The 72,089-nt window shown below is 34.6% G+C and overlaps 2 protein-coding genes across 2 annotated transcripts; both read left to right on the top strand.

Moving 5' to 3' along the window:
* Window positions 1–19,644: 19,644 nt before the first annotated feature.
* On the top strand, window positions 19,645–46,777 carry LOC6050110 (CLIP domain-containing serine protease 14D). The gene is made up of 5 exons (XM_038250359.1): window positions 19,645–19,852; window positions 20,144–20,698; window positions 45,648–46,038; window positions 46,098–46,405; window positions 46,464–46,777. Exons 1-5 carry the CDS (start codon window positions 19,645–19,647, stop codon window positions 46,775–46,777), a joined length of 1,776 nt encoding a protein of 591 aa, XP_038106287.1.
* A 5,753-nt stretch (window positions 46,778–52,530) lies between these two features.
* LOC6050109 (CLIP domain-containing serine protease B15) lies at window positions 52,531–53,823 on the top strand. The gene is made up of 3 exons (XM_038258173.1): window positions 52,531–52,605; window positions 52,668–53,076; window positions 53,137–53,823. Exons 1-3 carry the CDS (start codon window positions 52,554–52,556, stop codon window positions 53,759–53,761), a joined length of 1,086 nt encoding a protein of 361 aa, XP_038114101.1. The 5' UTR covers window positions 52,531–52,553; the 3' UTR covers window positions 53,762–53,823.
* The last annotated feature ends 18,266 nt before the right edge of the window (window positions 53,824–72,089 follow it).

Raw genomic sequence — 72,089 nt, 5'->3', positions numbered from 1 at the left:
ATTCTCTATTCTCTATTCTCTATTCTCTATTCTCTATTCTCTATTCTCTATTCTCTATTCTCTATTCTCTATTCTCTATTCTCTATTCTCTATTCTCTATTCTCTATTCTCTATTCTCTATTCTCTATTTTCTATTCTCTATTCTCTATTCTCTATTCTCTATTCTCTATTCTCTATTCTCTATTCTCTATTCTCTATTCTCTATTCTCTATTCTCTATTCTCTATTCTCTATTCTCTATTCTCTATTTTCTATTCTCTATTCTCTATTCTCTATTCTCTATTCTCTATTCTCTAATCTCTATTCTCTATTCTATATTCTCTATTCTCTATTCTCTATTCTCAATTCTCAGTTCTCAATTCTCAACTCTCAAATCATTTTTAACTGTGCCTCAATCTGCAGGAAAAAAAAAGTTGCACTCGCAACCAGTTCCGAGCAGATTTGTTATTTCAAACTGTACAAACTGGTGCTCTTTCACCATGAAGAAGACCCTTTCCGGGTGGCGTTCTGTTCCCACACACTCGAGTACACGTGTTGTACGAAACTAGTGAAAAGGATCTCCCGGTCCGATCGGTGTCCATTAACAAGGATTTCCCCCTCACTCTGGCCAGCCTTGACGAATGCGATGATGATGAGGACGACGATGCACGATGGTCCAGGAAGCTGGGTTCGAGTGAGTGCAAGAAATGAATTATTGGCCAGATTGTGCGTAACATGACATAAATCTCGTCGTCATCGTTGCTTTCAGGAGCATCACGATGACCAACGACGACGTCCAGAACTGCACTGTGGGGAGAGAGAGAGAGATCGAGTGTGGAAAAATAAATACTGCACTGTTTGTGAATGCAATTTTCCAAATGTTGATGTTTGGTTAGTGCAAATGATGAGAAAATAATATTATCGTTGTGATTGGCATCGAGTAGGAACGGTTCTGGGCGACATGTGGCTTGCTGGTCGGTTGTTTAGCGATCGATATAGGAGTGTTTTTGCAAGTGATTTGAATTTTGATTGGTGTAACCAGTGCTGGAATTTGAAGAGTTATTATTTTAAGCATAAATGTATTGGTTTTTTTTTGGAAATTACTTTGGAGTTTTATCATATGGGAAATTAATACCACAAAATGTATATGAATACCAGAGATATTCAGGCTTCTTTCGACAACACAATTCAATTTACAAAAATCTGCAATGAAATGAAACATTAACCACTCGGCAAACTTTAAAATCACTGTTTTTACTACGACAATAAACCAACATCGTACACCGGGTAACGCATTATGGAAGGATTGCGATCGTAAAATCCTATAAATCTGCGAAAAGAGTCCAGAAATTGAGCTTTATCGCTGCCAGAAGTGCCCGACCCGAGTACACGCACCGACAAAAACGTATGAATAATTAAAATTAATGAAACATTTTCGCACACCCCCGTAACATCACATCAAAAACACGTAAATTGCATGATTTTCTTTTTTCACCCATTCTCACCAAGGTTTCACAGACTCTGTTACTCGAAAATGTTTCCATTTTCCATCGCTCAGCGGCTGCTGAATTTTGCATGGGCCGATCTCATTAAGCTCTTTTATTACAAAATTAAAAGGGATCAATTGGGTTTACGACGTCGGCGGATCAGCACACATTCCCCTGGCAGGCTGGTAGGATGGTGGGCTGGTGCGTGAGGCCACACGCGTCGCGGCCATTGCCACCATCACACCCAGTCACCCTTCTTCATTTTGTGGATGATAGCACAGCTCACATATGCGTGCACGCACGCACAACTTGAACCTTTTCCGGCTGCTGAATCCTTTTTTGACGGGACGACCCGGGATCAACGATTTGAGAAGATGTAAAGTTTTCACAACTTGATGTGAGTGGGGCAAGTGGTGTTAATCGGGTTTTCGTTTTTGTGTTGTTTCCGTTTGTTTGATGTTGCAGAATGATTTATTATTTTATTATAATGATTTACGAAATAAATAACGCTTTTTGGTATTAATCTCAAAATCTTTGTCAATGCATTTTACCAGTAAAATTGCATCAGCTTCCAATTCAAAATACTTTTTTTGTGAAATTCAAGTTTAAGAAATTGCATTGGAATTTCCTACACTACAATAAATTTAAATCTATTTTTCGAACATAAACAGTGCATGGAAAAAGTGTTTTAAATGCATTTTACACTAGTTCAGTTGTTTTACAATCATTAGTTTTCAAAAAATGTAACATATGACGAAAACAAAAATTTTAGCGCAAAAAACTTTTTGCGATAATAAACGTCGAATATTTTCAAAAATTCAAAATATTTTTAAAAACAACCCAAACTTGCCAAAAATTATTCTAAACGCAGAAGAATGCATTTTAAGTTGATTTCAGCTGGTTAAACTTCAATTTCCATTGAAATTTTGAAGTTTTTAGAAAAAATATTTTATTTAACCTCTGATTTTTCGGGCTAATTTTTAAGGCTTGGGGGGGGGGAGAAAAAAAAACTTTAAATAAAATTTGTACCAGCCTTATTACAAAAAAAAAGAATTCTCCTTTGTTAAGCAGGTGAAGGATTCATTCTTTATTCATTCAATTCGATTCTCACGATAATCTATTGTTATCGTTAATTCAATAATTCTATCGACGATAATCTCTTTCTAAAATCGACTCAATTTAACTAAATCATGTTAAATTTTCAATGCTTTCATAAAGAATATATTTTTTTGAAAATTTTCAAAATATAAGTTATGGAACGTCCATTATCGAAGGGGAGATTTCACCAAATTTATAACACCGATGTGGTTAGTTAGATTGTCCAAAACGTTCTGATTTTATTGTGATCGAAAAGTCCCCAGAGCCTCACACACGAGGTACTGAGGTTTTGCTTGCAAAGCATTAATCGAGCTACTTGCTTTAATCGCGGCGAGGTAAACGAAGTTTAGCTTTGTTCGCAGTTTGGGTTACTGTTGCCGGCTGTGCTGACGATGTTGGTGGCGTCGATCAATTATGCGGAAAGCAATTTCCGTAACTTATAAATCTCAAAATTTTTCACAAAATACAGTTTTTTTTTTGAAGGTACTCAAATTTTCATAATATGAAATGTGGTATCGAACGAAGCAAAATTTTTGTATGGTTTTACACTGGGTAATTGTCTACCAACTCACACGAAATCGGAAAAAGTTGCCCCGACCCCTCTTCGATTTGCGTGAAACTTTGTCCTAAGGGGTAACTTTTGTCCCTGATCACGAATCCGAGGTCCGTTTTTTGATATCTCGTGACGGAGGGGCGGTATGACCCCTTCCATTTTTGAACATGCGAAAAAAGAGGTGTTTTTCAATAATTTGCAGCCTGAAACGGTGATGAGATAGAAATTTGGTGTCAAAGGGACTTTTATGTAAAATTAGACGCCCAATTTGATGGCGTACTCAAAATTCCGAAAAAACGTATTTTTCATCGAAAAAAACACTACAATAGTTTTAAAAATTCTCCCATTATCCGTTACTCGACTGTAAAAAATTTTGGAACATGTCATTTTATGGGAAATTTAATGTACTTTTCGAATCTACATTGACCCAGAAGGGTCATTTTTTCATTTAGAACAAAATTTTTCATTTTAAAATTTTTTTTTTTCTGACTTTGCAGGGTTATTTTTTAGAGTGTAACAATGTTCTACAAAGTTGTAGAGCAGACAATTACAAAAAAATTGATATATAAACATAAGAGGTTTGCTTATAAACATCACGAGTTATCGCGATTTTACGAAAAAAAGTTTTGAAAAGTTGGTCGTCATCGATCATGGCCGTTCATGGTTACCCGCGACAGACACGGATGACGAAACAAAGAGAAACGCAAAATAGTAGTTTATGCAACAAGTTGCAAAAAGAGGATTTTTTCAGCACGAGTCGTACATTTATCCAACGAGGTTCACCGAGTTGGATAAATACGACGAGTGCTGAAAAAATCAAGTTTTGCAACGAGTTCCATACAACATTTTTTGCAATTTCGAAAAACACCCATTGAGTGAAATTTTAAGTCGAATTTTTATGTATTTTGTCAATAAATCATTTCAATCAAAAAATGTAGAAAAGCGTTACTTTTCGAAACAAGTGCTGAAAAGTTCAACTTTTCAGCACCCATTTCAGTGCTGAAAAGTAGAACTTTTCAGCATTTATTTTGAAAAGTGTTGCTATTCGATTCTGTTATTTTTGGTACAGAAAAGTAGGCTATTTCGTCGTTCAAGAATGACAGGAAAAGTAAGTAGTTTCACGACGGAATTGCAAGAAGTAACTTTTTCAAAACTTTTTTTCGTAAAATCGCGATAACTCGTGATGTTTATAAGCAAACCTCTTATGTTTATATATCAATTTTTTTGTAATTGTCTGCTCTACAACTTTGTAGAACATTGTTACACTCTAAAAAATACCCTGCAAAGTCAGAAAAAAAAAATTTAAAATGAAAAATTTTGTTCTAAATGAAAAAATGACCCTTCTGGGTCAATGTAGATTCGAAAAGTACATTAAATTTCCCATAAAATGACATGTTCCAAAATTTTTTACAGTCGAGCAACGGAAAATGGGAGAATTTTTAAAACTATTGTAGTGTTTTTTTCGATGAAAAATACGTTTTTTTCGAAATTCTGAGTACGCCATCAAATCGGGCGTCTAATTTTACATAAAAGTCCCTTTGACACCAAATTTCTATCTCATCACCGTTTCAGGCTGCAAATTATTGAAAAACACCTCTTTTTTCGCATGTTAAAAAATGGAAGGGGTCGTACCGCCCCTCCGTCACGAGATATCAAAAAACGGACCTCGGATTCTTGATCAGGGACAAAAGTTACCCCTTAGGACAAAGTTTCACGCAAATCGAAGAGGGGTCGGGGCAACTGCCGTGTGAGTTGGCGGAGAATTACTCCACTTCATCAGATTTCCTTTTGGAAAAACCATCATTTTTTTATTTTTTAGAAAATTTTCAAAATTTGAATCATGAGTATTAAAAAGAATCGAAATTTTGTTTGCTTTACCACTCTATAAGATTTTTTTAAAATACTGTTTTTTTTTTTTCAAAAGACACTGAAATTTTCCAAATTTGCAATCAAACGATGCGAAATTTGTTAGGCATTTTCACATTTTTAGAGTTTTTTCTTTAAAAATACTAACATTTTCGCAAAATATGATATTTTTACGAATATACTCAAATTTTAATGATTTGCAATAAAGGTATCAATCGTAGCAAAATTTGATATGCATTTTCAGTTTAATCGACTTTTTTTTAAACGGTCAAATTTCAAAGCGGCGTATTTTTCGAAAATACTTAAATTTTCGAAATTTGCAAAGGAAGCGAAATTTTGACTTCATTTTTACTTTATTTTAATGCAAACTATAATTTGCAATTTGCAGCATACAAAATATGAATTTATGTTTGAAGCATGCAAAATTTTGCTTCTTTTGATAACCATATTTCAAATTAAAAAAAAATAGATTTTGTGGAAATATTAGTTTTTAACAAAAAAAACTCAAATAAAGTGAAAAACCATATTTGATAAAATTGAATTTTCGGAAAAATACGGTATTTTTTTAGTATTTGAAAATAACTTTTATGAAGCGACAAAACATAAAAAAATATTTCGCATCGTTTGATACCAATATTGCAAATTTTGAAAATATGAGTGTTTTTCAAAAAAAAAAAACTCCAATGAAGTGAAAAAGCAAAAAAAAAACTCTCTTGATACTCATATAGCAAATCATGAAAATTTGAGTGCTTTCGAAAAAATCGGTATTTTGTGAACAGTTTTGAGTATTTATACTGTGGAACTTATTTCATCTTAAAAAAAAAATCTAACGATTTTGTTAAATTAGGTCGATTTTTGAAAGATTTTTTAAATGAGTTTTCGTCTATTATCAGCGATAAGATTATCGCATTCTACGTCAAACCAGTCACGTCAAATTTAACATGGGAGTGCCTTATCCAGAATATATAAAACAGGGTGGTTAAAAAATTCGCAAAACCACATTTAAAAAAAAATCATATCTCTGGAACGGCTGAACCAAATTTATCTCATTCCATAATTCAATTCTGACAATTTTGGTACTCAAAAAATAAAGGTCCATTTTTCAAGTTACCGCATATTTTGCAAAAAAGTAGCTTTTCCTGAAATTTTACTAAATAAACTTATTTCACTCTCCAGAATGAACCATAACCCAAAAATTGATTACTTCCTAGAATGATTTGTTTTCTATTAATATTTAGTGTTGTAGAATAATGAAGTTTATTCATGAATTAAGAGTTTTAAAATTTAAAGATTTGAAGATTTGAAGATTTGAAGATTTGATGATTTGAAAATTTGAAGATTTGAAGATTTGAAGATTTGAAGATTTGAAGATTTGAAGATTTGAACATTTGAAGATTTGAACATTTGAAGATTTGAAGATTTGAAGATTTGAAGATTTGAAGATTTGAAGATTTGAAGATTTGAAGATTTGAAGATTTGAAGATTTGAAGATTTGAAGATTTGAAGATTTGAAGATTTGAAGATTTGAAGATTTGAAGATTTGAAGATTTGAAGATTTGAAGATTTGAAGATTTGAAGATTTGAAGATTTGAAGATTTGAAGATTTGAAGATTTGAAGATTTGAAAATTTTTAGATTTGATGATTTGAATTCGAAACTAAAATTTTAAATTTTTATGTGTTTAATGTTTATTTGCATTTTTTTTGTTAGAATTATATTTTTGGATATTTTTCTTCATTCAAAAATATGTTTTTCTCCTCAGAGTACAAAGATTGTATATTCAATTGTTCTATTTGTAAGTTCAATATTCTTTCAAGTTTGACCCAATGCCCCTCTCTAAACATTCAAAGCATACATTTCTGCGGTATTCTTCGTTTCAATGAACACTAGAAGAACTGTAAAAAGGCAGATGCACCCTTAAAACCAGCACCCAAAACCCTCTCTCACACCCCTTGCCGAACGCAGAAAACCCACCCTTGTTTTGGTAACTGTCCGTGGCCGCGTGACGCATCCCGTCGATCGAGCAACCCCTCCCTAGTTCAATTGCCAAATTTGTGTCCCATGGCGCAAATGTGTGAGGCCTGGTTTTTTTTTCATTCGTTTAAAGAAATTTGATTTACCAAATGCACCCCCTTCGTTTTGACGAGAGAAACATTTGAAAATTTCGTATAAAACTTAAATAATTTTTATTAAATATTTTTTACAACTTTAGACTTTTTATGATTTTCTAACGAATAATTTCCTGAAGACTTTTTTCAAATCATACAACAGATATGAAAAAAAAACATTGTTAAAAATCCCTTAAGCATGCGTTAAACGTGGCAATTTTCCTTTTTCTGTGGCCAGGGAAAATCGACTGTTTTTCCCGCTCCCTGGAGGCATCTCTGCAAAAGGGATATCGTTTAGTGCGCTGAAGGGCAATAGATCAAAAGAGCGATTCCTTTCGATGGGATTTAAAGCTGGCATGCTGCGGATACAAATAGTCGTAAAAAAGTAACAAATCAAGGAAAGCATTTGAACGCTGTATAAAAGGGGACCGCAACTGGGTGTAATTTTTGTTGTTGTTTTTTTTTATTCCCTGATCAAAAGAGGCCTAAAAGGGGAGGGATTGAACGCAAAAATTAGATAAATAAAGGATTGGTACAAGATAAACCATCAATTACACCTGGGGCGCCTTCAGAAGGGGAAAAAAGTAAATTAAAGTTGACACCTCGAGGGGAAATTAGCTGCAGCTCGGTTGGGTGAAGTCTGAAATTGACAGGTTGAGTGCGATTTGCGCATTAGAAATTCGGTGAGTTTATTCCGTCTCTTGAAGAAGTGTTCTTACTGGCATGGGTAGAAAATGTGTTTTTGCAATGCTTTTTTTCAATCTTTTAGGGTCCAAATAACTCATTATAAATTTGTGTGCAATTGATTGAGTTTGAGTTTGATCACTTGAGTGAATTATTTCAAAATTTGAAAATTAAAGCAATAAGTTTAAAGAAAAAAGTTTCTTAAACACTAATAATCTATTCTATTTAATACCAAATATAACTTCAGGCACAGTACCTCAAGACTATTACTCATTTATCAAAGCAACTACTCATTTATCAAAGCAACTGCAATTTAAAATCATATTTCGGTCGAAATAATGAAGTTCCTTACCGGAATTTGCGGAAAACTAATTAGTATTTCTACCCCCGTTGCTCCAAATTCATCCTTCCCCCTTCAAGAGCACTTTTGACCTGAACCTGCAAAAACCGCATCCCGCACTGAATCTCGCACTCTCCTCGGATAATTAATACAGATTTATGTGGAAAATTTGCCATCCGATTTAATTAAATGAGCTGAAAAGTCAAGCTAGATGAAAGCAGATGCATCATTCTGGCCGCAAGCAAGGCAACGGCTTTTCGTTCTGCAAGGCAGGCCCCGGTTGGTGTTCCTCGTGGCCTGATGCTGCCGACTGGCCGCCAGGCAGTTGTTGATCTTTGCCAAATGGCAGTGCACTTCAAGACCCCGGCCACACTGTGACACCGCTAAGCTGCAGTCGGTTGCCTAAATAAGTTGATTAATTTTCTCAAAATGTCCAAAAAATTTAAAATAGGTTGCGTAAATAAATTTTCTAATAAAAAAAAAACAAAATATTGAATTCTTTAAATTTCAACTTAACTATGATTTTAAAAAATCCTTCAACTGAGTGCAAAGTGCACAGAGTGTGCACTTTGAGCTTCCAAGTCTCCTCTCCGGGCTTCAACTCTCGATTGACGATGACGGAGATGGTGTTGATGAGGCCCCCTGATTCTGGCCACCGCCGCCGCTGACGTTGAGTAAGTTTCGTTGATCAAAGCAGATTAGAGCCGGGCGCGTTGAAACCGATATACGCCGCTGATAGGGACACTTTTGGGCAGAAAAAAAACTCACTCCCGTGCTAATGAGGCCCCCAGATGGTAATGGCCACATGGGCCCACTGTTCATGGCCAGGTCACGGGTAGAGTTGGGAGGCGATCAGTTTTTTTTTATGTTCGAAGTTGAGTTAAAAAAAGATATTTCAAATTCATTCCAGCATGAGACAAATGAGACACCTTAAAAAATTAGACATAAAAGGCTCATGAAACACAAAAAAAAAACAAATTTGTCTCATGAGACACTTTATTCACAGGATGCTCATGAAACACATGAGACATATGAGACTAATAAGACACATGAGACAAATGAAACACTTAATTACATTAAACACTTGAGACACCTGAGATACATAAGACAAATGAGACAAATGAAACACATGAGACACATTAGACACTTGAAACGAATGAGACAAATAACATAACGAAGACACATCAGACACATGAAATACATGAGACACATAAGAGACACATTAGACATATAAAACTCATTCTCACAAATGCGACAAATGAGAAAAATAAAAAAAATGAGAAAAATGAGGAAAATGAGAAAAATGAGAAAAATGAGAAAAATGAGAACAATGAGAACAATGAGAAAAATGAGAAAAATGAGAAAAATGAGAAAAATGAGAAAAATGAGAAAAATGAGAAAAATGAGAAAAATGAGAAAAATGAGAAAATGAGAAAAATAAGAAAATGAGAAAATGAGAAAATGAGAAAAATGGGAAAAATGAGAAAATGAGAAAAATGAGAACAATGAGAAAAATGAGAAAAATGAGAAAAATGAGAAAAATGAGAAAAATGAGAAAAATGAGAAAAATGAGAAAAATGAGAAAAATGAGAAAAATGAGAAAAATGAGAAAAATAAGAAAAATGAGAAAAATGAGAAAAATGAGAAAAATGGGAAAAATGAGAAAAATGAGAAAATTGAGAAAAATGAGAAAAATGAGAAAAATGAGAAAAATTAGAAAAATGAGGAAAATGAGAATAATGAGAAAAATGAGAAAAATGAGAAAAATGAGAAAAATGAGAAAAATGAGAAAAATGAGAAAAATGAGAAAAATGAGAAAAATGAGAAAAATGAGAAAAATGAGAAAAATTAGAAAAATTAGAAAAATTAGAAAAATGAGAAAAATGAGAAAAATTAGAAAAATGAGAAAAATGAGACAAATAAGACACATGAGACAAATGAGACAAATGCGACAATAAGACAAATGAGTCATATGAGACATATGAGACAACTGAGTCGCATGAGACACCACTTCACTGTCGTACTAACTTGTCGCACGTGCATTTTTGGCCAAATTGAGTTAAGAACGCCATTTTGTGTAGCTCACAAGGCTTCACCTTTTTTCCTTCACAGGTCCCCAAAATTCGATTTCAATCCTGAGATATTCAATAAAAACCGTAAAAACTCAGTACATTTTTGTCATTTTTCACATGAAAGAAATTTCAATCTTGTCGTGCTATCTAGACGCACAACTCAAATTGCTGTAAGTACGACAACTTGCCAAAGGGATTTCAAGTCAGAACGCGTTTGACACACGTACATGCTCGACTACTGTGAACATCTGTCATTCTCGAGAATTGAGAATTGAGAATTGAGAATTGAGAATTGAGAGTTGAGAATTGAGAATTGAGAATTGAGAATTGAGGATTGAGATTTGAGAATTGAGAATTGAGAATTGAGAATTGAGAATTGAGAATTGAGAATTGAGAATTGAGAATTGAGAATTGAGAATTGAGAATTGAGAATTTAGAATTTGAGAATTGAGAATTGAGAATTGAGCATAAAAAACTGAGAAGTGTGGATTTAAAATCAAGAAATGAGTATGAAAAATTGAATATGAAAATTCAGAATTTTTAAATGTTTGGAAACATACCGGCGTCGGCCTCTGCCAATCAAAACTCTCTGCAAAGTCCTCGCTTCCTCAAAGCCTCCAGCAGTCAGCCACCAGGACGAAACGTTCCACTTAATGTCATTAATTAAAATGGCAACACCTGTTTTAATTTTTCGCCACCATTTGCCACTGGGACGTTAACTAATCACTCTCGTTCCGATCGTGATTGGCCTGCCGTCATCGTCGTCGGTGCCTCCGGCGATTAACGGCTTCTTTTAACAAGAAGGGAAAAATCCCGTTAGCAGCAAAAAAAGAAGGACCCACTCGACCCCCATTTTCCTTATCGAAATGGTTCGATAATGGGACTCGATTAGCTACCTTGGGTCCGAAAAATGAGCGCCAAGCCCAGCTCAAACTTTGCGCCTAATCGCTACTTGGCCCCGAAAAAGGATCAACGGCCACTCCCTGGCCACGACTTACGATGCTCGGGGCAGATTGAAAAGTTGAAACCGGGACGAGATGGCGGCTGCCACAAAACATTGAAAAGTTGCACCATAAATCACAAACTAACGCTGGCCGGACGAATCATAACACGGAATCTTCTCCGGCCAAAAGTCAGACACAACAGTTTGGACAGAGGCAGCAGCAACCAGAAGTCGCCCCCACACGCGATAATGACTTTGTCGTGCGAAAGATGCTGCTTTTGCAAACTTTCAGAAGCGGTCAGTTTATCTGACGGTGGTCATCAGCCGGAGTGTCAGAAGCAGCAGGCGGCAATCATTTGCTATTTGAGGTGAAGACAAAGTATGATGATGGTAAGTTTTTCAGTTTTGCGTCAATCATTTGAAAGTTTGAAATTTAATACCATAAATACTAAGTGGTGGAAAATATAAAAATAAAATAAACAAAAATAAACAAAATAGCAACAGAACAACAGAACAACAGAACAACAGAACAACAGAACAACAGAACAACAGAACAACAGAACAACAGAACAACAGAACAACAGAACAACAGAACAACAGAACAACAGAACAACAGAACAACAGAACAACAGAACAACAGAACAACAGAACAACAGAACAACAGAACAACAGAACAACAGAACAACAGAATAATCAAATTTTAGAACTGATCCAAAAAGAACAAAAAATATTTTTTCTTATCAAAGATATGAAAACTAGCTATGATGAAACTTTTTCAAAAACACATCCATTGAACAACAAAACTTATCAAACTCAACAAAAGAAACTTCAATCTTGCTTCAATCAATCTCCCAACCCGCTCAATCCATCAACAGCCAAGTATCAATTTCTAATTTCCCCCCGTCCCTCCTGTCAACGAAAAGCCAAAAATCGCCAGAGAGAAGTCCGCTAAATTTGCGGGCTTCCGAAGACAAACAGAGTAACAACACATCACTACCGGTTAGTGTTTACGCAAACCACTCACTCCGAGATTCCGAGGACCGAGCCGTCCGGGACTACGGACTACGGTTCCGGCCGGTGGTCTGATACCCCAGGCATGGCCTCGTCATAGCCAGTTGAGTTCCGAGGCCGGGCATTAATTTTGGATGTGGTCTCGTGCCCAAGCGGGTGGAAAACTGGGAGTTGGTGCCTCAAACTCCTCCCGAAAAAGGGAAGTCCTTGGGCCAACGGTCCACGCTCTCTGGTGCGTGTGCATCGGGATGATGTGTTTATGGGGACCGGAGCCGTTACGACGATGGCCGAGCCAGAGAGTTGGCAGCTGTGTAATTGCAACGAACTGTCGGTCTTCGGTTGGCTGCAGGGGTGCATTGCCTTTTAGCCAGGGTGCCAGCTTTTACGATTATGCATTCCGGTGAAAATGGGCGAGAGTTGTTGTTGGTGTTGGGAGGAAACTCGGCGGAACATTATTTCTAATGTGGACGGACTGTGACTACGAGCCTGTTGGAGAGCATTACAAACTACACACTGGCAGCGCTGGGTTCTAGTTTGTGGTTTGAGGCCTGGTTCACAGATTGTTGTTTTTGGAGCAACGGGGAAAATGCGTTTATACGATGCAATTTTGGCAGTGCAGCCAGATCACACATCAACAAATTCGATATAAAATCAATGTAATTTTGTAATTAACTCGACGAACCAAAACTTCAGCATGCTCTCTCCATCTAAACCATTGGTTTCCTAGGTTCGAACAGAAACCTGCAAAAGAGAAGAAAAGCAACTCGCGACAAAATTTTGAGGCTAGGAATTTTGACAGGTATGAGTTTCATAAAGTATTCGCCTCCTTTTCTCTCCCACAGAAAAACTGGGGACAATGTAGCTGTCAAACTAGGCCAAAATGTTAAAGTCACTCACAAAATGAACTTTGAGTGATTTGAGTTCATTCCTGACGTCACGATTTTCTCCTCTATAGAGACCACAATAGACCTGGGGTCGTTAAAGTGGATGGTTTCTGTTTTTTTTTTTCCATTGACGATGACGAAGAAAATATTTCTTTCATCGTTGTACAGATCATCACAAGTTTCCATACAATTTGGGCAGCTTTCCATACAAAAAAACTATTGAAATATTTGAAAATAATTAATGGGCGTAATATTCAATGTTTACCGTAATATTCAATGTTTGGCTCATTTAAAATATTAGTCTTGATTTAAAAAAATTCAAAAGATTGTTTCGAAAATATCGGAAAATTTCACGAATGTTTCATGTATTAACATTAAAAATCGGACCATTAGTTGCTGAGATATCGACATTAGAAAATGGTGGGTTGTTTTGGTGAGATTTAGAAAACTTCTATTTTCGTGTTTCTTTTTCTTAAAACGGTTCTATCTCAGCAACCCGAGGTCCAATCTTCAATGTCTCTTAGACAATTTTATAGCAAATTTTCTGAACTTTTCAAAATAAATATTTTTAGAAATGGTCACTCATGGTCACTATTTTCAAAAATTGAAAAACTGCAAATATTTCGCTAAAATCAAAACGGAGTCCTTTATTAAAAAATCTGTAAAGTACTTTTCGATTGCAAATTCAAATTTGCATTAAAAAATAATGTCAAACTTGTTTTTGCATGAAACTTCGATTTTTTCCAAAAATCACTATTTTTTCAAAAATTCATAACTCAGCAGCACATTTTTTGACCATGTTTCTTTATGGCTCAAAAGTTGCGGATTTTTGTCCCCTAAACTAAAACATATCAAAAAATCTCGAAAATCAAAAAATACATATTTTGGTAAATTGAGTTTTAGTGAAAAAAAAGTTGATAAAAATCTGCAATTTTTTTTTCGTGTACCTATTTTTTCTCAAAAGTCATCAACAATACCTACAACTTTGCCGAAGACACCAAATTGATCAGAAAATTCACTCAAAAGTTACAGCTGTTTGAATATTTACATACCATTTTTGTATGGACAGCAGCCAAAATTGTATGGAGACTTGTATGGGTGAACCAATGACACAAAATAGCTTATTTGGTCATAGGGAAGGCCCCCACAAAGTTTGAGCCAAATAAAAAATACAAAAAATAAAAATGTTCGAAATCGGTCGATTTCGTAGAGAGTTGCTCATATATCATTTTTGTATGGACAGCTCTCAAATTTTTATGGAAAATTATATGGACAAACTAATGATGCAAAATGGATTTTTTGGGCATACCAAAGGTACCAAAAAAGTTTCAGTCAGATTACAAAATACAAAAATTAAAATTTAAAAATGACCGATATTGTAGAGAATTGCTCAGCTTGATCAGAGAGATTCGGAATTAGTATTTTATGTGAACAGTTGGGCTGCATTTACTCATGCCATAACAGAAAATTTGCATGGACATTAAAAGTTAAGCTGAGTAAGAAATTTGCGTTGATTTTGTGCGCAGTTCGGTATCGTAACTTTTTTAAGACTATTATTATTATTATTATTACTATTTACAGATCCTAAATCGATTGAAAATAAACCCTTGAGATCTGATTTTTTTTTAGGATTTTCGGTCAGAATAGATTTTAAAATTCTATAAATGCTTGTTTTTATTTTACTATTAAACAAAGTGGGCACTGGGCCCTCTTGTGCGATTATAGTTTGGGAATGAATGATTTAAATCATAGTTTAAAAAACATCTAAATTTATTTTTAAAACTTTTGGTAGCTTCACAAATTTCAAAAAACTGGCTAGGAGATTATTTAATTTTAAACTTTCAAATGGCAACCCTTCCACAAGTGCTGTGCTACATCACCATAATGAACCACTTCCCCACACGAGACGTGTTTTGAGGCAAATGTTGCTGATGATGCCGCATATACTTGCTGATGCTGAGAGATGAGCATCTCTGCACTTCTACCCCCCATTCTCCCTCTCCCCACCAGTCAGCTGCTCGCTGTATCGTCTTTCACCACAGGACGATGCTGTTATTTATGAGTGTGTTGAATTTTTCGGTGCAATAAATTAAATGAAATTTATTACGATAAAACTTCTGCTACTATTTAACTCTTGGCACCCACCCGAAAACCTCGTTGCATCCCAGGGTGCAACTAGCGGGATAGACGAACGGGTTTGTCAGTTAGGGCGGACTCACTGCATGTGAACTGCTGCAATCACTTGCATCGTCGACATCAAGCGACCCCAAAAGTGCATCTGTCTTGCAGCTTTTTCCTAGCCTGACTTCTGCCCGGGTGTGTGGGTTGATGGTCCCCGCTTTGGGACGACCCGATATGGGATAATTATTCTACCATTTAATTTCTGGAATGATAAATTAGCTCGGTGGTATGTGGCATGAGTGTCACTTGCAAGTGCTGGAAGTTGACGCTGATGCTGCTTTGGCAGTTGTCATAGTTTATGCTTCGTCAAAATTGAGAAAGGTTATTCATGATTGGAATACAAAATTTGTCATTACGAGGTTTTGTAAAGACAAATTTTGAAAAATTTATTTTGCATATTTATTTCCTATCTACGGTATTATTCTCAGATTTCTGAAACGTTATATTCGTTCTGTGGTTCTGTGGTTCTGTTGTTCTGTTGTCCTGTTGTTCTGTTGTTCTGTTGTTCTGTTGTTCTGTTGTTCTGTTGTTCTGTTGTTCTGTTGTTCTGTTGTTCTGTTGTTCTGTTGTTCTGTTGTTCTGTTGTTCTGTTGTTCTGTTGTTCTGTTGTTCTGTTGTTCTGTTGTTCTGTTGTTCTGTTGTTCTGTTGTTCTGTTGTTCTGTTGTTCTGTTGTTCTGCTGTTCTGTTGTTCTGATGTTTTTTTGTTCCGTCGTTTTTTGTTTTGTTTTGTTGTTTTTTGTCGGTTGTTAAACATGCACCAAATATACCTTTTTATTTTCTTATTCTCACTTAACATCATCACAACCAGCTTTCTGACTCTGCAGGACACCAAACTGGCCTAACCTTAGTACCAAGTGCATAAATTTAGTCCGGTCAGCATTATAAATAACCTGGAAAAACAAACCGGAAACATAACTCGAGGCAAATAAAAGACCTCCGATAGCGATCGCCCCAGCCATGCTCGTACGTTACCAGGTGGAAAAGCACTTCTCGTGGAAAACAAACATTTTTCCCCCGAGGAGAGGAAATTCCGTTGGTGGATGTGTCCTTTTCGCTTCCAATTGTAATAGGTCAGCTCTCTTGGGACGTATATTGGAAGATTGTTATCAATAAAGTGAGGTTATGGGAGTTTCCTTAAGAATATCAACTTACAGCGAATAAGAGGTTAAATGTTATTTGAAAGACGATAATTTGTCATGCCTTATCAAATCCGCGCTCTCCACATAGCCTGTCAGGCTCAACTGTCCAAGCCAATTCAAAACAAATTAATCAACAATTACTGCGCCTGAAGCGTGGACGTGCACGTTAAGTTAAAAATGATCACAAAACGCGAGAGTGAAAACATGCATGAATTTCCTGGTACTCACAGTAAGAAAGAAGTTTGATTTTAGTAAAATTTATGATTAATAAAACCCCTTTTTTGATGTAATTTTAACACATTTTTATGGCAAATGTAAAGTCACACATGAAAGGATGTAAATTTACATATTTTGTAATTTATGTTTTTTTACAGCCCAGATTCACGTTCGTTTTGTTCCCTGCCGTGTCTAATTACTCTTTTCAGCATAAACAAATCATTTAATCTGTGCCTACGGTCGTCGCTAAAGTCGGTGGTAAGAGAGCACCATGCAGGGAGAGCACACAGCAGGAGTTCCAGCCACAGTGAATGAAGAAGAGTTTTTCAGTCTTTTTTTTGTTGTTGTTGCGAAATGTGCAACAGTGAATGGTTAAACAGTGTGGATTAATTAAAACTGATTCGAGTTTGTTTTGTTTTTTACTTCGTTTTTGCTTGGTGGTTCTTGTTTTATTCTCGTTTTCTCCTTTTTGTTAAGTTTTCTGAGTTTCTTTTATTTTGTTTAATTTCAAATTCTTTTTTATTAGGATATTCTTCAAAATGACACTCACAAAATATTTTTTTCTTTTTTTCAAAAAATCACAATACTTTACCAAAACCCTTTTCACCGCAGACCTCCAACATCGTGTGTGGGCCCTTTCCTCCCGGGATCATCTCCCAAGTTCTTCAACCCCACGTCGAGATCTTCGGCCATCAACCCATCTTCCTTGGCACGTTTGGTTTGCAATCAACTAATTTAAATGCAAATACGTTTGTCTCCGGTGCGCGTGCACCCTCCGGGTTCAAGTCTTGGGGACCATTTAGGCCGAACTCGGTTGTGGAGGGGAGGAAGTGAGGTAGATCAGACGGAAATGGACGTGCTAAATGGGTCTGACCAAAGAATCAGGACTGACTGAGATCACGGCCTGGGTGTGGGACAGAGTACAAATTTGTAATTCCGATTGTCCGCGAGCAGTGCTCAGTAATGCGATTATCCACAGCTTCAGTGTTGTCGCTTTGGATGTTCGGTGTCTTGGCTGAAGAAGGGGGAGAGTGTAGTTGGAGTTCATGGAGGAGATGTGCCATTCGGTTGCAAATGGGGCTTGAAATTAACTTATCTGACGTTGTAGAAAAGTATGTTCTGATACTTTTTGTTCCTTTGATTTGACTGTTTCATGTTATCATTTTGCCTTTTTGCATTTTGACAGACACATCACATTAAAAATTCAATGCATCCATCTCGAATTTCTTTTCCACAGACAAAACATAACTCTAATATCTCTCATATCAGTTGTCAAGTTTGTTCCACCTACATGAAATTTGTCAGACATTGCAGCAAAAATAAAAACTGTGTATCGCACTTTGACCTCGTTGCATATCATTCCGAACGTGACACGCAGCAGCAGTAGCTCTTTGTCATTTTTTTTTTCGCTCCTCCACCTCATGGCAGGGTTATCTTGGACGACATGTACACCCTCGTCATATCGTTTTGACGTGTATGTGCTTTAATACATACAGCGAACACGATATTTCCATCAATGTGATAAAGTTTCCAGTGGAAATAAATAAAAAAAACTCACAAACATCCAGGATTGATGCTTTTACGGAATTCCTAAAATGAATACTTGGAAATTCAGCTAGATGCTGCTAGTTGCTTGGAGCTTCGCTCCTTAATAATGGCAGCCTCGGTGGATCCTTTGCCCGAAAAAGAAGGGCGCAATTGAAAGTTCAGTCACATAGCCCAGTAACAGTCAGTGCACTTTGGGAGCTGGGTGCCAGGATCCACTTTACAACCGACATAACACACAGTACAGTACAACACACAGGACTTACGAGGACGATAGAGAGAACCGATTGTGGCGCGGCGTAAGTTTGAAACTCTGTTTTCTTAATTATTTATTTTTTTTAAAGAAAATTGGCTGGAGATTTCTTTTTGCAGAGAAAAATGTGAAAGCATCCTCATTTTGGAATGTTAGAATCATTCGAGTAAATCAACAAGTTTATGAAAATATCTGAACATTTTGGATTAAAAAGATCTTGAAAAAAAGACAATAATTTCACAAACCCACGTTTCAAAATATTCAGAAAATCTAGACCAGAAATGCCCAACCTTTTGAACCGGTGGGCCAGATCTGATTTTTCTTAAGCAGAGGCGGGCCACAAGTTACAAAGCTACAGGAAAAACTTAAGAAATTAGACTAATTAATAAAGAAGTGTTGCAAATATAATTATTGAATTTTCAGTTAAGGAATTTAGACAAAATTTGATGAATGAAAATCTTGTTATTCCCTGGGCCTTGTAAAGTCAAGGGGCATGATTTGATCCTAGTGAATTAGTTAAAATTTGGGTATACATTATTTTTTATAAGCACTATGGACACCACTTCATGCTACGAGACCTCGCTTTGCCGCAGCCCCAGGGCTTAAGCGTTGACCGATAAGCTGTCTTCGTGAACTAAGTAGTTCTCCGATAGTGAAAATATCACAATTGCACAAGACACCGCTGCTTCTGTGACTTTTTCACTATCACAATGTGGGATTTAGGTGGGACTTCAGGATAGTACAATTGATTTGTTTCTTAGCATTAGCATTTAAAGTAAATCTGTATGTGTTACTTGCGCAAATCGCAAGTACGCGCACCTCCTTTACACCTTCTTGGGGTACACACACAGTTGCGATCCGTTTGTCAGAACTTTGACTGAAAATGTCAAAGATCGCTAGAAGCCATCGAACCATAAGTTGTTAACCGCGCATTTAACCTCTAATTGTAATGTTTAGAGAAGGAAACGTTAGAAAGGGAAACTAAACGTAAGTTACTCCGACTAGCCGCTATTTAAGTTAGAGTTCTGCTCAAAGATCCCCCCCCCCTCACAAAATGAATTGAATCGTAACTTTAGTTTATTACGTCTAGGTTAATTATAACATGCCCACCAATAAACAACTGAACTCTCAATTTGGTTGTGCTGCTGTTATAATTTTGGAAATCTTCCCGAAAAACCCCGTTGCCCAACATTCTGTCGGCAACATTTTATAATTAACGTTTACCGTGGAAATGCCCGTCGGTTCCAGACAAATCAGAGCGGTCCGTAGAAGGTTCTGACACCAGGATGGTTGATGTGAGGCAATGGATTTGTGATGTAAACAGCTATATGCGGTCGACGATCGCGAGCAGCACCCATGCAGATATACCAGCCCAGCGCTACAATATCCGCACTGAACGTAACTCGTGGAAGACGCCGGCCGCCGCCCGATTTCTTGAACGGTTCCAGGCCCAAAACGTTGGAGTCACGCTGGATTTCCCCGAGCCAAGGAGCTGTACGGGTCACGTAGACCCGAACCAAGTTTCTGCTAAATGGTTCATCCAAAATGACACAATTCAACCAGCTTTAGAACCCGAAGCAAATATCAAAGTTTCCGGCCGTTATGCCGGTCTTCCCGCTGCCAACACACCAGCAAACCAGAAATGTCAACATTCCGACCAGAACCAAAAGATGCATCTTCCAGAAGCTACTCAACAGGACTCTTCACTGCGTCATCTTGTTACACAACCACTCAAAACAAGTCAACCACCAATGACGTCGACAATACCCATGCCTTTCCGTACAGCATCACAGGCGCGCGCCAAGCTGAAAATGCAGCTGCTCGAAGACCAAAGATTGCTTAGCCAGAAAATGCTGGCTCTTGGACAGGCACACTCGCAGCAAAAGTGTAAATTGCTTGAAGTTGCTAGAAACACTAGTTCGAAACCTGTTGTTTCCTTGCCAACCGGACCAACACCGTCCAGCTTCAACAATTCCGATACACCCCTTCTACGAGATGCCACGAACCAAAATAGCATCTTACACTGTACCACCAGCACCACCACAAGCACCAAATGCTGTGCCCCACCACAGGGGAATCTCGTGGTACAAACACATCCGCGCGCTTTGTCTTCCAACAACGAATGTCTGACCCAACTTCCAGAGACATCGGACCAAATCAGCCAAAGTTCGCGTTCTATTATCAAGCACGTTCCAGATGATCCAGCAGGCAATTTGTACCAGTTGCATTCCGCCGATCAGCTGCGAAAGGAGAATCTACGAAACGATGTGATTGCGGAGCATGCCCGAGACGACACTTACACATTGTTGAGTACTTCAATCTGTCTTGGTCTACCGAAAGGTACCGATCTGTGGTTCGTAAATGCTAGATCGTGCCAGCTGTTAATTCTTTGTTTGTGCGCGGACCATCTACACAAAAACCAACACGATTTCGTCAGTGCTACGGCTAGAAATCATCAACGAAGGCGCCATCAATATGAATGGACTTCAGAAACACGGACAGCATCTGGAATCGTCTGTTCACTGGCCAACCGAAGAACATGCTTAGAGGAGCCGAGCCACCGGAAGCATCGACAAAGAGGTAGACGTGAACCGATGTCCAGTCCGATAGTCGGTGCGATTAACTGTAAACCGGTAGACGAACCGGTGTACCGGGGGGGACTGTTACTTGCGCAAATCGCAAGTACGCGCACCTCCTTTACACCTTCTTGGGGTACACACACAGTTGCGACCCGTTTGTCAGAACTTTGACTGAAAATGTCAAAGATCGCTAGAAGCCATCGAACCATAAGTTGTTAACCGCGCATTTAACCTCTAATTGTAATGTTTAGAGAAGGAAACGTTAGAAAGGGAAACTAAACGTAAGTTACTCCGACTAGCCGCTATTTAAGTTAGAGTTCTGCTCAAAGATCCCCCCCCCCCCCTCACAAAATGAATTGAATCGTAACTTTAGTTTATTACGTCTAGGTTAATTATAACATGCCCACCAATAAACAACTGAACTCTCAATTTGGTTGTGCTGCTGTTATAATTTTGGAAATCTTCCCGAAAAACCCCGTTGCCCAACATTCTGTCGGCAACAGTATGCTTTCCAAATCTATTTGATGATAAATTTAGTTGCAATTGTTAAATTAGAGTAATGCTGTCAATAAACTTTGATTGATGTAGAATACTAGGCATTCTTTTATGTCAAATTGTCCATAGAGTCTCGATCAATCAATAATGTAATGATATCAGACAAAATTCGTTGATCTGTTGAACTAACGGTTTTCGGATTATGGTTGTATTGACCATTGTTGCGAATCGAGGAACTACGGATCTTTTGACGTAAATGGTCATTTCTTTTTAAATTCGCGATTTCTATCCTATTTGTATATCAGTTCACAAATTTTTATTGTTTTTTGATAGAAGTAGTACTGCAACAGTTAAAGGAACGTTTAGTTTTGAACATTAAGTTTAGAAGATTTTAGTTTAAAATTAAGATTTTCAATCCAAAGTAGTTAGCAAATGAATATTTGGACTTAAATGAATAATTGAACATTTTGGACTTATGAATAACACACAACTGTGCATTTATTCTAGAGTCAGATCCATACAGCGTCAGTGTTTATTTGGTCGAAGTGTACTAATTCATTGGCAGATCTGATTCTAGTTGTAATGTACGACAAGACTACTGACGGACGTGACAGGACGAGGGCCCAGTTTAGAGGTTTCAACATCAACGATGTGCGGCTGGACCACCCTCCCAAAAAAAAAAAAAAAAATTGATGAATGAAAATCTTGTTATTATCTGAAACAATATTTAAAGTTCTTTGATTGATTGCACAAATTTATGCTCCTTGACTTCTTTTTTTGTATAAAAAATTTACATCCATCATAATTTTAAAATAAAAAATTTGATTATATATTTGAAATGTTTTTTAAGCAAAACTTTATTTTGAAAAACTGTTCTGAAAAAAATAAATTCAATTTATTTATGGCAACCTTGCTTACGCATTCCGTAGAAAATATCAATTTTATTCATGTTCTTAAAAAATAACTAAATATTTAAGTAAATTTTTTCTGTTCATTTATAGAGAGCCAGTGGTGCGAATGAGTGATAAAAAAGTTTTTCATTATCTCTGCCCTAAAAACATCAGAGAGTATAGCGACCGTCACTATAGCTTGTGAGATCTTTTCTTGTGTCTCGAGATTCCCAGCGATGGCATTCTCTCTCTATCACTCCTAACCTTTTTCTCGACTAAGCACTCTCACCGCCTAGTCTCTCAATCTCTCCGAAAACTGCAATGAAAGAACGTGAGAAGACGATTAGGAGCCGACCACGCATGACATCCCGTTAAAACTGCGCTTGCAAAATTTGTTTTTGTGACGGCTTTTGTGGTTGAACGTTGTTGCGGTGGGATGATCGTGAAAGTGGAAATGAGAGAGAAAAGGAGAATGTCAAACGCGAATGTGTAAACTCAAAAACGTGTTCGGCTCTTTCGGCGCTGAATGTATCAACAAAAGAGAAGAGCTGCTGTATTTGGGACATGAGTATTCAGGCGTGATAATTGTAGTTGCTGAAAGCTGATAATTTGATATTTTAACAGTCGGGACCCGATGCCTGATTTTTCTGTTACATTCTTATTGGAATAAATTTTTCACATTTTTCCAGAATATTTTATTTATTTTATTATGTAATTTTTCAATCAAAAATTTGAATCTGAAAAATATGAGTTAAGGGTGCACAGCAACCGAAGAAGTTGTTGTCTTCTTATTCCAAATTTGTCAAACTTACGGACCCAATCCTGAAAGAATCTGTCAAAATGGTCAAACTTTATTGTAAATAACTTTGAAGACTGTAATTTAGGGGATGAATAAAAAATCATATCGATAGTTCCCGTATTTTTGAAGATACTAAAATGTCTGTAACAGAAATCTGGGTGCAAAAGCGATGGTTGGTGTGTACCGTTAAAAATAGAATAGAATCAAATTCAAAAATATTTTTTATAGATTAGGAACAAAAATATCCGTTTACATAATTCGTTGATTTAGCAACATTTGATTACTAAACCATAAAAACATAAATGCTTCTTATTCAATATCTGTAGAAAATTGAAAACATTTGATAACAAGCTTATTATTTTAATTTAGACACTCAACCTATTTTTTCAAAATTCCATGTTATAAGAATATACAAACGGCTTGCTCATTTTTTATTTTTTTGTTCTTGAAATTATTTAAAAAATCTTTTTAAAACTGTGTGCTTATTAATCCACTCTCTACAACCCAATAGTCAGGTTACGATCGAAAAAAATGCCATAAATTCAACCAAGTTTTGATCTTCAAAAAGCAATAGAAAAAAACTTTTATTATTTTAGAAAATATCAAAGTTGGAAGTTTGACACGTTTCATGCAAATTTGCCAATGTTCTAAAAAATGTTTTTTTCAGGGCAAAGATTTTTCCAATCTTTACCAATATTTTATGCATTAGTAAGTATGCAGAAATTTTTGTAATGTACCAAACTATGCTTCTAAGCATTTATTTACTATTCTATAAAAGAAAATTTGAAAAAAAAACGAGCAAAAAATTTAAAAACTGACTGTAAAAAAAGAAAATACTAGAAAGGCAAAATATAATGAAAGGAGGTGGTAAATGACATGGTAAATCGTCAGCTGTGTGCTATCTTGTGACAACGACCATTTAGTACTTTTTGAGAAAATCGATTTTTAAAGTTTGATGATAAATATTTTAAAAACTATTAATGGTTGAGCCAAACTTTTTGAAGCAATCGATTCGTATACTATCGCTTAACAAACGCTCCAAGTTTCAACTAATTTTGTTACACCGGTTAAAAGATACAGTAAATTATGTAATCAAAAATCTGAAAAGCACGTGTCACAAGTGTGTTTCGAAAGTAAAATTGTACTACGTGTCACAAGTGTGCACAGAATTTCCATACAAACTAAAATAGACTCACATCCACATAAATAGTTTAACCGACTTAATCAGTATATTTTCAAAAACAAAAGGTTGCATTGCCTTCAGAAAATATGTATCAACATAAATTTGTGAAAAACAAGAAAAGTTTTCCACATTTTCCAACAACATGTATGACGTGTCACAAGTGTGCACGATCATTTTGATGATAAATTGATCTATGTCACAAGTGTGTATTGCGATATCCGGGAAACGGAAGCGAGTTTCAAAAACCGGGTTGAAGTATCTTGTAGTGTTTGTTAAGTATAGCAAAACGTCATCATTAACTCATTTTCGACCAAAATGGTATATGTCACAAGATAGCACACAGCTGACGAAATGCAAACAAAAATTATAATAATGAAACAAAAAAAGCTAAGTTTTACATAAAACAAAAATTCCTCAACACGGAAAAAATAAAAAATCTAAAAAAATATCGTGTTAGAGAGTTAATTATGATTTTATTTGATTCACAAATCAATAGGTTCGATTTCTTCTTGCTTTAATTTTAATTTTTTTATGACGAAATTAATTCTATTTTTCAACACTTTAATTTAGCCGAAAATAGTTTCTCGAAACGCTTTTATATACTGACAAGTAAGATGTTTTGAAAACAATATTTTTTTGGTATTTTTAGCATGCAATCGTACTGCAAAAATATACAAAACTACTATTTGATATTGAATTTTTTAAAGTTTTTATTATTTTAACACTTTTTAAAAAAGACAATCACACCGTCTTTGCAGACTGAATACTAATATTAACGGGAAACCAAATTATATTTAAGAAATAAATAAAAAATATTCTTTCGTTTCTATTTTGTTTGGTAATTGACATTTTTTAAAGAGACGACGAAGATTTTAAACTTTAATTGTATTGGCCTCACTACATAAAAAAATCATCAATATCAACCGATTTACCTTTTTTAATATTTCTCAAAAATATCAGGCTTTTAGAATGAAAACAGCTTTTAAGTTGAATGTAAACCAAATTTGCAAATGTTTGACAATAACAATAAAGCAGTGATTAAGTCTTAAATTTAGTTTGTTAACCCCAATCTACAGTGTACACTCCAGTCAATTACTTAGCAAAAAAAGCAGCATCAATTCATAGCCTTCCAGTGTAGACCAAGCCCAGCCTCTCAGTCAGCTGGTTGAGGCCTCTTGCGTTCACTTTGCGGAGGAAATTTCTTCCAGCGAATCCAGGGAGGTGGGAGGGGGAAACTTTATTTGTGTTTGCGGGGGACTTTTATGAGTCGGAAAATGCTTCAATTTATGGCACTGTGGGATGTGTACCGAAAGGCAGCCCGGGTCGTTGTTCCAAGTGTGATGATTTCATTTGTTCGGAATTGATGAGACTGGGGGACCCCTTTTTTGTGTGGTTTGATGGGATTGTGGTTTTTGCTAAATTGATTAACTTTTTTTTATGTTTGATATGGTAAGAGATGTTAGAAATATAGTTCGAACCAGACTAATGAAAAACTTCAATAGCGCATAACTAGCCAATCCCAGTTCAGTCCAGCCCACCTGATGTCGAGGAATATTACACACAAGCCACGTAACAGCCGCCAAACAAAGCCCTTAACGAACTCTCGGAAGCCGTCACAAATCAACCGGCATTAATGAAAGAAGGTAGAAAAATAAGCAGAACAACGTGCCACCATATGCCACACCTTATCACCTTTCCAATTGTGATGATAATAAGTTCACCGGCCTGTGAATGGTGGACAAGATGGTTGATGAAAGATTGACACATTTTTTATGAACTCAAAATTTTAAATTTGTTTGTGTCGGTTTTGGAATTAACTATATTCGTATATAATTTTGAAAAACTGAATCTAATAGAATAATTACCTCCAGCAAATCATCTTGACCGTCGCCCCACTGTCCAGCATCCAGTGGCCACGTGGAAACTCGAAAAAAGAAACAAGAATAATTAACCTCATCTGTGCGCGCTGTTACAAGGCGAGATACACCTACCGTTTTGTGTAGGTGGGTTGGACGCCACCGTCGCACGTGGACAACGGCAATCTTTCAGCACCACCCGTTGGCGATCTTGTGCGCGATGACAAAATACTGCGAACTAAGGGGTTTCCAATCATGTCACAAGAGAGTGCTTCCGCGTGTGTCCACTCCACGGTGCCGGATAGGCAGTATGCCTGGTCATCGTGTTTGGAGATTTATCGTCAAACTGCCGGCCTCTGCGCTAATGGCACATGAAATAGACGGTTGCGAAATGGCCACAACTCCCCCTGGCGGGGGAGGAGGGCACCGCAGCCGGACCTACCGCAGCGAATTTTGGTTTGACATGACGGAAGACAACGCCTCTGGTGATGTTTTTTCTGTGTGATTTATCATTTTGGCGATGAAGGATTGCTACTAGTAAGGAAACATGGGAGCAGTTGAAGATCAAAAGAATTGATTTAATATTTTGCTGAATTTTAATCGGTATTACAACATCTTTCTGAATTCTTTTTTGAAGTTGGTATATTTTCACAAAAATCAATGCGATTCGACTTCAAAAAAAGTTTCTTTGGGTTGTTCTCTTGAAAATCGCAATATTTTAAAAGATTTATCATTTTTTATTGTTTGAACCAAACTTGGTTCATGCATTCTCAATATCAAGAGAACATATATTTCATGGTAAGTTTTTCCATACAAGTCTCCATAGAGCAATTCCAACTCAAATCAGGTATTTTTCCGGTACTTTTGTACCTGACCCTCTCCGATTTCAATGAAACTTTTTAGACATGTTATCCTAAGCCTATAAGCGCGTAAGAGTTTTCAATATTTTTGTATTTTGTAATCTAAATATTGCTGTATCTCGAAGTCGTTGCATCGTATCAAAAAGTGGTCAGGGACAAATTTGTAGGAAATTTGATGGGCTTTCTGTTAAAAAACACTGGAAGAAAAATACATGCCGCTTCTATGAGAGTTTTTAATTTTAATGTTTAAAAGTTAAATTTAAAGTTGATGTCACTATTTTTTTCGTTCAACATTTTTGAGGAAATAGCCCAAGATGTAACAAAAAGACTTACGAAAAATGCAGGAAGGTATGTCTCTCCTAAAAAAAAAACAAATATTATTTACTAGAACTGTTTCATTAAGTAGTCTGAACGTCAAAATTTTCAAAATCCGCTAGTGGGAATCGATTCCCTAGACAATTTTACATGCATATCATCATCCTATGTCCGATCCTTGTAGAGATACAGCGGTTTTATAAATAAAAATGTTAAAAAATAGTTTATTTTGTGGTTTTTTTTTGCAATTTCTAAATGACATACTTGATTTTTCAGTCTCGAAAATATTTTTAAATATCAAAATTAAATTCGAATTTTCAAATATTATTTTAGGCCACTGCAAATATTTTATAAAGGTCATTACACCCCCCTCCCCCTCTCCAACCACTTCCACCCCTCAAAAATTAGTCTGAAAAATCAGGGGGCATCAAAATATATTTTTTTCAAAAAAAATTGAAAATTTCAATGGAAATATAATTCTAATCAACTGAAAACTATCAAAAATGTCCTATTCTGCATTTTGATAATGACATTTAGCATGATTGGGCTCGTTTAAAAAAATTGAAATTTTCATGGAATTCCAATGTTCATCACCAGAAAAACTTTTTTTCTTGCAAATATAAATAAAATTCTCGTCAAAAAATTCCGCAAACTGATGATGGCAAAACAACTGGGCAGATGCGAAATTCATTTTAAAACACTTTTTTCATTCAAATGTTGAAACCGTGGTCTGTAATTTCGATATTTTTAAGTTTTTTAGGTGACACTGAGAATAACTAATTTTTCACAAAATTTTATGTTTTAGAGACCGTATCTTAGCAACAAGCATTCCGTTCAAAAATGTCAAAAGATGAAAATTGTTAGAAATTTTCTCAGTTTTTTGATAGAAAAATATATTTGCATGGCTTCTTCCCTCAAAACTTATATTGAAAATTTAAAAATTTGAGCATTTTCCAAAAATTAACAGAGAAATTTATCTAAAAAATGTAATTGTAATGTAACAAGCTGGACCTTATCACGACACCTTAGGGAGGAGACCTATGGAATGTTAACATTAACATTAACATGTTAACATTAAGTTGATAATGGAATTGCCACTGAATCCGCTTTGTAAATGCGGCCCCGATACTCTTCAAGGGTGTTCCCCTCAGGAACTGGGTAAGATTTACTTTACATCTCAAAAATACATTCAATTAATTTTTACAATGATTTTACGCGAATGCGTCCATCTCGGGATTTCCCGGGACAAAATTTGAGGATGTTTTTTTTAAATACCGGGAATTCCTGAATTTAAGGATTTATGAGATTTTGTCCCGGTTTTTACGGAAATTGTAAAAATATGATATCATTAATGATGTAACACATTTGAACGTCAATAATCATTAAAATGTGATTTAATGTAAATTTACATACAATCATACGTAAAGTTACAATTATACGTGTGATACAGACAATCACATCGAATCGTAAGTTTATTTCAACGGAGTTTTCATGTGATTCAAAATTTCCATGTCGAATAAATTTACATTTTTTTTCTATGAAGCTTTTTAATTTTTTCTTTCCAAACATTTCATAAAGGCCAAGCATTCAATATTACGCCCTTTTGAAATATTAGTATTGATTTAAAACAATTAAAATATTGTTATCGAAAAGATCGGAAAATTTCACGAATGTTTCATATTTTAACATTGAAAATCGGACCATTAGCTGCTGAGATATCGACATTGTAAAATGGTGGGTTGTTTGGATGAGACTTAGAAAACATCAATTTTATTGTTTCTTAATCTTTGCATTACAGTATCTCAGCAACGTCGTATTAACAAAGTTCAAAATAGCAAAATATAGAGAATTTTCTCAGCTCTTGCGCACTAATATTAACAAATGAATAACTGCGACTATTTTCAAAAATTCAATATTACGCCCTTTTGAATTGTGTTTTTATTAGAATTTAACAGTTCTGCTCCAGGATGTTACATTTGCAATTCAGAGATTTGGAGAACCTTTCAACTGAGATCAATTCATAAGCCTTTGCAGGGAGGATACATATTTCTACGTTTAGATTTTGCTAACTGGGTGTTCTTTTAGGGAAAAAAAAATTTGAGAAAAACCCTAGATCTATGGTATTTTCAAAAAAGTAACATAAAAATGGCTATAACTTGAAAACGCTGTACTTTATCAAAAATTCACTAAAGTATTTTTAGATTGCAAATTTTACATCGAAAAATGAAGTTGAAAATTTTTTGTCACCAATATTACGATTTTTTTAAAGGATCAGTATTCATTAAAAAAATCATAACTCGGTCAAAGATTTTTGCCGATTCTGGAAATTTCTAAAAAGTTGGCATTTTATGGCCCCCAAAACATATCAGAAAATAAGACAAAATAAAAATAGTGTTTTTTAATCAAATTTTAGTGACAATGTGTTTTTCAATAATTTGCAGCCGGAAACGGTGATAAGATAGAAATTTGGTGCCAAAGGGATTTTTATGTAAAACTAGACGCCCGATTTTATGGTGTACTCAGAATCCCGATAAAACCGTATTTTTCATCAAAAAAAACACTAAAAAAGGTTAAAAAAAATCCTCCCATTTTCCATTACTTGACTGTGAAAAATTTTGGAACATGTCATTTTATGGGAAATTTAATGTACTTTTTGAATCTTCATTGGACCAGATGGGTAATTTTTTCATTTAGAACAAAAATTTTCATTTTAAAATTTCGTGTTTTTTCTAACTTTGCAGGATTATTTTGAAAAAGTTTGTTGTCGTTGATCATGGCCGTTCATGGTCACCCGCGACAGACACCGACGACGAAACAAACATAAACGTAAAAAGTAACTTCTTCAAAACTTTTTTTTCGTAAAATCACGATAACTCGTGATATTTATAAGCTAACCCCTTATATTTATACATCATTTTCTTTAAATTGTCTGCTCTACAACTTTGTACAACATTGTTACACTCTAAAAAAGAACCCTGCAAAGCTAAAAAAAAACACGAAATTTTAAAATGAAAAAATTTGCTCTAAATAAAAAATGACCCTTCTGGGTCAATATAGATTCGAAAAGTACATTAAATTTCCCTCAAAATGAAATGTTCCAAAAATTTTTACAGTCGAGTAATGGAAAATGGCAGAGTTTTTAAAACTTTTTTAGTGCTTTTTTCGATGAAAAATACAATTTTTCGGAATTCTGAGTACGCCGGGCGTCTAATTTTGCATAAAAGTCCCTTTGACACCAAATTTCTATCTCATCACCGTTTCAGGCTGCAAATTATTGAAAAATACCTCTTTTTTCGCATGCTCAAAAATGAAAGGGGTCGTACCGCCCCTCCGTCACGAGATATAAAAAAATGGATCTCAGATTCGTGATCAGGGACAAAGTTTCACGCAAATCGAAGAGGGGTCGAGGCAACAGCTGTGTGAGTTGGTGGAGAATTGCACTCTAAAAATTGTAAAATTGATTTTACTTGTTTTTTTTTATATTGAAACCTTCAAAAGAAAAATCATTCCATTTCCCAGTGGTACAGCTTCAGCTTCTTTCAATTATTCTTATTCCTCAGCAAATATCCTACAACTTAGTCCTCACATTCCATATCCCGTCTCAGACGAATACTGCTGACACCGGAGAAAATTCTCCGCCGGACATTATGGCCCCGTGGCCAGAGCTAGCGGCCATCTCCGTCGGCGGGGGCGGTCAGAATGAGCCAATTAGCGCAAATGGACGCACCAATAAAATCCAAGTGCACTTTCGGCCATAAAAATAGAACGGAACCTGCTTCCAGTCCCCTCCCTTTGCAGCAGGTTGAGAAAATTTCATAATATCTAAACTCGTAAAAAGATATTCATATTAAAAAGTTTGCTGTTAGAGGGGGTACTTGCACTGGGTAGGGTGGTGAGTTAGTCTGAGAGGTGGTAAGAAATTACTCACAATAGCGTTGACCAAAACAGACTTTAGTGATGAGATGAGAAGTGTTGGTTAACCAGTTTGGAAAAAAAGATTTTTTATTGTATTTCTCACAAACTAAGTTTTTGAAGGCACCCCTGTAATAAGTGCGTCCAAGTCAGCCCATCGCCGTGATGAGTACTTTCGTCTGGAGACGAACTTGGCCAGGAATCCCCGCATCGTCAGTGGCCATTATGAGAGTCTGCATCGTCCTGGAAAACGCGGTCTATTAGACCCCTCTCCTTTCTCCTAGCGATTCCGGCGCTGCAGGTGACGGTCCCGAAATGGGCAGCAGCTTGGAACTAATTTTGCCAAGCTGCCGGACATTCAGAGGAGAAAAAAATCGTTTTCCCGGAAGTGGCTGGTTCTGGGGCGTATAACTAGGACTAACGGTGCTTCCGGTGGAAAAAAGAACGGAGAAAAGGAAACAAATGGTGCCTTAGGTTGGGTGTTTGGCGAAATATTATATTGATACTGGAACAGAACTCGCTAATGTAGCGTGACTAATTCAATTATGCAAATGTATAAACGGTGGACGGGACTTTCAGTCAGGATACCGGGCAACCCGGGAGTAAACAAATTGTCGGTCCAGGTTGGAATAGGAAAAGTGTCGTTCTTATGGATTTGTTTTTCTGAGTTGTTTTCATTATAGTCAGGGTTGCCTGGTTGCCGGATAACTCTGAAATCGTCAGATTTTTCATGTGCCCGATAATTTAAGTTTTAGTTTACCACTATTTAGTTGCTTCCAACGGCTTCTACCCCACATCCAATTGAGTTAGTTCCGCGGTCGTGATACCACTCAACTCGCTGAATTTATCAATTTAAATTACATCACAGCCCACGATTTCGTGCACATCTGCAAAGATCTGCACCGAACCATCTCCCAGAGCAACCCCCGCCGGCATCATAGCAAATTGGTCATAAAATGGGTACGCGCAGAGCAATCAGACAGAAATAAAACCAAGCTATAATTGCATTCTTTCTTGGAGTTCTCTCTCACTATCAAAATAAATAAAATCGGCCTGCAACGATTTCGATTCGATTTCAATCGATCGATCTGTCCTTCGTCTGATGTCTCTCTGGAAGTCGTTGTGGCTGGAGGAGAGGTTTGTCTAGACACACCGCTGCAGTTCTGTGGGATCCAATCTTACAGACTTTTTCTTACATTCTCTAAGAAACTTTTGATTTTTAAATTTGCTTTGAAATTTTCCAAAGCGAAGTAATTTTTTATAAATTAAAAAAAAAAGCAATTGAACTGTTATTTTTTTTAATTCACGAAGTTGACTTTGAATCCAGTATTATATTTACGAGAGCAAATCTTAACCAAACTCTAGAGAACTGCTCAAAAGTGATATAAAACTTTAATAGAACGAAGGGGTTTGCCTTAGGGGGAAATTAGGCAAACCCCTTCGTCGAGCTCCAAAACGGTTAAAATTCAATTTTTATTGCACACTCCTTCCCCGAGGATCATAAATCCGATGACGCATTGGTTCAGCGCGACCAGCCTCAATATTAATCGCTGGCTCCGAAGGTTCGATCGAGATGATTCACGCTGGCAAGATCAACCGACCAAGGCATTGTCCAACTTAGTCAGTCCAACCCGGTTTTACGAGAGAGTGCTTCTTGGAAAATTAAAAACGCTAAATTGTCCATTTTAGCTAATTTTGTGCGCGCTCGCGCGCAGTTCGACCACCGAAAGGCAGCCAGGCTTAGTAATGACAGATATTAATCGACGGTAATAAAGTTCGGGAAATTATGGGGCTGCCGCTGCCTGTGGCTGGAAGAGTTTTTGGAGCTTCGTGCGGTGGAATGCTTTGCTCAATTCGATGCGGAGTGTTATTAATTGTTATTGCTTTGGTTTTGATACCGGGCGCAAGCAAGCAAAAGGTTCAGTGATAGAGACTAATGAGCGTTTATTGGTGGCAAGTTGCGCCAGAAATGTCCGGCCGGAAATGGAGTTGTCGTGAGTCAAGTGTTTCACACGACAAATTGACTAACTCAGATTTGTAAATTTTGTTCAAATATTGGGTTTCCAGTGTCCATCCATGACCCCCTGCTTCATAAGCGAAAAACGGTTATTTGAAGCATCTGTGCCAATTTTGTTCGACAAAGTTGTAGAGCTTTAAATTTCCAATGAAATCTCACTTTGGGAATACAGTCCAGACTCGTTTATCCGAAGCCTCGATTATCCGAAGTTTCGATTATCCGAAGTTCGACTATCCGAAGGTTTGTATGGGACTTCGTATAATCGCATTTTTTCGCGTTTTTTTTATTTTCTTACTTTTAACATCAAATTCGAGTTCTGCGACCCCATTTTAGTCAAATTTCAATGATTGGTTGAGTATTGAATTGAAAAATCCATTTTTTAATGTTTCATCACCGTAATTTCGGCCGCTATCGTGGATTCAAAATTTCTATATCATTTTAGAGTAGTTTAGAGGTCATACTAAAGCTCAACAATCAAAAATAAGACAACGAAAAAAAATAACTTTCGTGATTCGATTTTCCGAAGTGAAATTTTGCCAAGGCCTTCGGATACTCGAGTTCGGACTGTATTTCGATGGAAGTAGCGCAATACAATTTTTCGATTTTTCCCGTACAAACTTCACCTTCGATATTTGCTCATATTTGTCCATGAGAATAGTTCAATGCTTGGAACCATAATGTACATAGATTTTCACTATGAAAACAAATCAAATTCAAACTTCAAATCCTTCGATAGAACAAGCTTGCACACAAAAGTGATTTTTATTTTCATTTAACTTTTTGGTCAATGCAAATTTTATTTCAAGTTTGTGTCCCTTTCATCTTCCAGATTTCCCCAAAAATTCAGTCAGCATTTAAAAAGTTAAGTAAGTGTGACATTGCATGTTATAAGTATAGGAAAAACGTGACAAGCGAGAAAAGTGGACCATTCATTATAATTGAGATTTTGAAAATTTTTACCTCCTTCGATTTTTCATTATGATATGTTTTAGAAGACAAAAAGTGTCTACTTTTTAGCTATTATGACGGACGTTTTGTTTTTAGCCAAGCTATGATTTTTGAAAGTATTTAAAATGAACACAAAAAAAAAGAAATCTAAAAATCATGTTAAAATGTTAAAATGAATTCTAAACTGAAAAAATCAGTATTGGAAACTATTTTCAAAAATTCAAAAGAGACAATTATGTTGATAATTCAACCAAAAAATTGTTACAACTCAAAAACATTGCAATTCTTTTAATCTACAGAGCTACTTTTTTATTTAGAACTCTATCGAACATCTTGAAAAAAAATTCTAACAAGTTGTTTGTGTGCATTTTTAACACTTTTCAAAACACATTTTTTTTTCAAAAAAATAAAACTTGGCCAAAAACAAAAATTCCGTTAAAACCTATGGTTCAAAAGCTGGCACTTTTTGGTTTTCATAGCCAAAAAATTTAAAAAAAAATTAAAAATTAAATAATATCGAGGTTGGTAAACTTTTTCAAAATCGAATTTCAGGAATAAACAAATATTTAAAAAATGGGTAATTTTCTCTAAAGTCAAACTATATTTTTCTGAATATTTCTAATCAAAACCTACAATCAGTCATGAAATAACTTCTCTAGATACAGATTATCGAATGTTTTCATGACACTTTTTTATGGATAGCCGGGCTATCATAGCCCTCAAATTCGTATGGAGACTAACGTGGAGAATCTAAATAAGCAAAATGGCTTATTTAGACATAAGAAATCGATGAAAATTGCATACAAATACAAATTAAAATCATAATGTTTTTGTTTTTTGTATAATTCTAAATTTTATATAAAAGTTTTGTGACACTTTCTGAATTTGAATTTGAAAACTGGGCTTGGAAATCTAAATGAGGTTTTTGTTATTTTTTTAATAATAACTTTAACAATAATTGTTTAACAATATTGCGAAAATCAAAACAAGTCTTGCCTTGTCCAAAATAAGAGTTTTCAGAATATTACAAATATTTCGCTTCAGTCCAAAAATTCGAAATAATTTGCATTTGATAAAAACTGAAAATATCACAGTTGTTTGCTTTTTTGACATCGAACATCAATTTTAGATATTCCAAGATATCGACAATAGAAAAATATGGGGTCAATTAGGTGACACTTAGAAAAACTGATATTTCATACATCTTAAACTTTGGAATCTATATCTCAGCTACCAGCATTCTGATCAACAAACACTAAAATAGAAAATTTGAGAAATCTCTAGTCTTTAAAATGTCTGCGACTCCAAACGGTGGACAATTAAAAAAAAACGATAGATTTGCGATTCCAAATTTGATCCTTCGTTTAAAAATTAATTTGATGATAGGTTAATAATTTCCAAAAAAAATCACATTTTGCTTCAAAAATGCTTACTCTGGTATCCAGTAGACTAAAGCGCAAAAGATTAGGGACCTACATAGGGAAATGAAATGTTCTGGGAGACATTTCAAACACCCAAAGTCATTCAAATTTAAGGTTGAAAAACTTGTAGTTTTTCTTTTGTGCTGGCACTTTTCTTGTACCGAACAAGCACAAACATAACAAAAACTACCAGATTATTATTAATAACAGTTTTACAATACTTGTGATTGTTATAAGTCTCGTTTTTTTGCCAAAATTATTTTCAATTGATTCCAACCTTGTTCTTGTATGATCTTGTTGCTCGATTGGAACCCCGATTTGACAGTTCGATTGGAACCCTGAGAGTGACATTTCGCCTCTCCATATAGGCTCTCTACAAAAGATGCCCTTTTGTTCCTTTTGGCCCTTCAAAACAAATCTTATTTTTTTAAATTAAAAGTACGTATGTTGGGAAGCTTATCAAGTGTAATTGAAAAAGACTTTGAAACGGCGTATTTATTTTTTAAACGATTGATTAAAAACTTGTTCCAAATAATTGTCTTCGGTTAGTCACTCTTAAGTTTTATTTATTTCCATCCCTTAACAAGATACTTTTTATGTGTTTATTTTAAACACATTTGATCAAAATATAGACGTCACCAGCAATGTATTTTATGAATTTATTTAAAAATACAAATTTGTTCAAACGTCACACAAAACACGAAAAACTCTGTAATTGTATTTAAATTTGACCATTTTTCACCCCCTCATCTCCCACTATCCAAAGTCGAGAAAATGCTAGGAAAAATTCTCGCAGCTCTGTGTGTCGGCCTAGTGAACAGATCGTAAATTAGAACCGAAGATCAAACGTTTGCGAAAAAGCGGCCCTCACTGACGCGTGAAATTATGACGCACACAATGTGCGACGACGCTGTAAATCATTTCCATCTCATGGTTGCGTGACTTCCGGGGAAATCCGTTTTGATGGTTTGGGGAGCACGAAGTATGGATCGCGGGTTAGGGAAATCAATTACTGTTTTCAATCGAACTTGATTTTTTTTTGATTTTTCATTTCTCATCTCGCATTTCTTACTTCTAATTTCCGATTCCGATTTTCCGATTTCCATTTTTCGTTTATAACTTTTCATTTCTCATTTAAGTTGGTGATTTTGTAATGAAATGAAAATCCCAAGAAATAAAAAAACTTCAAAACGAGCAAACTCTACTCCAGATCAATTTTCGTACCATTTGCTAATCGGACCATACAACCAAATCTTAATCAGACGTTCGATCGTCCAGATAGGCGCCGCTATTAGCAGTTCACAACAAAATGCAATAATCTCCGATCCCGAAAAACCTTTTCCTATCGTAATAAATTCAAATCCTCTTCAGGTCAACAAAGGCCTCGCATAAATCTGTTACCAAGGGGGCCCCTTTCACTTCTCACGCCCCTCTCTCTGGAGAAGCGGTTCCCAAAACGGGACAAATTGTGCCCGTGTCCTGGACACGGCTGTGTGTGTGCATCAATTTTGGGGTGGGGGTACTTGAGATTAGCGATAATCTGCTAAATGACCGTCAACAGTTGTTGGGTTCGGTTTTTGGGACTCCCGCACTCCTAAATTTGATGCTGGCCAGATGTAGATATAAAGCGTACACTGTTCCGGGGCCGTAATTTATGGCCCTTTTTGGCTTTCCGAAATAGGGGATGACCTATTTTATTCAAATCTTGGCAAATTCTTCGAGCGAAGGACTGTGCGGTTCGTGGTTATCGGTAAATGGTCATCTTTCGGTTTCGGTTACACATTGTTAGTGAGTTTCAATGAGCTCATTGCTATTGTTGATGCCCTCGAGCAACTTTATGGACTCTTGGGTTTTATTTTTGTCCAAAAGGTTCTTTTCCAAGTCGTGTATGAATCAATTTAAGAAAGAAACAAAATTGTATGATTCTTACTTTTAACCTCATCTTAGTTTCTCAAAGAAATATCAAAAAGATTTCAAGCTAAACATTTTTGCCAAACACAAATTAAAACACATCATTTTTCTCCACAAAAGTTTAATAAATAAAACTGTCACCATCAGTGAAATTAACGACACTCCCAAAACCTCGATTCAATTGGCGGACAAGCAAAAAAAATGACACCATATTGACGCGCCCAAATTGATTGAAGCGAAAATGGACTAAAAAGGGATTTCCATCGCAAATCCACTCCAAATGGTTACTTTGTGGGCAGTTTCCGGGGCTTGAAAAACTGCAGTTGTTTGCATACATGGCGGTGGGTGGGTGATCTATGTATAATGGACTAAATGTCCAAAATTTGGGGTGAATTTTGTTGCGGCTGAAATTGAGGGCGATAAAGTGACAAAAAGGTGACCATAACACTATGGGCCATCTCCATACAAACAGGCGGCCAAATTATTTTTTTGCTTTTTAAATGTTTTTTCATGCAAATTTGGGTAATTGTATGGTATTGAAATGATATACGTCGATTTTTATGACTTTTCATGTTTTTCAATAGTCGATTGTTTATAATAAATAGTCTTTTCATACATTTGCAAGTGCAACAGAATTGCGTATATATTGTATTGCAAGTTTATATTATTAAATTATGGATAAGCTAATACATCCCCACTTAAAGGACACAATACCTCCCTCCTCTTTCTTTCACCCCCCCCCCCTCTCCACCTCTTTCTTTCACCCCCCCCCCTCTCCTCCTCCCCAAAATTTAGTTAAGCGTAATAAATTCATTTTAAGTCAAATATTTATTATTTACTGCTGTGTGTTTCTTTTGTGAGTCCATGCCATATAACTTGAGACCCCCACCCTTACGGGCATAAATTGTAAAAATTTTAATTGTTAAATCAAAAAACAGAAAAATTAATTTTATTCAAAATATTAATTATGAAGTAAAACGATAAAATACAAACCATATTCTTAAAATTCATTTGATTATAGAGTTTGTGACAGCTTCAGGATATGTTAAAGGTACTTTTTATGATGTTTTGTACTAACCAACATAGAACTTAAATGTGGATCAGTTTCATGGATTGATCGCAGAAATTCATCATGCTAAGTCAACATTTTGCTGAATACTTTTCCGGTATCAAACTGAGATTCTCCAGTTTCGCTTGAGAAACTTCGGTACGAATACCTTATTTTGACTAAGGTACTCAATTTTAAATGTAGGCAACAGAAAATTCCAATAAAGTCATTTCGAACTTCTTGAAACCAGGTATTGATTTTTGAAGCGACGATGCCCACGAAGTAGGTAGCAAAGCAAGTGAAATAAACGGGCGCATATGTAGATTGCAGCAAATTTTGATAAAACGTAAATGTTCAAAATGGCATATCTCCGAAAACGCAAAAAATCGCAGGCTGGAAATTTCAGCAATGTTAGATTATAATCCAATCTTTCAAGTGATCTTAGTTTCATGTTTAGCATCGGTTAGCAAAAAAAGTACTTGATTAACAAACACAAAAAAATATGATTTGTCAAAACAATGCTCCAGTTATTCGATGAAAACTTCAGTTTTTGGTTTGGAAATAACATTTTATCTATTAATAGTTTCAAAGCTTATCTCATTACCTTTCCAACGATGTATATTTGTCCTAATAAAACATTTAAAATGGCTGAGCTATGTTAAAATTAAACAATCAGCCTTTTTTACGAAAAACGCTAGTTTTTTACTCCATTTTTTGACTTTCAGCTTGCGTATCTCCGTAATGAACAAACTTAGAGCTTTGAAAATTTGGATTTTTCTTAGTTAGAATGTTTACTTTCGAGAAAAAAATACCAAAAAATATTTGGAGAAGGTCACTTTTTTGAAACTTGGCCACCCAATGTACCATAGTGCATTAGTGGTCGTAAATTTAGCAAATGGACTTGTGGATTAAAATGAATATGGGAAATAATCCGGCAAAATGACTGATCAATTGAGAAAATTTTAATAAGGATTTGTTGTTAAGTTTTTTGCAACACTTTTTTCAAAAGTAAATGCCAGATTATATTTTGTTAATTTAGCTGCTAATTAATTTTCAAGCACTTCATTTTTTTTTATAAATTTGAACGAAATTTTGTCCGTGCATTCCTTAAGCAAATAGGCTGTTCGGCATAGTTTTTTTTTACAAGGCTCCACACAATTTTGAGGGCTAGTGAATTCAAAAATCTTTACATTGAGAAGAGATTTTCTGATCTATTGAAGTCTTGGTCAAAATTGTAGGTTATGTTTAGGACTTTTCAAATTATACGAAAATAGGTACGCTGAAAAAAAATTACTTGATTTCATTTTCAAAAAAATCCCGACATATATATTTGTAAATACATTTGGTACGTTTTAGGAGACTAAAAGAGGCGTATTTTGCGCTATAGTTCAGGATGGTAGAAAATTTGGTACAGAAGCTATGATTTTTGAAAAAAGAACAATATTTTCTATTAATTTTGAAAAAAATCCAAAGTATTGTCTCTTTTTTTCTAAAATAATTTCAAATTTGCAATCAAAGGCATTTTTAACTTGAAGTTTTCCGAAAAAAATATTTTATTTTTTTTCAATTTAAAAACAGCCAATGAAGGAAAAGAAAAACAAAATTTGCAAAGCAAAACAATTTTTATTTTGCTTATTTTGTTGACCGGACCAGTACTTGCTGAGATAAAGCTCGTAAAGTTAAAATTTTTAGAATAAATAGGGTTTCTCAGTATCATCAAATTAGCCATCGTTTATCAAAACGCGATATCTTGGATACTTTTCTTTACAATTCAAGACGAAATTATAAAATCTAGCTCAACATTCGAAAATGTCCCAAACCAAATTATTGTATTCCTTTGAAAAAGGTTCATTTTAATAAAAAAAATCTGTTAAGAATTATGTTGGTAAAATATCAACTAAAGTGGTAAGAAATCCTAAATATGACCAAACCTGTTAGCGAAATTTGAAAATACAGGCACTTTATTTTCTTACCAAAAATCAAATATCTCGGCTCTGGAGTTTCGATATTATTTTTTTTTCTTTAAGAAAAATGTTCGTTTACTACAAGCTGCATGTATTGGTTTTACTGGGAAAAATAGTTTACCTAAAATTAAATGAGCCTTTTTTTAATTTCGAAAAAATACGATTTTTTCGACATAATTCCGCTTGAAAGAAGCCAAAACCTTAAATTTTGGTCAAATATTGATAGTGTCTCTTGTTCTATGGAGAAAAACCTATTATTTAAAGATAATATTCAGGTATTTTAATTAAACAGTTTGTGTATTGATTCCGAGTGATTTAAAAAAAATGTCAAAAAAGTGACTTTTCTAATCTAATCTGAAGAGGGGGTGCCAGAAGTATTTTTTTTTCTTGTCTAAGAGAACACTGACAATCGACATCATAATCATTTAAGAAGTGAGTACCTAACATTTCTCGACATGACCTCAAAATAGGACAGTAAATTTTTGAATTTCTAATAAAATATTCAAGAAAAAGAAATTCAGTCAAAAACAATTAAAGAAAAAATGAAACCTTTTCAACAATTCAAAACATTGTTTGAATTTTATTTAGAATTTTATAAATTTGTCGCTTTTGTCACTGAAATTTTGACCAACATCGATAGATGAAAAACTTGGTAAAATATGTTACATGTAACAAATTTGAAAAAAAAAAATTAAAAAAAGGTGTCACTAACCATATGTCAGACGAAAAATGATCAAAAATTGAATTTAAAAAAATACTTTTAAAACATTGCCTTCACAGTTTAAATTCTCTTCTCTTATCATATTCTCGCTATAGAAAATCAATTCCTTCAACCTTGACCTGAAAGTATTCTCTCTTCTATCCAATTTCCCCCCGGAAGCCCTTCTTTACTGCCTCATTTGCCACACGTTAACCTTTCAGCCGGGTTCTTATTAGCCACCAGAGCAAGAAGAAGCCCACCATCACCTTGGTGACATTTGCAATCAGCCCAGTCACATTCCAAGCTTCTCCACCCACCAACTTCCGGTTGCTGTTTGTTGGGCTTCACCTTCTCCACACTTCTCCAACTCCCCAGCTCCAGGACCTAATGAGTTCCGACGCCACTTCCCACACCCTTGACACCTCGAAGTCGTCGTCGTAGTCGTTATAATATAAGGTTTCTGTTCATTTTTCAATTAACCGAAGGAAAAGTGGCATAAATCTTACCGCAAACTCACGAGACCGCAGCGACGTCCTGGTTCTGCCCAGCCCAAAGTGGAAAATTGCCTCGGAAAAATCACGACGAAAGTCGGAGGAAAAAAATTAGAGTGAGTAGAAAAAGTAAACCTAGAAGAGAGAGGCAGGTCGGGCCACACCCAGGAACACCGAAAGGGCAACAGACCTATAATTTTGGCGTCGCGACGCCCGGAAAATTTATGCTAGGCGTACTCTGCGTGTTTGTGTTTGTGTGTTTGCACACCACATAACGTACACCTACTACCTACTCTCATGAATAAACGTGACGAGAACGAGATTTATGATTGTTCCGCATGATAGCGACGATAATGTCGTCGTCGTCGTCGTGCAGGTTGTTGAAGTTGTTTGTTACTGTTTGTAGTAGTTAACAAAGTGCGAGTTAGCGAAAAACGAACAGGTTATTACGCGTTTAGCACCGCGATCAGCGCCGGAAATGCACGTGGGGGTGTTTATTTTAGGACACGAAGAGAACATTTTTTTGCCTCAGATGTGACGTGTTTTAGCGTAATAAATTAGTCGTGTTTTCGCCGTTGCAACGCTGACTAATGCATTTGTTTCTTGGAAAAGAAGAACATTTGTAAACAAATTTGGAAACATTGTCACGTTATAGGGATATTCACTTTCAACACACACAGCCTGACTCCTCTCTATTTTTTTTTAAACTATATCTTGTGACGCAAGGCGGTACGACCCCTTCCTATTGTTAAAATTTCTATTAAATTTTTGTTTTAACCAGGGCTGCGGAGTCGGGTCATATTTCAAGCGACTCCGACTCCGACTCCGACTCCGGCTTTCTGAGTTAAGCCGACTCCAACTCCGACTTTCACCCTGAATTTCAGCCAATTTGGTCCATCCCATCTCGAGATATCGTGGCACCCGTAAATCAACTCGGTGTTTCGAGAAAAACGCTCTGAAAGTTTGATAGTCCGCTTTGCGCACGGTAAAATGTTGAGCTTAAAATCGTCTCTAACTCAGTTTAATTATGTAAAACCTTCATGGAATTTTCAGGAGTGATTGAAAATTATCTTTTTAGTGGATTCAAAAAAAATCAGTAATATGATTTTTTTTGATTTTCTACATGTATGTAACCCTTTAAGTACTTTTTGATTGCCAATTTGATTTGACATCAAAAAATGTAGTAGAAATTTTTTTTCGACCGATATTTCGATTTTTTGAAAAAATCAGTATTGCTTCAAAAATTCATAACTCGGTACAAGATTTTTTGCCCATTCTGGAAATTTCAGAAAAGTTGGCATTTGATGTCTTCTAAAACATATCAGAAAATTAAAAAAAAATAGTGTTTTTGCAAATCAAGTTTTAGTGTCAAAAAGTGAAATTAAAAATCACCAATTTTTTTTAACGTTTATCATTTTTTTCAGTTTATTCCATATTCATACCTACAACTTTGCCCAAGACACCAAATCGATAAAAAAATCCTTCATGAACGAGCTAATGATACAAAATCGCTTCATTGGGCAGTATTGCACCAAAAAAGTTTCAGCCGGATTAAAAAATACAAAAAAAAATCTAATGACCGAAATCTCGGAGAATTGCTCAAATGTATTCGATGTGGTGAAGAATTTTATTTAAAACAACAGGTGAGTAGGGGAAATATACCCATTTTAAGCCTAATAAGCGGTCGTGTTTGAAAGATGCTGCATAATCTGGAGTGTTCCTTGAAATTTACTGAAACCAAGTACACCAACCAGAAGAGCAACTTTTTGTGAACATTTCAGTTTAATTTGATCTTTATCAAAAGTTATTCTATTCCTTTTACAAGCATTTAAAAATAATAATTCCCAGGGTATTTTAATCACACGAGAATGCACTTGGCCACGCCCACCTTTCTAATATCGGCTTAGCTCTTTTTTCTTCCAGCACTTTTTTGTGTCTGCCTATTGTTGCCATTTGTGACGAAATTTTAAGCGAACGCTCACGAAAAATGGCATTTATAGGGAAAGTTTCCTGGCATCGCTGGCTGCGCTGCTGGTGGTGTTGGTGGCCATCCTTTGTTCTTTATTTGCCTTCGCTTCTCGCTCGGTTTTCTTCAACCTTCGTTTAGAATAGGCTTTACGTCAAGTGACTCAGTGCGTTTGTTTTTATTTATGGCGCTTGCTAATAAATTACATGTTTCGGGACTACTTAACAAGTGAGTGACTAAAATATGGCCAAAAGAACATGTTCCCGGTAGTTGGAAGCAGTTTTATCCCGAAACAGCTGTGTAAACATGAGCGATAGTGAAAAGATGATTTTTGCGATATTCATTAAGCGGTTGATAGCTGCTCGCGTGTGTGTCAGTGTGTGCACGCAACGTGATGAGAAATGGTTTTGCAAAATATAAATTTTGATCAAAAGTGCATAAAATAAGATATTTTTGGCCAGTAAATGGCATAAATTTGTGTGCTTACTCGAGGCGGTGCTGTTGCTGGTAAAGTTATGGCAAAAATAGTATTTTTGGAGCTTTAATCGAGCATCAAACTCTCGATATGACGAAGATAGGTGTTTGATTAAAATAGGCATAATTGCCCTAGATTCGGCTGTTGCATATGGATCATTTCCGTTTTTTCACTAACTGCAACTGCTGCTCTAAAAATGGTATGAAAAAACCAAATTTTGGTATTACTTGTGCAAATATCAGCGACCAAAATGTGATCTTGGTTGCCCAGTAATAGATGGTACAATACCATGAAATCATACCAAAATCATGTATGTGGAAAACCACAGGAATACCAAAATCTGATGTTCCAAGGGCGCGGAAATACCTTTAAAAATAAAACCATGGCAATACCAAGTTGTCCCGCCCGTGTGGATCAATCGGACCGCGCACTGGATTCACAATCCAGAGGTCGCCGGTTCGAATCCCGCGGCGGGCGCTCTAAAATTCTTTGTGTAAATATGGGTATTCGGCGCCGTCGCTCCGTGCCATACTTTCATACACTTAGGAGCCCAGGGCGGCGAAGTCCTTGTAGATAAAAAGGAAGACACTAGTGGTTGGTACTAGCAATGGTGGCCGACAGCTATAAAGTCAACTTCGTTTTAATACCAAGTTTTGGTATTTAAGCAATGTGCAAAAATCCAGAAGACCTCAACTTGGTATTGAAATGGTTTTATTTTGAGGTATTATTTTACCCTTGGAATAACATGGTTTGGTATTGTTGTGCCCTTTCACATACAAGACTTTGGTATGATTTCATGGTATTTTACCATTTATTACTGGGCAACCAAACGCACATTTTGGTCCCTGTTATTTGCCCAATAATACCAATTTTTTACCAATTACCAATTATTTACCCCTGCTCGGGAGGGCCCCAAAAGGTTTGAGCCAAATATTAAATTACAAATAAAATCCATTCTCGGAATTTGGGGAGAATTGCTCCTATCACAATTATTCTGAACAATTTATTAGATTGAGTAGTTCTAATTCTTGTTCTCGAATAGTAAATAAGATTAAATTATGTGATTGATTTGAATGATTTATACCAACTTCAATTTATTAAAATTTATTTATTTTTTGTTTGTTTTGCCTATCCCGGAAAGCCCAAACTCTTTCATTCACGTTTTACCAGAGCTCTGAGCGTAATAAATCATTATTCTTATCACAACTGGCACTCGGTAGTTCAAAAAATCCTACACCTACGGTTTTTTCAACGCCAATTCCCCACAAATCGTCATCCCTTCTAATCTCGCGCCTACATCCAGGAGTTTAGTTCTGCACTCCAGTCTTACGCTAGATATTCTTGGAACAAGTACATGATGGCTTGGCTCGTAATTTCAGCACTTTTTCTCGGTTCAAGTGGTAACTATTTTATATCTATCAAAGTTTAATTTACAAGGTTCAACGCTTTTCTTATTTAGCGCTAAATGACGCTTGCATCACTCCCGGTGGAAACCGTGGACGGTGCGTTCTCGCAGAGCAGTGTCCTTTCATCAGGGAACAGTTGCAAAAAATCAGCACAATCCAGGAGTACCGGTACGTGACCTCGTTCCACTGTGGTTACGATCCGACGAGCAGGAAGCTTCTGGTTTGCTGTCCAAGCTTTAGCAACGCCGAGGACTGCGGGACGATTGGCTTCTCTGATCGAATCTATGAAGGTACGGAGACGGATCTCGACGAGTTTCCGTGGATGGCTTTGTTGGGTTACCGAAGAAAGAACAAGACAATGTTCCGCTGCGGAGGGTCGCTGATCAACGATCGATACGTGCTGACTGCGGCACATTGTGTGACCGAGAACGACGAGTGGAAACTGTAAGATCTTATTGATGTTGGTGAGAGGAGACTTAATTGGAGATTGTGCCATTTTGTAGGGATTTCGTTCGACTTGGCGAGTGGGACTTGGACACTAGCCCGGACTGTGTCTACGACTATTTTGGAGAGCTGCATTGTAACGAAGTTCATGAAGATTTCGGAATTCAAAAAGTGATCGTTCATGAGAAGTTTACCAGAAATGTCTTCAATATTAGGAACGATATTGCACTGTTGAAGCTTGACAGACGAGTTGTTAGCACCGAGTCCATAGCGCCAATTTGTATCCCAACCCAGAAACAAGCTGATAGCTTGAACATCCAACAACTTCAGCTTTTCGTTGCTGGCTGGGGAGCAACGGAAACAGAAGGTGACTTTTCTTACAAAAACCTAAACATGTACTATTTTCCACTAATCCTACCATCTAGCCAACAGCAAACGCAAGCTGAAGACCATACTGCAGGGCCACGCCATGGCCAGGTGCGCCAAGGTGTACCGGAAGAAGGTCAACTTGTTCGCCGAGAGTCAACTTTGTGTGGGTGGAAAACGCGGGCGGGACTCTTGCCGCGGAGACTCCGGCGGGCCGCTGATGGAGATCTTCCAGAATCGGTGGCACGTCGTCGGGATCGTGAGCTTCGGGTCGGGCCTGTGCGGATTGGAGGGAATGCCGGCGCTTTATACACGGGTGGGGAGCTTTCTAGACTGGGTGGCGGGGAAAATTGAGCTGGAAAGTCGAAGGTGATTGTGATAGGCTGAAAAAGTGCAGATTTGTTGGACAGTTATTTATTTTTAAATTATTTATCGAAAACAAGCATGGAATCCAGAATGATAGTATTTCAAGAAAAAGTAGATATTTATTAAGCATAATTTATTTTCAAATTACTATACGGATATTTATAATTAAAATTTAAAATAATAAACAAATAATAAAAAAAAAGAAAAATAACATTAACAAAATTCAATAATATTCAATGTAAAAATTATACAGTCCAGACAAGATTATCCGAAAGCCAATATGAAAAATGCCCCTTCGGACAACCGAACTACAAAAAAATTTATTAGATTGGCTTGTTTTTCATTGTCAAGCTTGAATATAAATTTAAGATGGTGGCTAAAATGCGATAACACATTGATAAAATGCATTTTGTAATTCAATAGGCAATCAAGTACTCAAATATGACTAAAATGGCGTCGCATAACTCGATTTTGAAGTTTAAAGTAGGAAAATGAAAAACAAGCGAAAAAAATATTTTTTTTAAAACACTCAGAGTGTGATTTTGGTTTTGGTCAATTTGGTCAATTTGGTTGATTTGGTCAATTTGGTCAATTTGGTTTTGATCAATTTGGTCAATATGGTTTTGGTCAATTTGGTCAATTTGGTTTTGGTCAATTTGGTTAATTTGGCCAATTTGGTCAATTTGGTTTTGGTCAATTTGCTCAATTTGATTTTGGTCAATTTGGTCAATATGGTTTTGGTCATTTAATCAATATGGTTTTGGTCAATTTGGTTAATTTGGTCAATTTAGTTTTGGTCAACTTGCTCAATTTGGTTTTGGTCAATTTGCTCAATTTGGTTTTGGTCATTTGGTCAATATGGTCAATTTGCACAATTTGATTTTGGTCAATTTGGTCAATATGGTTTTGGTCAATTTGGTCAATTTTTTTTTTTTTATTATTATTATAGAGACTTTACACCATTGTGCATTCATCTCTTCAAGGTGGATAGTGAAGAGGATTTGGTCAATTTGGTTGATTTGGTCAATTTGGTCAATTTGGTTTTGATCAATTTGGTCAATATGGTTTTGGTCAATTTGCACAATTTGGTTTTGGTCAATTTGCTCAATTTGCTCAATTTGGTCAATTTGGTTTTGGTCAATTTGCTCAATTTGGTTTTGGTCAATTTGCTCAATTTGGTTTTGGTCATTTGGTCAATATGGTTTTGGTCATTTGGTCAATATGGTTTTGGTCAATTTGGTTAATTTGGTCAATTTGGTCAATTTGGTTTTGGTCAATTTGGTCAATTTGGTTAATTTGGTCAATTTGGTTTGGTCAATTTGGTACCGTAAAACGGGGTGACTTTGATAGTCGGGGTGACTTTGATAGGTTTGCGATTTTTCCGCAAAATGAAGAGTACAATTTAAATACGTACGGAATGGTTTAGAATCATACTGACCGTGGTAGAGAAGTGTACAAAGTACCTCAAAAAGAACTTTTCATAAAATTTTGGAAAGTTTAAAAAGTTAGTTAACTATAGTTAAGAAAATGTTGATGAATGTCATTATTTTAAACTTCTCGAAGTGTCATGATTTTCTCAATGAACATAATTTTGAATCGGACAACGGAATCCATTTTCGGATTCTTTGGACAATTTTCCATTCGGAGAAGGCTAAATAAGTTTGTAAATAATAAATAATATGTGTTTTTGAAACACAACTAAAAAAAATCTCCCAATTTATAGGCAATTTCAGTTGAACAAATTTCATGTAAAATGTAAAAACTTGTGATTCGTGCTTCGAATTCAGTATGAAATGCAATTTAAATCGATAGTTTTATAAACAAAACAAGTTTTAACAAATTTCTGGCAAAATTCCGACTTTTTACTTAAATTTTACCTAAAATTTATATGTATTTTGTTGAAAAGCTTATAAACTTAGTTGACTAAATATAAACATGGATTTTTTTTCTTAAACTATATCAGCTACTTTAGTGATGATTTAACGTTCAAATAAAGTTTGAACATCTTAAATACGATTTTAATAAGAAAAACTATTACTATCAAAGTCACCCCGGAATTTAAACTAAGAATTTTTAACGTAACTATTTTTCTAAACACTATTGAAACAACTTTTTTTCCAAAATAGTGCATGGACTTCGTGTAACCTACCCCAGTACATGTTTTAGAAATAATAATCTTGAGAAAAACCTTTCCCTGTTGGAAAATATTACAAAAACAATATGAAATCCTATCAAAGTCACCCCGGTTTACGGTACCTTCTGTTATGCGAACAGACACAGTGCAGTGCTGGTCAAATAATCTTGCAACGAAATAATAATGTTGGAAAACCCCTCTGCTAATCCTTAAAGAAAATCTCAACAAAGCTTTAACTGACGTTTGCTCCACATTTGAGATCCCCAACGACTGGCTCCACCTCCTGGTTTAGTGCCCCAGTAAACTCACTACCGGACCGAAGGAGCTTCAAAAATCTAACCCAGAAACCTGAAGATTGCATGCAGAGAGTGCAGCACCCAGCAGGTGTGCATTGTGTCTTCACAAAGTGCCCGGTATATAGAGCGCACACCATACATTGAGATCTGAAAATAGACTACGCTTTTTAAAGGCAACGTTTTGAGGTTGCAGGGAAATCACGCTCCTAAAATTTTAGTCTGTTTTCAGCTTAAGGGCAGAGCACACAAGTACCTTCAGGTATCACGTTGCGTGTGCACAATGTTGTAGTCTAGCACAAAGGAAGGAAGAAGTTGGAGGATGCACTTGTTGACTGACTTTTGATTTACAGCCGAGCTTTACCTGCAGCGGGCTGACAGCAAACTCATGTTTCATCGCACATGATGTAATGGATCGATATAATTTATGCATGTGATGCAGAAAGGGATAGTATAGAGTAGAAAAAAGCATGTTTGTATGCAAATTTGAAACCGATGCCCGAGAGTTTCGGATTGCACAAATCGTCGCTGTCGTGCTAAATTGTCGTACGTGCATTTTGGGCAAAATTGAGTTTTGAACGCCATGTTGTGTAGCTCACAATGCCTCACCTTTTGACCTTCACAGATCCTCAAAATTCGATTTCAATCCTGCATTGTTGTCGCTCTTCATATGAAAGAAGTTTCAATATTATCGTGCTATCTTGACACAGCCTGAAAATTGATGTAAGTGAGACAACTGGTCAAAATGATTTCAGGTCAGAACTCGTTTGACACACATACATGCCCGACTACTGTAAACATTTGCAATTATAACTCGGGACTCCGACAATCAAATTCAGCCAATCTTCGGGACAATCAACCAAGCAAACGTGTTTGTTATTGTTTACATTGCGTGCTCTCGTTTTTTTTGTTAGCACGACGGCAGCCTTATAAGACCTTTAAAAAAAACTCTAGAATTGTATTTTAAAGCTTCCAACCGGGAAGAACCGTCCGCAGGGGCTCTCTGTTGTCATCGGAGTGCAGTTCTGAAGTGCGTATTCGACGGAAGAACCGCACCGGCAGAAAAGTGGAGTCCGCATTCGAGCCAACAGAAGTGGGTGGATTTGGCCCTTTTCTGGCAGCAGCAGACAACCTTGAAGCAGTTTCGCCGTATCAGTAAAGATTGAAATTTTGAAATTAAATATGTCTTTATTGAATAATCTTATAATAATTACATTTCTTTTACATGCTAAGTGGTATGGCCTAATGCTCTTCATCTTTGTTGTATTTTTCGTTTTATTATTAACTGGTCACATTTATTTTATTTACTTCAAATTGTTTTACATTATTGCATTGAATCGAATACATTTGGGTAAAAAAGAAAAAAAAAAAAAAAAAATCACTTTAACAACTAATCCTAACTTAAAACTAAAAAAATAAATTCATTGAAATATTCAAAATCACTAGAACGAGTAAACTACGAACTGTATTTTAAGATGAATGCTCCAAGCGTTCTTACTTGTTCTTGGCGAGTTTTGCAACCACGCAGTGTTGTTGTCATCTCGATGAAAATGTTCAGAAGTTCTTGTGGTGAAAACAGGTCACTACTGCCTTCACCCGTTGATGTTGGTTGGTTTTCCCTCGGTTGCTGACTGAAGCCTGGAGGTGTTGTATTCTCTGCAACTCTTTGCCGCTGATTCAATGGCAATGGCTGCAGATTTGGAACCACTCGAGCAGATCCTGCTACTGGCGACGCCAAAGCAGGAAAATCCACGTCCGTGTATGCTGGTGGAGTTTTGCGACGATTTGGTTGGTGCCTCGTCGTCGCTTGCTGGCGAATTTTTACAAACTCAACACGTTTTGGGCAGCTTCGATTCTTGGTAGAATGGTCGCCGCCGCAATTGAAGCATTTCGCTTCGATGTTCTCGTTGATTGTTTCGCAAGCTTGAGTTTTGTGCTCACCTCCGCAGGTTGCACAACGACTCTTGATGAAACAGTTCCTTCCACCATGCCCAAACTGCAAACAGTTCGAACACTGTGTCACGTCACGGTGCACTGGTCGATAACGTTCCCAAGTCACGATGATGTTGAAAATTGCCCGAACTGCTTTCAGCTCAGACGGCGTTGTCGACCCTTTCTCGAGATGAACCAGGTACAGTTGATCACGATACTTGATGTCCTTGTTGTGTCTCGTCATCTTGAAGACTTCGATCACGTTCAACTTAAGAGTTTTGAGCTCTTCTTTCAGCACACTTACATCCATGTCGTACAGGCCTCGGAGGACCTGTTTCATGGGGCGTTTACCTGGATCGTCATGGCTGTAGTATTCAATCTTTGTGTTGTTCAGGAAATCCCGAACGTAGTTGTAATCCTTTCTGGTAGGTAGCAGAATTTTGAGTCCATCAGCACACAAGCGAATGGAAGCTCGTAAAGCGCCAGATTTGATAAACCCGGTCAGCCACTTTCGCACCGAATCCGATGACGATGTTTTCACAAAAATGGGTGGCAACTTTTCCCGTCGTTCAAATTCTTCCTTCTCGCTCACGTCCACAGGAGGGTAGCGAACTGGTTTCCAGACAATTTTTGAGCGTCCTTGCTCAAACTGCCTGGCTTTGCAGGTAGCGCTTCGGCATTCTTTAGCTTCTTCAAATCTGCCGATCCTGCTGGTGAGGACCGCCTCTTTTTCTTGCCGTGAGGCATTTTTGCACTTTTTAAGCAGTTTTCAGGAGCTGATATCCAGGAGTACCTCACTGATTGGTGTTCCACAAGGGAATATCAGTAAAGATTTGCTCCAACAAACCTTAACAATTACGATCAACGACGCCACTGCCATAAATTAATGCCACACTCAAAAAAATGAGTTCGCGTAAACGTGAACAGAGTTCATGCCAACGGGAACCAGGAAGAAAACTGTTCAACTTTTATAGTGCATTGCACCATGAAAGTGAACAGTTTTCTTCCTGGTTCCCGTTGGCATGAACCCTGTTCACGTTTACGCGAACTCATTTTTTTGAGTGCATACTGTCTGGGATGTCCACAAGATGAACATTGCCGGACTTGACAGGTTTTTTGGCAGTATGAACTTTGATCTCATGAATCGCTTGTAATTCACCCATATATATGAGCAACTCGTTGTATAGTTTTGTCCAGTACTGTAACCATAAACCGTACAACTCTTTAATCATGCATCATTAATTATATATAGCATACACTGTTCTTATCAAACCAACAGCAGAATTGTAACATGGACAGATGTTTTCATACGTCACAATACTTCCCTACTACTTTGATTTCAGGGAAACCCCGTACAAACTGATAACCAAGTTCATTCAGTTCCAGCCCTAACGTCTCGGCAGTCACAATCAAGACGTTCAACGATGCTGAGGTTAGCTTTGGCAATTCTACTAGCACTATGGAGCACTTCAAGTGGTACAATAAATTCCGATCTCTTAATTCCATCAACGTTCGTAACTCCTTCTACCTCGTTACAGTTTCAACGCAGAATCTGGCGGCTGGCAAGAGTTGCCGCACACCCGGAGGAAACCCCGGCCGATGCACGCTGGTGCTCCAGTGTCCCTTCGTCCACCAGCTGCTCAAGGACGTCAAAACAGGCCGGGACAACCAGTACGTCATGTCGTTCAAGTGCGGTGCGGAGTCCGGCACGAAGAAGCCGCTGGTTTGCTGTCCGGAACTCGCGAGCTCCCAGCAGTGTGGCAGCCTGACCATGTCCGATAACATCGTTGGTGGCGAGGAAACCGAACTGGACGAGTACCCGTGGGTTGCGGCGCTGGCGTACAGCAATGGCCGGGACAGCAAGTTCCAGTGTGGAGGATCGCTGATCAGCGATCGGTACGTGGTGACGGCGGCGCATTGCTTCAACAGCAACAGCAAGTGGAAGCTGTAAGTGATCGTTGTTTTGTTTACGAAATTGTTCAACCTAACAATCCTATAAACTTGTAGTGATTTCGTTCGACTTGGCGAGTGGGACTTGGATGCTAGTCCAGACTGTAAGGTGGACTCTGCTGGCGAGCTGCTGTGCAACGAGCTTCATCAAGATTTTGGCGTCAGCAAAGTAATAATGCACGAAAAATTCTCACACAGCAATCGCAACAAGCAAAATGACATCGCCATCTTGAAGCTGGATGGACAAGCCCCCACTACGAGATCAATTGCTCCAATTTGTGTTCCAACTCAGGAGATGGTCGACGGTCTGGACATCGAGCGAACCAGATTCGACGTTGCCGGTTGGGGCCTCACGGAGGAAAGAGTCAAAAGCAAACGCAAGCTCAAGGTTGACCTTCCAGGTCAGAACATATCTAGCTGCATGAAGGCGTTCCGGATGGACAGTTCGTTCTTCACCGATAGTCAACTCTGCGTGGGAGGGGAGAAGGGAAAGGACTCCTGCCGGGGAGATTCTGGTGGACCGCTGATGGCGGTCATGCAGAATCGATGGCACCTGGTTGGTGTCGTGAGTTTTGGGTCCTATTACTGCGGTACCAAGGATGTACCGGCGATCTATACCCGGGTTGGAAGCTATCTCGGCTGGGTGGTTGGGAAGATTGAGCTGGAGAGTCGTGGGGATTAAGGAAGTAGTGAAGAGTTGTAACATTTTCGCAGTAGTTATGTTTATTTTTTAAGGATCTGACAACCCCGTCTAATACTATTGCATAAAAAAAATATTATAAAAAAAATATTTTCTTTTTTGAAGCCGAATCTCACTCATCTTTTTGAAAACAATGATTGAATCTATAATCCAATTTTGTTTTTTGTATTTTTGTATTTTTGTATTTTTGTATTTTTGTATTTTTGTATTTTTGTATTTTTGTATTTTTGTATTTTTGTATTTTTGTTTTTTGTATTTTTGTATTTTTGTATTTTTGTATTTTTGTATTTTTGTATTTTTGTATTTTTGTATTTTTGTATTTTTGTATTTTTGTATTTTTGTATTTTTGTATTTTTGTATTTTTGTATTTTTGTATTTTTGTATTTTTGTATTTTTGTATTTTTGTATTTTTGTATTTTTGTATTTTTGTATTTTTGTATTTTGTATTTTTGTATTTTTGTATTTTTGTATTTTTGTATTTTTGTATTTTGTATTTTTGTATTTTGTATTTTTGTATTTTGTATTTTGTATTTTTGTATTTTTGTATTTTTGTATTTTTGTATTTTTGTATTTTTGTATTTTTGTATTTTTGTATTTTTGTATTTTTGTATTTTGTATTTTTGTATTTTGTATTTTTGTATTTTGTATTTTGTATTTTTGTATTTTGTATTTTGTATTTTTGTATTTTTGTATTTTGTATTTTGTATTTTGTATTTTTGTATTTTTGTATTTTTGTATTTTTGTATTTTGTATTTTTGTATTTTTGTATTTTTGTATTTTGTATTTTTGTATTTTTGTATTTTTGTATTTTTGTATTTTTGTATTTTTGTATTTTTGTATTTTTGTATTTTTGTATTTTTGTATTTTTGTATTTTTGTATTTTTGTATTTTTGTATTTTTGTATTTTTGTATTTTTGTATTTTTGTATTTTTGTATTTTTGTATTTTTGTATTTTTGTATTTTTGTAGCTTTGTATTTTTGTAGCTTTGTATTTTTGTAGCTTTGTATTTTTGTAGCTTTGTATTTTTGTATTTTTGTATTTTTGTATTTTTGTATTTTGTATTTTTGTATTTTTGTATTTTTGTATTTTTGTATTTTTGTATTTTTGTATTTTTGTATTTTTGTATTTTTGTATTTTTGTATTTTTGTATTTTTGTATTTTTGTATTTTTGTATTTTTGTATTTTTGTATTTTTGTATTTTGTATTTTTGTATTTTTGTATTTTTGTATTTTTGTATTTTTGTATTTTTGTATTTTTGTATTTTTGTATCTTTGTATTTTTGTATTTTTGTATTTTTGTATTTTTGTATTTTTGTATTTTTGTATTTTTGTATTTTTGTATTTTTGTATTTTTGTATTTTTGTATTTTTGTATTTTGTATTTTTGTATTTTGTATTTTTGTATTTTTGTATTTTGTATTTTTGTATTTTTGTATTTTTGTATTTTTGTATTTTTGTATTTTGTATTTTTGTATTTTGTATTTTGTATTTTTGTATTTTTGTATTTTGTATTTTTGTATTTTGTATTTTTGTATTTTTGTATTTTTGTATTTTTGTATTTTGTATTTTTGTATTTTGTATTTTGTATTTTTGTATTTTGTATTTTTGTATTTTTGTATTTTGTATTTTTGTATTTTTGTATTTTGTATTTTTGTATTTTTGTATTTTTGTATTTTGTATTTTTGTATTTTTGTATTTTGTATTTTGTATTTTTGTATTTTGTATTTTTGTATTTTGTATTTTTGTATTTTGTATTTTTGTATTTTTGTATTTTTGTATTTTTGTATTTTGTATTTTGTATTTTTGTATTTTTGTATTTTTGTATTTTTGTATTTTTGTATTTTTGTATTTTTGTATTTTTGTATTTTGTATTTTGTATTTTTGTATTTTGTATTTTGTATTTTTGTATTTTTGTATTTTTGTATTTTGTATTTTGTATTTTTGTATTTTTGTATTTTGTATTTTTGTATTTTTGTATTTTGTATTTTTGTATTTTTGTATTTTGTATTTTGTATTTTGTATTTTTGTATTTTGTATTTTTGTATTTTTGTATTTTGTATTTTGTATTTTTGTATTTTGTATTTTTGTATTTTTGTATTTTTGTATTTTTGTATTTTTGTATTTTTGTATTTTTGTATTTTTGTATTTTTGTATTTTTGTATTTTTGTATTTTGTATTTTTGTATTTTTTTGTATTTGTATTTTGTATTTTGTATTTTGTATTTTTGTATTTTTGTATTTTGTATTTTGTATTTTGTATTTTTGTATTTTTGTATTTTTGTATTTTGTATTTTTGTATTTTTGTATTTTTGTATTTTTGTATTTTTGTATTTTTGTATTTTGTATTTTTGTATTTTGTATTTTTGTATTTTTGTATTTTTGTATTTTTGTATTTTTGTATTTTGTATTTTTGTATTTTTGTATTTTTGTATTTTGTATTTTTGTATTTTTGTATTTTTGTATTTTTGTATTTTGTATTTTGTATTTTTGTATTTTGTATTTTTGTATTTTTGTATTTTTGTATTTTTGTATTTTTGTATTTTTGTATTTTGTATTTTTGTATTTTGTATTTTGTATTTTTGTATTTTTGTATTTTTGTATTTTTGTATTTTTGTATTTTGTATTTTTGTATTTTTGTATTTTTGTATTTTGTATTTTGTATTTTTGTATTTTTGTATTTTTGTATTTTTGTATTTTTGTATTTTTGTATTTTTGTATTTTTGTATTTTTGTATTTTTGTATTTTGTATTTTGTATTTTTGTATTTTTGTATTTTTGTATTTTTGTATTTTTGTATTTTGTATTTTTGTATTTTTGTATTTTTGTATTTTTGTATTTTTGTATTTTTGTATTTTGTATTTTTGTATTTTGTATTTTTGTATTTTTGTATTTTGTATTTTGTATTTTTGTATTTTTGTATTTTGTATTTTTGTATTTTTGTATTTTTGTATTTTGTATTTTTGTATTTTTGTATTTTTGTATTTTTGTATTTTTGTATTTTTGTATTTTTGTATTTTTGTATTTTTGTATTTTTGTATTTTTGTATTTTGTATTTTTGTATTTTTGTATTTTTGTATTTTGTATTTTGTATTTTGTATTTTGTATTTTGTATTTTTGTATTTTGTATTTTTGTATTTTGTATTTTGTATTTTTGTATTTTGTATTTTTGTATTTTTGTATTTTTGTATTTTTGTATTTTTGTATTTTTGTATTTTTGTATTTTTGTATTTTTGTATTTTTGTATTTTTGTATTTTTGTATTTTTGTATTTTTGTATTTTTGTATTTTTGTATTTTTGTATTTTTGTATTTTTGTATTTTGTATTTTTGTATTTTTGTATTTTTGTATTTTGTATTTTGTATTTTTGTATTTTGTATTTTTGTATTTTTGTATTTTTGTATTTTGTATTTTTGTATTTTGTATTTTTGTATTTTTGTATTTTTGTATTTTGTATTTTGTATTTTTGTATTTTTGTATTTTTGTATTTTTGTATTTTGTATTTTTTGTATTTTTGTATTTTTGTATTTTTGTATTTTTGTATTTTTGTATTTTTGTATTTTGTATTTTTGTATTTTGTATTTTTGTATTTTTGTATTTTTGTATTTTTGTATTTTTGTATTTTGTATTTTTGTATTTTTGTATTTTGTATTTTGTATTTTGTATTTTGTATTTTTGTATTTTTGTATTTTTGTATTTTTGTATTTTGTATTTTGTATTTTGTATTTTTGTATTTTGTATTTTGTATTTTGTATTTTGTATTTTTGTATTTTGTATTTTTGTATTTTTGTATTTTTGTATTTTGTATTTTTGTATTTTTGTATTTTGTATTTTTGTATTTTTGTATTTTGTATTTTTGTATTTTTGTATTTTTGTATTTTTGTATTTTTGTATTTTTGTATTTTTGTATTTTGTATTTTGTATTTTTGTATTTTTGTATTTTTGTATTTTTGTATTTTTGTATTTTGTATTTTGTATTTTTGTATTTTGTATTTTTGTATTTTTGTATTTTGTATTTTTGTATTTTGTATTTTGTATTTTTGTATTTTTGTATTTTTGTATTTTGTATTTTTGTATTTTGTATTTTGTATTTTGTATTTTTGTATTTTTGTATTTTTGTATTTTGTATTTTTGTATTTTGTATTTTTGTTTTTGTATTTTTGTATTTTTGTATTTTTGTATTTTTGTATTTTTGTATTTTTGTATTTTTGTATTTTTGTATTTTGTATTTTGTATTTTTGTATTTTTGTATTTTTGTATTTTGTATTTTTGTATTTTGTATTTTTGTATTTTTGTATTTTTGTATTTTGTATTTTTGTATTTTGTATTTTGTATTTTTGTATTTTTGTATTTTTGTATTTTTGTATTTTTGTATTTTTGTATTTTTGTATTTTTGTATTTTGTATTTTTGTATTTTGTATTTGTATTTTGTATTTTTGTATTTTTGTATTTTTGTATTTTTGTATTTTGTATTTTTGTATTTTTGTATTTTTGTATTTTGTATTTTTGTATTTTGTATTTTTGTATTTTTGTATTTTTGTATTTTTGTATTTTTGTATTTTTGTATTTTTGTATTTTTGTATTTTTGTATTTTGTATTTTTGTATTTTGTATTTTTGTATTTTGTATTTTGTATTTTTGTATTTTTGTATTTTTGTATTTTGTATTTTTGTATTTTGTATTTTTGTATTTTGTATTTTTGTATTTTTGCATTTTTGTATTTTTGTATTTTTGTATTTTGTATTTTTGTATTTTGTATTTTTGTATTTTTGTATTTTTGTATTTTGTATTTTTGTATTTTGTATTTTTGTATTTTGTATTTTGTATTTTTTGTATTTTTGTATTTTTGTATTTTTGTATTTTGTATTTTGTATTTTGTATTTTTGTATTTTTGTATTTTGTATTTTTGTATTTTTGTATTTTGTATTTTGTATTTTTGTATTTTGTATTTTTGTATTTTGTATTTTTGTATTTTTGTATTTTTGTATTTTGTATTTTGTATTTTGTATTTTGTATTTTGTATTTTTGTATTTTTGTATTTTTGTATTTTGTATTTTTGTATTTTTGTATTTTGTATTTTTGTATTTTGTATTTTTGTATTTTTGTATTTTTGTATTTTGTATTTTTGTATTTTTGTATTTTTGTATTTTGTATTTTGTATTTTGTATTTTTGTATTTTTGTATTTTTTGTATTTTGTATTTTTGTATTTTTGTATTTTTGTATTTTGTATTTTTGTATTTTGTATTTTTGTATTTTTGTATTTTTGTATTTTTGTATTTTGTATTTTGTATTTTTGTATTTTTGTATTTTGTATTTTGTATTTTGTATTTTTGTATTTTTGTATTTTTGTATTTTGTATTTTTGTATTTTGTATTTTTGTATTTTTGTATTTTTGTATTTTGTATTTTTGTATTTTTTGTATTTTTGTATTTTTGTATTTTGTATTTTGTATTTTGTATTTTTGTATTTTTGTATTTTGTATTTTGTATTTTTGTATTTTTGTATTTTTGTATTTTGTATTTTTGTATTTTGTATTTTTGTATTTTGTATTTTGTATTTTTGTATTTTTGTATTTTTGTATTTTGTATTTTGTATTTTTGTATTTTTGTATTTTTGTAGTTTTGTATTTTGTATTTTGTATTTTGTATTTTTGTATTTTTGTATTTTTGTATTTTTGTATTTTGTATTTTTGTATTTTTGTATTTTTGTATTTTTGTATTTTTGTATTTTGTATTTTGTATTTTGTATTTTTGTATTTTGTATTTTTGTATTTTTGTATTTTTGTATTTTTGTATTTTGTATTTTTGTATTTTTGTATTTTGTATTTTGTATTTTGTATTTTTGTATTTTTGTATTTTTGTATTTTTGTATTTTTGTATTTTTGTATTTTGTATTTTTGTATTTTGTATTTTGTATTTTTGTATTTTTTGTATTTTTGTATTTTGTATTTTGTATTTTGTGTTTTTGTATTTTGTATTTTTGTATTTTTGTATTTTTGTATTTTTGCATTTTGTATTTTTGTATTTTTGTATTTTGTATTTTTGTATTTTTGTATTTTTGTATTTTTGTATTTTTGTATTTTGTATTTTGTATTTTTGTATTTTGTATTTTTGTAGCTTTGTATTTTTGTATTTTTGTATTTTTGTATTTTTTGTATTTTGTATTTTGTATTTTGTATTTTTGTATTTTGTATTTTTGTATTTTGTATTTTTGTATTTTTGTATTTTTGTATTTTGTATTTTTGTATTTTGTATTTTTGTATTTTTTGTATTTTGTATTTTGTATTTTTGTATTTTGTATTTTTGTATTTTGTATTTTTGTATTTTGTATTTTGTATTTTTGTATTTTGTATTTTTGTATTTTGTATTTTTGTATTTTGTATTTTGTATTTTTGTATTTTTGTATTTTTGTATTTTTGTATTTTGTATTTTTGTATTTTGTATTTTGTATTTTTGTATTTTGTATTTTTGTATTTTGTATTTTTGTATTTTGTATTTTTGTATTTTTGTATTTTTGTATTTTTGTATTTTTGTATTTTTGTATTTTTGTATTTTGTATTTTGTATTTTTGTATTTTGTATTTTGTATTTTTTGTATTTTTGTATTTTGTATTTTGTATTTTTGTATTTTGTATTTTTGTATTTTTGTATTTTTGTATTTTTGTATTTTTATTTTTGTATTTTTGTATTTTTGTATTTTGTATTTTTGTATTTTTGTATTTTTGTATTTTGTATTTTTGTATTTTTGTATTTTGTATTTTTGTATTTTTGTATTTTTGTATTTTTGTATTTTTGTATTTTGTATTTTTGTATTTTGTATTTTGTATTTTTGTATTTTTGTATTTTGTATTTTGTATTTTTGTATTTTGTATTTTGTATTTTTGTATTTTTGTATTTTTGTATTTTGTATTTTGTATTTTTGTATTTTGTATTTTGTATTTTTGTATTTTTGTATTTTGTATTTTGTATTTTGTATTTTTGTATTTTTGTATTTTGTATTTTTGTATTTTGTATTTTTGTATTTTTGTATTTTGTATTTTTGTATTTTTGTATTTTTGTATTTTTGTATTTTGTATTTTTGTATTTTTGTATTTTTGTATTTTTGTATTTTTGTATTTTTGTATTTTTGTATTTTTGTATTTTTGTATTTTTGTATTTTTGTATTTTTGTATTTTTGTATTTTTGTATTTTTGTATTTTTGTATTTTTGTATTTTTGTATTTTTGTATTTTTGTATTTTTGTATTTTTGTATTTTTGTATTTTTGTATTTTTGTATTTTTGTATTTTTGTATTATGATAAAGTTAGCTTTTAACAATAAACACTAGTTGTCTTCAGATTATTAGAAGATGAGAAGGCATCCACTTGGAAATCATTCATTTGTCGGTTCATAGTAATCAGTTTATAAGTACATTTTGAAACCACTTTTTCCTCCAGCCGCATCGTTATTGTCCGGAGACGACACAAATGGGATCACATCAAGCATCACTATACTTCGATGTGTCCGGGCCAGAAAGCTTCCCCGTTTTTTTTCTCCCAGTCCAGTCTTCGGATAAATATCCCTATCATTATACAGCAATTCCCCACGAAAACAGCATGATTCGAAAAAAAAGTTCTTCGATCGGGCTCAAAATTTTTCTGGGGGATCCTTGGCCGAAATAATTAGACCCGTATTTTTTTGTTTGGCCATTAGGGTGACCTACGCCGTGTTAGGGTGGTCCAAAAAATGGCAATTTTCGTCGGTTTTCGCAAAAACCACTTTTTTCAAAAAATCATATCTCCGCGCCATTTCATCCGATTTTAGCTGTCCTAGACGCAAAAGAAAGGTGATTAGTTTGGCTATTTGGAAAAAATAGTAAGAAGTTTCGAAAATCTAGCTTAACATTTGAAAAGGTCATATGAAAACTTAAAATGCTGTTTTGAAGGTCTCGGGACAAAGAGCCTATGTCTGAAAATATTTTATCGGATTCTCGAAAATTTCACATAACATATCAAAAATGGTGAAGTTATGTTTTCGATACTCTGAGATACGATTTTTTGAAAATAAAAACTGGGTTTTTCGACGCGCCACGCGCAAAAAATGGAAAATGACGAAAACGGGAAAAATCGACTTTTTTCACTAAAACTGCGATAACTTTAAAATTTCAGCGATGACCTATACATGTTAGGGTAATAAAATTTTCGTAATTAAAAGACTCAACTTTTGGTACCATAACATCTATAGGTCATCGCTAAAATTTTAAAGTTATCGCAGTTTTAGTGAAAAAAGTCGATTTTTCCCCGTTTTCGTCATTTTCCAATTTTTGCGCGTGGCGCGTCGAAAAACACAGTTTTTATTTTCAAAAAATCGTATCTCAGAGTATCGAAAACATGACTTCACCATTTTTTGATATGTTATGTGAAATTTTCCGAGGAATTCTGATAAAAATATTTTCAGGCATAGGCTCTTTGGTCCCGAGACCTTCAAAACAGCATTTTAAGTTTTCTTATGACCTTTTCAAATGTTAAGCTAGATTTTCGAAACTTCTTACTATTTTTCCCAAATAGCCAAACTAATCACCTTTCTTTTGCGTATAGGACAGCTAAAATCGGATGAAATGGCGCGGAGATATGATTTTTTGAAAAAAGTGGTTTTTGCGAAAATCGACGAAAATGGCCATTTTTCAGACCACCCTAACACGGCGTAGGTCACCCTAATGGTCAAACAAAAAAAATACGGGTCTAATTATTTCGGCCAGGGAACCCCCAGAAAAATTTTGAGCCCGATCCGAGCACTTTTGTTTTTTTCCATGCTGTTTTCGTGGGGAATTGCTGTATAATCATCATTTTGTCGTGCTGCAAATGTCCTGTCGGATTTTCCTGCTGCCCACAAGAGTGGAAGATTGTCTCCAGCCAGCCATTCGTGGAAAGAGGATCGTTTTCTTGTCGTTTCTTTTCCCAGTTTGCCCGACCATGGAGACGTTGCCTCCTTGTGTGGGATGGGAAATCTTGGCTCGTCGGATGGTCTGGAATGTGTCCCAAGTATAACTATCAACAGTGGTATTAAGTTATAGTTATACAAAAGTGTCCCTTCGCTTCCCTTGGCGGCTAGGATGATAATGGTGGCTTTGGTGGGTGGTGATCCGGATCCTTAACGAACAGAGGAACCCATTAACACAATTTCATTAAATTGAAAGTGATATTAAATTTCTATCATGTTTTAGTTTGGTCGTTTTTTCATCTTCTTAGGATGCCTGAAAAATTCTGCCTTTGTGTTTTTCTCGATTTTTGTTGGCCCTAAAGTTCAATTAGAAAATTTAATTTTTTTTTTATCAATTTCAAAATTTTCAAATTACGAGTTTTCTCGGTATTGGGTATTGGGTATTGGGTATTGGGTATTGGGTATTGGGTATTGGGTATTGGGTATTGGGTATTGGGTATTGGGTATTGGGTATTGGTATTGGTATTGGTATTGGTATTGGTATTAGTATTGGTATTGGTATTGGTATTGGTATTGGTATTGGTATTGGTTAAAAAATTAGCTTCAATTTGAAAATATTGTGAACAGTCCTAGTTTTCGTCTTTCCAAGCTATTCTATCCTGACAAGAAACACCAACGAATACACCACAAAATCCGATACTATCACCCTAGGGAAAAAGGAGACGCCGGTGTGTGTGTGTGTGTGTGTGTGTGTGTGTGTGTGTGTGTGTGTGTGTGTGTGTGTGTGGCAACATTGTGTCCAACAATCTTCCAAGAGGTAAGAGAAGCTTTCTTGGAGCAACAGTAGCACCCAGTGGGACATGTGGCCACAATCGGGCCTTGGGAACTCCTCGAAGAAATCGTCTTGAAGGCTATTTGCTTGCCAAATCGGCAACCAGGACTTTCAGTCTCACGTACTGGCTGAAACTCATTTTGTGTTTGAAGATCTCTTGGGAGCTAAAATGATGCAGTGTTTCTGATTCATTGGGAAATGTGAGAATGCCCACTTGTTTAGGACAGACAAGTTTGTGAAATTGAGTCTTCTGCAGAGCTATCATCCACAAAAAATTTCAACTAAATTGGGCAATTTTAGAGCACACTCCTGGCAACACTGCCCAAACGAAGGAATCTGTTGCTCGAAATTGCAGGTTCAAATTTCGAACAACTCCCTCCTTCGAAACTCAAGCGGGGCAACATTCCATTTTCTTTCCAATTTTGCTCGCTCCAATTAAAACCAAGGGAAAAGTAAAATTCATAGAAGATTATGATACTGTGGGTGGTGGTGCTGGCCGGTGTTCAATGATCGCCTTCTCGAGAAAGTTTGCACGCTTATTTCCTATCTCAATTATTTCTGACAGCTTCCGAAGCTGAGCAGAGCAAGAAGGGTGCTTTCTTTTCCAATAGTTTCCGGGGATTGACCACCCACTTTAGGGTGGTGAGGAGTTGTCTGGAAAATTGTAATTTTTTTTCCTATTAACTGATACTTTTTTACAATTTTTCCTCAAAATATTTAAGCTTCGTTAAAAAACGAGCTAAAATCCTACCAAAGTTAAAGATCATCATTTTTTGATTCGCCAGAGAATCGTGTGGTCTTCGCCCTAGCTTAAAATTTTCTTATTATTGACCAGCAAGTTTGCCAGAGAGGATTAAATAAATTGCTTTAATTGGTGGATTGTGTTTTTCCGGAGTCATTTTCAGTGAAATTTAAAGCTTTCCGGGAGGGAAGTGACCAGCGCACCAAGAGTTAATTAAATAAAGGCAAGCTTCCGGGCGTTTCCCGACCACCGATGGTTATTGAGCAGGAAGCAAAGTGGTTCTTCTTGAGTGCAACTCTTGCCAAGCCAAGAGTGCTCTCATCAGCGTTTATGGTCCAATTGAAGCACAAATCGTATCGACTCTCGCAAGTCTAAGCGCATTTAACGACTTTTTAAGTGGTTCGATGCGGTTTTTCGCGAGCACCACTTGAGCGTTGGGCGTGTGTGTTTCCATCATCAGTTTCGAAATCCAATTTTGGCTTTTATGTCACGATTCGGGGGGCGAAAATCGAATCGTTTGCGCTTCACCAGAGTTATTACTAGAACATCGCGGTTTTCAGTGGCACCATTTTCAGCAACCATCATGAGTCATGCAGGCGGGTGGAAAACTCCAGCCAGCGGATTTCGCACGCTGAGTGGATTCCAGATTTTTCGCTCGAAGCAGCAAAACTCAATCGTCAGGCTCATGGTTTTATCACCGCATCGGACCACGTGGATTATGGTTGTATTAGGGAGGCCCTTACCAAGAAAAATTTTTTAAAGTGCAATTTAAAATTGTATGCTATTGTTTGGGCCAAATAAAAAATATAAAAATTATAAAAAGTCACAATCGGCCGATTTTGAACAGAAATGCTCAGTGGTTACGTTGTTTGGAACTTAAAATGCAATTTTTCATTAATCTGCTCCTAGAGTGATATTTTCGTATTATAAGAAAGTGGTTAATATTCGGTAATTTGAGTACTATAACTTAAACTTTCTCGAAATCATTTATCTCCATTCAATCCGCCCTATGCTGGTCACGAATCCGATAAAAATCTATCAATCTAGGTTGGACCCTACCGTGACAAGCCTCCCACCGGGGAACAACTCCGTGACTCCAGAACCCCAGAATCATCACCAGCGGGAATTTGTAATAAATTTCGCTTCCATCACACAAAGCGTCGGACTTCCCGGCTAAATATATGTGGGAACATAAAGTTCCCGGAATTCGGTCGCCATCCGGGCTGCATCCGGTTTTAAAATGTGGTCCCGGGCGACGTTCGATGTAACGTCAATAACGTGTCACTCGATCACGGCCGAAGGACCTCCCAGCGGGGGAGCTGCTGGGTCGAACGGATTGCGATTTAATAATACAGTATCAATCTTGTTTTCCGAGCAGCGCGAGCGAGAGGTTGTAAACTGTAACAACCCTGGGCACGGAAATCGGTTCCCGAGGGGCGGCGCCGACAAGGGCAACCCAACACACGGTGACACGGTGGAATAGTTTGGCCTGGGTTTGACCAGCTGTGGGAAAATGGAAGGTCGGGTTGGAATTGGGACAACCGAAATGACGATTTGAAAGAAAACAATAAAGCACAGTACAACAGAACAACAGAACAACGCAATAACAGAACCACAGAACGACAGAACAACAGAACAACAGAACAACAGAACAACAGAACAACTGTTGTTCTGTTGTTCTGTTGTTCTGTTGTTCTGTTGTTCTGTTGTTCTGTTGTTCTGTTGTTCTGTTGTTCTGTTGTTCTGTTGTTCTGTTGTTCTGTTGTTCTGTTGTTCTGTTGTTCTGTTGTTCTGTTGTTCTGTTGTTCTGTTGTTCTGTTGTTCTGTTGTTCTGTTGTTCTGTTGCTCTGTTGCTCTGTTGTTCTGTTGTTCTGTTGTTCTGTTGTTCTGTTGTTCTGTTGCTCTGTTGCTCTGTTGTTCTGTTGTTCTGTTGTTCTGTTGTTCTGTTGTTCTGTTGTTCTGTTGTTCTGTTGTTCTGTTGTTCTGTTGTTCTGTTGTTCTGTTGTTCTGTTGTTCTGTTGTTCTGTTGTTCTGTTGTTCTGTTGTTCTGTTGTTCTGTTGTTCTGTTGTTCTGTTGTTCTGTTGTTCTGTTGTTCTGTTGTTCTGTTGTTCTGTTGTTCTGTTGTTCTGTTGTTCTGTTGTTCTGTTGTTCTGTTGTTCTGTTGTTCTGTTGTTCTGTTGTTCTGTTGTTCTGTTGTTCTGTTGTTCTGTTGTTCTGTTGTTCTGTTGTTCTGTTGTTCTGTTGTTCTGTTGTTCTGTTGTTCTGTTGTTCTGTTGTTCTGTTGTTCTGTTGTTCTGTTGTTCTGTTGTTCTGTTGTTCTGTTGTTCTGTTGTTCTGTTGTTCTGTTGTTCTGTTGTTCTGTTGTTCTGTTGTTCTGTTGTTCTGTTGTTCTGTTGTTCTGTTGTTCTGTTGTTCTGTTGTTCTGTTGATCTGTGTTTCTGTTGTTCTGTTGTTCTGTTGTTCTGTTGTTCTGTTGTTCTGTTGTTCTGTTGTCTCCTAATGAAAAAGTGAACAATTTTCACAGCACCAACCCATACATCAACCACATAATAGTTCGAGGTCGAATCTGGGATAAAGTCCTCAGCTGGAGTCCCACACGACCACGTCGCCATTGATGGCAAACTTAGCCCGGGTGGTGTATATGCAATAACCATGTTTTAGAAATGAGTTGAATTTTCTCGTTATACGATGGAAAATTCCGACATACATCCATCCATCCGGAGCGAGCGAGTTGGTGAGTTGTTATAACTGGACACGGTCATGTTCCGTCAGCTGGTCTGACTCTTGCACTGGCAATAGTTTGTTGTGTATGTTGCAATGAATAATGAAGTCTCGCCCGGGATGCAGGTTGCACTGGAACGCTGTGACCAGACGACCGGGACATGGACCGATTCCCGGTTGATGGAAATCAGGAAGCAGAGATTCACACAACTTTTTTTGTTGAACTTCTTCGCACAACAATGACGGTCCAGGATTGGTAGTCAGGGAAACTATCTGTTGCGTTTTGTAAATTGAATGTTTTTTTAGAAGGTCAACCTTTCCAGTTATTGATTTGAATTGTAAATATCATACATTGTATGTTTTCAAGTTTGAACATTTTTAACTATTGAAAAAATAATAATTTGAGGAATAGAATACAAAAGTAATAATGAATTTAAAGCATAAATAATGTCTTTTCAACTAGGCTCCAAAACAGCGGGGCACATAGCTTGGATTATCGTCATCGATCGTTCAATAAGTGATTTCAATAAACCGAGACGCCAGTATCGTTAGTTTCACCATTTACTTTCTCAACTTCATTCCCTGAAAGCCTTATTTATTTACACTCCATCACATCATCCACCCAACCGCCAGCAACCCTCGGTGGATGGTGGTGGAGCGTTGAGTTTAGTACCTTTAACTAGACGAGAATTATCCCCCTGTCTTACCCGTGTGGATGGAGGTTTATGTGCTCCCCAACAAGTTTTCATTTTGTCCTTGCAACAGCATTACAGGTTCCCCCTGGGGGTGAACTGTTGTTTCCGTTTCCCGTTGCAACACTGGCCAACTATCGAGGACACAGCTGAGTTACGGTTTTCTCAGTTGGGTATTGGTTTGACCTCGATTTGAGATGGTGTTTTATGATTCATTTATAAACTCTATATTTTAAAAGCAAGATAACTCTCAATACGTCATGTAATTTTGTTTTGTATAAAATCTACCTTGCTGTAAAAAAGCACAACTTTACTACGGTAACACACGTCACTGAAGTAAAAAAGGCAAAACCATATAAATCCATGCTCACACAAATGCCACACACGCAGAGTGCAGTAGAAAGTAAGTAAAATAAATCTTTCCCAGTTCCTGAGGGGAACACCCGTGAAGAGTATCGGGGCCGGCATTTACAAAGCAGATTCAGTGGCAGTTTTTCACTCAACTAATGTTAACATGTTTAAGTTGATGTTAACATTCTATAGGTCGCCTCCCTAAGGTGTCGCACGGTGTATTTTTTAGAACAAACTAATGATAAAAAAAATCGGTATGTCTGATATTTGGCACCGTGAAAGAAGGGCTCTTTTCCGACATTTTGCGGTATATACCGAAATATTTCGTCGGGGGGTCCAGTGCAACTTTTTTTTTTGAAGATTTTTTTTTCGATTTTATCGGATATTTGTTCAAAAAAGTCACAGGAAATCGGTGCATTCATGTTGATATCACTCAAACTTCTTATGAATATGCCTTGGGGACTCTATCCAACTATATTTGACCAATATTTGACCTCCAATAAAAAAAATCGAACCAAATTTACCAGATTTCTAGCTTTCTTTGAAATAACCCCAAAATCAAGCTGGAAACCCGATACGACCGAAAGTAAATTTTTCTTTGTACAATTTGTCATGAAATAACAGCAACTCACTGCCCGGATACAAATTTGAGCATTAAACAATGCAAAACATAGATTATTTATTTAATAAGCTGTTTATTACCCAATAGGTTCCGAAGATTATTTTCAATCCTCGGCCACATAACACTATTACATTTTAAAACATTTTAGAATCAATCACATTGTAGAGAACAGTTTTCTGAACAAGTTCCATAAAAGTATCACTTTTGGTTCAATATAAGCAGAGATATGCCCAATTTCCTGAAATAAATAGTGCCTTTCTCCAAAATTTTCTTAATTTAATTACCTTTCACATGATGGGCACTGCCTACTAAGATTTTTTTTATGATGATAATATGTTATTAAAACGTAAAAATTATAACAAGTTTTGACGAAATTAATGAAATTATTATATAGCATTCATTACAAATCTCAGTAGGCAAAGCCCATCGTGTGAAAGGTAATTAAATTGAGAAATTTTGGAGAAAGGCACTATTTATTTCAGGAAATTGGGCATATCTCTGCTTATATTGAACCAAAAGTGTTCATTTTTTATGGAACTTGTTCAGAAAACTGTTTTCTACAATGTGATTGATTCTAAAATGTTTTAAAATGTAATAGTGTGATGTTGTAGAGGATTGAACAACTAAATTTCGAAACCTATTGGGTAATAAACAGCTTATTAAATAAATAATCTATGTTTTGCATTGTTTAATGCTCAAATCTCTATCCGGGAAATGTGTTACTGTTATTTCATGACAAATTGTACAAAGAAAAGATTTACTTTCGGTCGTATCGGGGTTTCCAGCTTGGATTTTGGGGTTATTTCAAAGAAAGCTAGAAATCTGGTAAATTTGGTTCGAATTTTTTTTTATTGGAGGTCAAATATTGGTCAAATATAGTTGGTTAGAATCCCCAAGGCATATTCATAAGAAGTTTGAATGATATCAACATGAATGCACCGATTTTCTGTGACTTTTTTGAACAAATATCCCATAAAATCGAAAAAAAATCTTCAAAAAAAAAAGTTGCACCAGACCCCCCGACGAAATATTTCGGTATATACCGCAAAATGACGGGGAAGAGCCCTACTTTCACGGTGCCAAATATCAGACATACCGAATTTTTTATCATTGAGGTCTCGAAAAAATACACCGTGGTCGTGATAAGGTCCAGTTTGTGACGATACACTACCTTCCCTTTACTAAGCAATCGAATCCAGAAGGGAAAAGATCACCAGTTGTGCTGGTCCGAGCCGGGATGTGAACCCCGATCTACCGCTTACGAGGCGGAAGCGTTACCACTAAGCTACGTGACTCGGTCGGTGCAGTAGAGTAGAAAGGAGGTAATTAATTTTAATACCCAGTGAAAAGAGGAAAAATTAAATGCAAATATTTATTGATTCCAGCTACGCAAAGGCATGCACATATTTTAAATTTATTTACAATTGATATTGATTACTGCAAAAGTGCGACCGTGTCTGCAAATTGACGTTCCACTTTGCTCGTGGCAGCAGCGTCAGGACAGCTGCTGCTGCTACTGTCAGCAAGTTAAACTGTACACATAGTCATTATCAACGAATATCACGAAGAATGCTTGAAATTGTGCAATGATTTAAATTTATGTTTTGTTTTGTTTTTTAATCTAAATGGGTAATTCTCTACCAGGAGCGGCCGTGGCTGACTGGTTACGGTGTTCGCTTTATAAGCGAATGGTTCTGGGTTCGATTCCCATCTGCTCCCAACGAGAAAGTTAAGAACACATAAATTTGAAATGATGAATATGAACGAAAAATCAAATTCGCTCGAGACGGGGTTCGATCCTCCGTCCTTTGGATTGGTAAGCAAAAATGCTAACCATTAGGCCATGACGACTTGGTGAGCGTGGACTGGAATTAGGAATACTGTTACAGAGAGCGAGTTGTGGCGCTATAACCACGGCAAATAGAGTCCAGGGCATTCGTGGAAATACAATGTCCCATCCCAGAGGGTCCCGGAGTACCAAACCTTCTTAGCATGGTGCTCCCAACGAATACAACCAAATCTCGGAGCGTATGGTGGTGTGTCCCCACGCTTCTTCCTCCCCTGTCGATTCAGAATTGTGTTGTTGTTCGAACACTCAGTGCTCAAACTCAACCCAATTACGAGTCATCTCTGCGATACGGCTTTACGCAGTAGGCCTGGCCGCTTTAACGCTTGTGATGTTCCAATGCATTCCGATGCAATGGCGCACTACAAATGTTAATAAATGACAAGAAGGGTGCTAGGCGTCATCTAACCTAAGGCACTCTCCAGGATCCCTTCGAAAGATTGGCTGCGCTAGGGTCTGATTAGATTAGATTAGATTAGATTAGATTAGACTAAATGGGTAATTCTCTACCAACTCACTCGAAATCGGGAAAAGTTGCCCCGACCCCTCTTCGATTTGCGTGAAACTTTGTCCAAAGTTGTAACTTTTGTCCCTATTTGCAGTTTTTCAATTTTTAAAAATAGTGACCATGAGTGACCATTTCTAAAAATATTTTTTTTTGAAAAGTTCAGTAAATTTTCTATAAAATTGTCTAAGAGACATTGAAGATTGGACCTCTGGTTGCTGAGATACAGCGGCTCAAAGAAAAAAACACGAAAATTGAAGTTTTCTAAGTCTCACCCAAACAGCCCACCATTTTCTAATGACGATATCTCAGCAACTAATAGTCCAATTTTCAATGTTAATATTTGAAACATTCGTGAAATTTTTCGATCTTTTCGAAAAAAATATTTTGAAAATTTTTAAATCAAGAATAGCATTTTAAACGGGCGTAATATTAAATGTTTGGCCCTGTTGCATTAAAAAAAATATTTTTAGAAATGGTCACTCATGGTCACTATTTTTAAAAATTGAAAAACTGCAAATATTTCGCTAAACTCAAACTTTCTGTGGTTATATCTTGAAAACGGAGCCCTTTATCAAAAAATCTGTAAAGTACTTTTCGATTGCAAATTCAATTTTGCATTAAAAAATAATGTCAAACTTGTTTTTGCATGAAACTTCGATTTTTTCCAAAAATCACTATTTTTTCAAAAATTCATAACTCGGCGGCAGATTTTTTGACCATGTTTCTCTATGGCTCAAAAGTTGCGGATTTTTGTCCCCTAAAACATATCAAAAAATCTCGAAAATAAAAAAATACGTATTTTGGGAAATTGAGTTTTAGTGAAAAAAAGTTGATAAAAAAATCTGCAAATTTTTTTTCCGTGTACCTATTTTTTTCTCAAAAGTCCTCAACAATACCTACAACTTTGCCTAAGACACCAAATTGATCAGAAAATTCAATCAAAAGTTACAGCTGTTTGAATATTTACATACCATTTTTGTATGGACAGCTGCCAAAATTGTATGGAGACTTGTATGGGTGAACCAATGACGCAAAATAGCATATTTGGTCATAGGGAAGGCCCCAACAGAGTTTGAGCCAAATCAA

Source organism: Culex quinquefasciatus, chromosome 2 (genome assembly GCF_015732765.1).
Source record: "Culex quinquefasciatus strain JHB chromosome 2, VPISU_Cqui_1.0_pri_paternal, whole genome shotgun sequence".
Taxonomy (NCBI): domain Eukaryota; kingdom Metazoa; phylum Arthropoda; class Insecta; order Diptera; family Culicidae; genus Culex; species Culex quinquefasciatus.
The sequence above is the reverse complement of the archived record's forward strand: the minus strand, read 5'-3'. Positions and strand labels throughout refer to the sequence as shown.

Bases quoted from the DNA above. Each gene is read 5' to 3' on its own strand.
- LOC6050110 (XM_038250359.1), top strand. From the start codon at position 19,645: ATGGTTGATGTGAGGCAATGGATTTGTGATGTAAACAGCTATATGCGG. The intron at 19,853-20,143 runs GTACGGGTCACG...CTTTCCGTACAG, and splicing joins TTTCCCCGAGCCAAGGAGCT to CATCACAGGCGCGCGCCAAG. The intron at 20,699-45,647 runs GTACCGATCTGT...TTTCTTATTTAG, and splicing joins CTGTCTTGGTCTACCGAAAG to CGCTAAATGACGCTTGCATC.
- LOC6050109 (XM_038258173.1), top strand. From the start codon at position 52,554: ATGCTGAGGTTAGCTTTGGCAATTCTACTAGCACTATGGAGCACTTCA. The intron at 52,606-52,667 runs GTACAATAAATT...ACCTCGTTACAG, and splicing joins ACTATGGAGCACTTCAAGTG to TTTCAACGCAGAATCTGGCG. The intron at 53,077-53,136 runs GTAAGTGATCGT...ATAAACTTGTAG, and splicing joins AGCAACAGCAAGTGGAAGCT to TGATTTCGTTCGACTTGGCG.